The 72,089-nt window shown below is 34.0% G+C and overlaps 2 protein-coding genes and 1 pseudogene across 5 annotated transcripts; 1 reads left to right on the forward strand and 2 right to left on the reverse strand.

The window, feature by feature from the left end:
* The first annotated feature begins 1,612 nt into the window (after positions 1–1,612).
* LOC137826112 (regulatory-associated protein of TOR 1) lies at positions 1,613–20,998 on the forward strand. 3 transcript variants are annotated; one of them, XM_068631972.2, is made up of 21 exons: positions 1,613–2,155; positions 8,269–8,371; positions 8,819–8,901; positions 8,984–9,142; positions 12,014–12,130; positions 12,243–12,400; positions 13,005–13,159; positions 13,296–13,440; positions 13,525–13,603; positions 13,782–13,883; positions 14,528–14,611; positions 15,856–15,966; positions 16,741–17,094; positions 17,196–17,382; positions 17,745–18,344; positions 18,479–18,808; positions 18,876–18,990; positions 19,380–19,504; positions 19,592–19,737; positions 19,870–19,971; positions 20,600–20,689. In XM_068631972.2, the coding sequence occupies exons 1-21, from the start codon at positions 1,835–1,837 to the stop codon at positions 20,687–20,689; spliced, it is 3,666 nt and encodes a 1,221-aa protein (XP_068488073.2). In that variant the 5' UTR covers positions 1,613–1,834. The 3 variants fall into 3 exon arrangements, 1 of the variants encoding a protein (XP_068488073.2); XR_011083412.2 differs by lacking the exons at positions 1,613–2,155; positions 8,269–8,371 and adding an exon at positions 20,946–20,998 and having other exon boundaries at positions 8,688–8,901; positions 19,870–20,138; positions 20,600–20,685; XR_016515181.1 differs by lacking the exons at positions 1,613–2,155; positions 8,269–8,371; positions 19,592–19,737; positions 19,870–19,971; positions 20,600–20,689 and having other exon boundaries at positions 8,681–8,901; positions 18,886–18,990.
* On the reverse strand, positions 20,923–22,361 carry LOC150025386 (uncharacterized; annotated as a pseudogene). Its single transcript, XR_016514908.1, has 2 exons — positions 21,150–22,361; positions 20,923–21,032 (listed from the first exon to the last, which is right to left on the reverse strand). The product of XR_016514908.1 is annotated as an uncharacterized LOC150025386 (transcript).
* A 13,271-nt stretch (positions 22,362–35,632) lies between these two features.
* Positions 35,633–40,960, reverse strand: LOC137823596 (TOM1-like protein 6). Its single transcript, XM_068628800.2, has 9 exons — positions 40,470–40,960; positions 39,893–39,971; positions 39,655–39,753; positions 38,928–39,041; positions 38,253–38,416; positions 38,051–38,132; positions 37,880–37,965; positions 37,482–37,766; positions 35,633–37,095 (listed from the first exon to the last, which is right to left on the reverse strand). Exons 1-9 carry the CDS (start codon positions 40,592–40,594, stop codon positions 35,886–35,888), a joined length of 2,244 nt encoding a protein of 747 aa, XP_068484901.1. The 5' UTR covers positions 40,595–40,960; the 3' UTR covers positions 35,633–35,885.
* Positions 40,961–72,089: the final 31,129 nt, after the last annotated feature.

Raw genomic sequence — 72,089 nt, forward strand, 5'->3', positions numbered from 1 at the left:
GAGAATCAAATCTACAATATCTTAGAAACAAAAATTGGAAGTAAATCATCAAGTTTCACAACGACTTTTGGAAACTAGAACATTATGATTTTCTTAGTTTTCTTATTTTCTTCTTTGTAATATTTTTGTTTTGCCTCCACAAGAAAGACTAAACTCATTTGGGTCGATTATGTTGTAATTTCACAATGAATTATTAAGTTTTGTGAAATTAAAGTTTGTTCTTCAATATCTTACTGCGCGCTAAAATGTTTTGTTTTTTAGTATAATTGCTATTTTGAGAATTTTTTTTAACACATGTTGATAATTCAATTTTGTCTTTAATTAAACTCTTGTTTAGTAAGGTACTGAATAAATTAGTAGATACATTACTTCCGAGTAAGTAGCTATGGTGAGTTTTGTTGACACAATACTCTTAAGAAGCAGTGTTAGAGTGTTAACACTTGATTCAACTCCGAGCAGCGACATATCATCTTATTTTCTAAAAAATAGGTCCTATAATGAATTCTTATTTCTATTCCTAGTATTTTTATTTTTCATTCAATATGGTTATGATATTTTCCACTTTAAAGCATATTAACCTATATATCATTTTCGGTTGCATCTCTTTTATTTTCAATTCATTTGATAACCTTATTATTAGGCAATGAAATAATAGGATTATACAATTCATTCAAAAAAAGATCGTGACAATAACTTTTTTTTATCACAAAATTGTTAGTTACTCATTGGATTTCAAACTATTTATCATTTAGTAATTTATACAAATCATTAATATTTTTTTATGGACTTTTTTTCTATTTTTTATACGGTTCATTGCTAAAAAAACTAATATTTGAGTAAAATAAAAACACCAAGTATTCTTTTGACTTCAGACTTTACTACTTTGAGTCTTTCAATTGAATTATATCAATTCTTTCATTAATGAGATTCTATTGTCTTTGACGGATGAATGTTTGGTCAATTCAATTCCTTTTGAATAATTGTAAGAATACTGTACTTATTACTTGATTAAGAAATTATTTTTGAAAAAACTAGAAAGCGAATCTATTTTCTTTTACTATTTTATCATCTTTATTTTATTTTCTACATAACAATCTCTCTGTACCAAACCAAATAGAGGATAACTTATAGAGAATCATTTTTTTATTATTCTTTTTAATAATATGTGCACACATATGTCAAAATCAAATCATATTTTTATAAGTAAAGTTTTAAGCAAATTTTTATACATATCTTATTTATTTGTTTAAGATTAACTGTTATGAGTTCACTATTATCATTCGTGTGTATATTATATTTATTAAATCTTATTTTATTTTAAATTATTTATTATTATTACACTAATTTATCGATAACATTTGAACATTTGCCGCCTTAAATATAATGTGAATCGAATTCTGTTGCTTCCACTATTTAAATTATTATTATTATTATATTATCCTAAATGACGTTGCGCTTATATAATAAACACATTACGATATATTAATATTATTAAATTCCATTTTTTTTGAAAAAGGAAACAATAGTAAAATTTAAATTTAATAGTTTATTAAATTTAATGTTATTAAATTACCTAATGTTTTATTTTTCTCGTTTCATTTCCCAAAACCGGAACTTCGTGACACTTGTTTCCGTCTCCCTTGGAGGAGACAGTGGTTGCCGCCACTCTTCTATGCGCCCCCTTCTTCTCTATCATGGTGAACGCCACCATAACCATCACTATCATCATCCTCAACATCACCATCTTCATATCCTGATAAAAGGCGAGGGTTCTCTCTGCCTCAAAACCCTCCCCTATTTCATGTTCGATCACTGAAGAGGGTTTCTGATTTGGATGACAATGGGAGATTTGATGGCCTCTCGCTTTTACCAGAACCACCACGACGATTCCACCGTCTCATCATGTACCTCCTCCTCCTCCGTCGCGGTCGTCATCGCCAGTTACAACACCGATGGTTCTGATTTCACGCCCCGCTGCGACTCTGAAACCGCCATTGCAAGCAGCAGCGGTAACTACACCGGGAATGGAGCCACCAGCATGGCCTACCTGCCGCAGATAGTCGTCCTCTGCGAGCTCCGCCACGAAGCCTTCGAGGCCGCCATTCCCGCCGCCTCCGACATCAGCCTCGTCTCCAAGTGGCGACCCAAGGATAGGGTCAGTTTGTTAACCTTGTTTGTGTTATCTGCATTTTGCTGTGATGAATCGGTGATTTGCGTTACAGAGAGATTGGAATATTTCGAGTCCTGTGTGTCACTTGTTCTGCGTGACGGGAATTTGGGAAATGTAGAAAAATGGGCGTTTTGGTCAAAGTAGTGGCAGCAGTGGTGACTGTGAATGGATGACTTCTTTTGACTATGTTTGTGTATGTGATAATGTTGTGAGGGACTCTTCAAGGACTTGAAATGTTGATCTCTTAAACATTAAGTTTTGTTAATGCGAGAAAAGAAGGCAAACACAGGAAAGCGCTCAAGGCAAAAAGCAAGATGGAAAAGTTTGTTATATTGATTCAGAATATATACACATTGTGTGTAAAGAAAAGGACAAAAAGAAAATAATAGAAAGATAGCGCTTATAGGAAAGTTGCACCTTATTCCCTTTTTAGAAAGTTTTAGGTTAAGTATTTCTTGTGATTGGACTCAAATTATTGATTTGTTTGAGGTGCTGTGTAGTCTTCTTTCGGCCCTTCACAAGTCAGGTTGGAAGACGTCAAGAAGCTCCAACTTGGATAAATTGGAATGAATAAGCTATGGTGGAAGGGTTTTAGTAAGGATATTTCCTAAGTGATGTGATGAAGAGATTAGTAGAAGATGCATGAGTCCAATAATTATTTTTTCACAAACAATGTGATAATCATTCTCTAAATGTTTCTTTCTTTCATGAAAGATGAGAATTCTAGCAATGTATAAAGCGCTTTGGCCAGCACAATAGAAAACATGACTCTTAGTGATAGGAATTCTCAAATCATCAAGAAGGAAAGAAAGTCATTGACGCTCGCAAGTGGCAGAGCAAGGACCCTATACTCGATTTTTGTAGAAGATCGAGAGAAAAAATAGATTATTTCTTGGATTCCAAGACACCAAAGAATTGCCAATAAAATAAAGTAACCAGTGATGGAACGTTGTGTATCAATACATGAGGTCCAATCAACATCACTAAATCCAAAAAGTTGTGTTGATGACCTGCGACTAAAAAGTAAGCCTTTTCCAGGACATTCTTTTAGATCTCGAATTACTCTTAAGGCAACTTAAAGATGAGTTTGAGTTGGTGTGACCATGAATTGACTGCATTGTTGGGTACCAGGTCTAGTGTTGGTTAAATATATGAGACATCCCACCAATCGTCGATATGACAAAGGGTCAGGTAAATGTTCACTAGAGTCTTAATGGAGACGTAGGGAGTCATCCATTGGAGTGGAAAATGGTTTGCAACCCATGAGACCATAATCCTTAATCAAATCAAGACAATATTTGCGTTGACTGAGAGAAATGCCTTGGCCGGAGTTAGCTACTTCTATTTCCAAAAAACATTTCAACTGACCAAGGTCCTTTATATGGAAATGAGAATGGAGAGTGACTTTAATCTTAGTGATCTCAGAAGCATAATTTCCAGTAAGCACAATATCATCAATGTAAACAATATGAGCAGTGAAAACATAACCAATATTTTTTTATAAACAAACTATGATCAGCATGGGCTTAAGCATATCCTAAAGATGGCTGTAAAAGAGATATTTTTTCATACCATGTGCGACTTGTTTGTTTCAGGCCGTAGAGATTTTTTGAGTTTGCAGCATTGATTAGGAGGATAACTGGATAGTCAAGGAGGGATCACCATATAAACCTACTCTAAAATTTCTCTATGAAGAAATGCATTACTGACATCAAGTTGTTGTAATTCCCAATTGTAAATGGATGTCAAGGCTAAGACAACTTTGACCGTGGTCGTTTTTACAACAGGGGAGAAAGTTTCTAGATAGTTAACCCCTTCAATTTGAGAGTACCCCTTTGCTACCAGGCCAACTTTGTAACGCTCAATAGTCCCATCAGGTTTTCTCTTTATTTTGAACACCCATTTGCATTCGATGGGTTTGACAGAGGGAGATGTAGTCACAATATCCTAAGTTTGGTTGTCAATTAAGGCTGCAATTTCAGCCTGTATAGCCTCCTACCAACAAGGTTGGGTAATAGCCTCCTGATACGTCTTTGGTTCTTGCTCAGCATGGAGACACATCAGAAAGTGAGAGTGAGAAGAAAACAAATGAGAATAATCAATGAACGACTGGATAGGATACCAGATCACTGAAGATGATTGGTTAGATTGTGCAAGAGCAATAACTTGAAGAAGTGTTGCAATAATAATCATCGAGATATTGTAAACGATTGGTGAGGTGTGTGGAATGTCGTGGTGTAGGTGAGGTTAGAGGTGGTGCAGAAACTATGGAATCCGGTGAGGGAGAGATTTGTTGGTGTGGTGAGAGGGAGATAGATGAAGATGAAGTAGGACTTGTGGCATTGATGAAATCTTGCGGTATAGGTAGAGTAAGTGGTGTAGAGGTAAGGTGGGGAGAATAAGGTATGTCTGGTGTAGGAATGGTTTTGATATAAAGTGGGTTATTGTCATTTTCAAGGGGTTCAATGGTGCTAGATTGAGAGGATGAGAAAGGAAAAATTGTCTCATTGAATTGCACATTGCGAGATATAAAAATTTCTTTATTGTTGATATAAAAAATGACATAGCCCTTGGTCCCTATTTGGAAGCCTAAAAAAATTCCACATCTTCAGTGGGAAGTTTTTGACAAGGAGCATTTTTTGATGCATAACAAAGACAACCAAAAATTGTAATCATGTAAAGATCAGGAGAATCATTATACAATAATATAATTCAAAATGAGTTTTATTTTGAATAACAGGAGAATAAATACGATTTATCATAAACACTACATGCTTAATAGCATAAAACCAAAAATGTTTTCGAAGATTAGATTGAAACATGAGGGTCCTGATAACATTAAGAATGTGTTTGTGTTTTCTTTTTACGCATCCATTTTGTTGATGGATATATACACAATTTGTTTGATGTAAAATACCTTTAAAGGAAAAATATTTCTTTTGACAAAACTCATTTTCATTGTCAGAACGAAGATATTTAATAGTGGTGTGAAATTGGATTTCAATTAAAGCAACAAAGTTTTGGACATGCATTTGGACCTCACATTTTGATTTTAATAAGACAATCCATGTAAAATGACTAAAATCATCAACAATGTTAAAAAAATATTTATGACTATAAATATAAATTTTAGAGAAGGGTCCCCAAATATCCATATGGTCTAAATCAAGTAAATTGCAAGATTTATTGATTCTTGGAGAATATGAGAGACATTTTTGTTTAGCTAAGTGACAAATGTCACAATTGTCACCAACATGCATAGAAATAAAAGGAAAAGTCATGTGCAAAACATTGAGACGATTTTCTCAAAGGTGTCCTAGTCTAAAATGTCAAAGGTTGGTATTAGTGATAGGATAGGTGGTGAAATTATTGATGGAGACTTTGATGGTTTAGGGATGTTAAGAGGTGTTAAACACACATGCCGATTGATGTCCAAGTGATAAAACCCTTGTTTTAATTTACCCAAACCAATAGTCTTCAAGATCCTGTTCTATATATAACAATTGTCATTAAAAAATCAAAAAATAATTTAGAGAAGAAATGAGTTTAGAAAAAGAGAGAAAATTAAATTTAAAGTTGAGAATATAAAGGACATCATGAATAAGTTTTGACTGATTTGAATAGAGTTGAAAAAATGTGCAAACTCATGAACACCATTGGATAAATTGATTTGGAAGGTGGTGAATGGTGACAATGGATAGTGTGTTCTCCATCTCTCAATTAGACGAACAAGACCATGTGCATGTAAGAGAAAATCAAGACAGTGGTTGGCAGCTTCGACGAACCTTCTAGGCTGTTGTCATTATAGACCCTTTCCACAGTGGCCTTATCTCCAAGTGACGACCCAAGGATAGAGTTAGCTCAATCACTCTGGAAAGTATGATTAAGTTGTTATTTGTTAACTTTGTTTAGGTTATCTGTAGCTTGCTGTGATGAATCAATGATCCCCGATTTGCGCGACAGTGTCCCATGTGTCACGTGTTTGGTGGGATAGGAATTTGGGAAATGTAGAAAGAATGGGCGTTTAGGTTAATGCAATGGTGACTGTGAATGGATGACTTTGTTTCGTTTGTAGGGGTGACAAAACGGGGAGCTTACTATAGGCCCACCCAAAACAGGACGAAGGTGGGCTGACCCACCATAAAACAGGTTGAAAATCTTGGTATGCTCTCTAAAGAGTAGGCTGGCGGGCCAACCTACCAACTTTTGTTAATTTTTGTCTTTTTAACTTTTGTTTATTTATATATATATATATATATATATATTTATTAAAAACATATTTAATCGTATAAATATTTTCTAAATTTTTGATTGATTAATTAATGTCTCTAATAGGAAACTTTAAAACAATTATTACCTTTACATGTTAAATTACTCAATAATAATTAATAATTGAAACTTAATTTTTAAGTGTTAATGATTTATGTTACAATAATTATTGTCTTGGTCTGTCTTTGACGGGTTTGGCGTGACAGGCAAAAGTGAGCTAGCGGGTTAAAAACACTAACACGGCCCACCAAATTTTGGCAAGCTGGCCCGCTGGCCAAGGTTCACTTTACCACCCGTATTCGTATGCCTATGTTTGCATATATGATAATGTTGTTAAGGACTAAAATGTAAAATGATTGACCTGTTAAGCACCAAGTTTTGTTAAGACGGGATCCTTTGAAGTGCAAAAATGAAATGTTGAGTTATATTGAACTAATGATTGATGAGAAAATCGAGTGAGTTATGTGATGTTTGTGGGTTTTTATGCAACTTCTTTCTTTACAGTTGAAAGAAGAAGGTTGAATATATCTCTGAATGTGTTTACAAACGTGGTTACAATCTAAACTTTTAGACTATTTACAACCTACTTAAAATAGGTAATTAAAACAAAAAATAATAAGTAATTAGAGTTATACAAATTAAATCACCAAAAAATATTAAATCTATCCTAATAAATAGAAAACAGAATCTGCACTAATTATGAAATAATTATCTCCTAATTATGCAACATTGCACTTTGTACTTCAGCTGATCTTCAATTCGATCAATTCAAAAATAATGATAACGGTATCTGATCATACTTGCATTGGGGAAATTTCCTCTATTAATTGTGAGCTTGGTTTTTGATGAATTCTTATTTTGCTAAAGATTTGGCTGTAAAAGTGGATAAAGTATCCTGGAATTTGCTTGATTGAATTAGTGATTTTGGAATGAAGGTGGGGGAAAGATTGTTTACATGTGTTTCTTTAGGGTGGTAGGACTTGTGTAAATCCTGGTAGCTTGCATTAGGAAGTGGCTTGTTTACATGAAATGGAGGTTGCTAGCTTCTTATATTGGTTGAAACTGCTTGACTCTTGAAAGAGGTGGATTTTGGTCTAAATGTATACATACGTAAAATTAAGTATATGCTTTTTTGTAAAAATGTGAAATAAGCAGGCCACTTTTGCCTAATCTGATTGTATCAACTGGAAATTTTGTGTCATCAGTTTTCCAATGATCTTTATCTATTCCCTTCTGTGTTCTTTTTTTTGCAACTAGTGCAATTGGTTTTTGTTAAAAAAAGTTGAGGCTTCTTCGACATAAGTAGTTTGATTGACTGTTAATGTTCTAAAGGTGTTGATAGCATGACAGTTTCGTATACCCTGGCTGTTTTGAATTTGCAATTTTTCAATCTGTCTTATTACTATTGTGGATGTAACTTTAGAATGAAGATTGAACAAAGAGGTTGTTCTCTACTCAATAAAATACAATATTTCTTGCTGCATTTGAAATAACACATTACAAAGTGTGTAATGTATAAATGTGGTTTATTTTTCTGGTAAGTTTTATACTGTTGGTTCGTTGCTTTGTTTTGGGAGAGGGTAGGGTGGAGCTCCATTTTAAAGATAACGTTTCTCCCATTTATAAAGGATTTCTTGAATAATAGTCTACCTTTGTAATGGATTTCTGGTGTAAATTATATTGATATTTAACATTTCTCTTCATAATCAAAATACATTTTTTTTATCCAAGTCTCTGTTTATTCCTCTAAGATCTTTTAAAGTCTTCTTTAAGATGTTTATATGCTGTAAGAAGTATGATCCATTTTAACACCTAATTTTGTGATGCAGATGAAGACAAGATATGTAGCTCTAGTATTATGTTTGAACATTAGTGTGGACCCACCAGATGTAATAAAGATATCCCCTTGTGCCAGAATGGAGTGCTGGATAGGTGTCTTGTTACCTTTAATCTCATTTATTTAGTTGTTGTTTTCTGTAGTTTGTACTCTCAAGTTGTTACCTGGATTTGAGATATTTTGCATTTTTATCCTCAATTCATGTTTGGAAATAGCTTCGGGCTTCTTTATGATATTATATGACATGTTTTTGTTATTAACTATTTGTTTTTGCAAGTTCATATTTCTGATGAATTAGTGTGCTGTTTTGCATTTATATTTTATGGTTGAACTTTTTGATTCATACTTGTCTTCAACTTTTTATCCAGTCATTAACTTTTTCATCCGCAGCCTAATTATCTAGAGTTATTTGCAACTTTGTCAATGAAAAATGTAGCAAAATGGGTTGAGTAGAATCTTTGTGACGTATCAAAACTTTGTAGGCTTGCGAAAATGGTTAAGGTGCAAACAGTTTTTGATGCTTACCTTGCTCAATACTGCAGATCCTTTTTCTATGGGACCACGAAAGGCATTGGAGTCAATTGGAAAAACTTTGAGCAGTCAGTATGAAAGATGGCAACCAAAGGTGGGAATGTTTAACTAGCTAACCTTATCCTCATGTTTTCTTTGAAATTGTTTTATAGTTAACCTTATCGAGATCTTTACAGGCCCGCTATAAATGTCAACTTGACCCGTCAGTGGATGAGGTGAAGAAACTTTGTACTAATTGTCGTAGATATGCAAAGAGAGAAAGAGTTTTATTCCATTACAATGGGCACGGCGTCCCAAAACCAACTGCTAACGGTGAAATATGGGTCTTCAATAAGGTCAATGTTTGTATTTTCTCAGTTCTTGTTGCGAAATATTAGTCTCTCCAGAAAACTCACACAAAAAAGTAAAAGGGAGACACTAAATGATACTTAGAGTGAGTTTAGTGTCCCATTAAATTAACATTAACTCAAAGGTTGCTAATGAATTAGTGGGAACTATGGGGACACAACTATTTTTCTTTTATGATTTTAGTATCCGTTTAAAACCTTTTTGTCCACACTATAATTAATATTTAATTTTGTGTCTCAATTATGTAGAATTTGGGGACATTAATAATGTTATTCACTTGATCCTCACTTTTTTTTGGAGCTAATTACAACTTTTCTTTTGTAGTGTAGTTACTCGATAAATCAAATATTGTTCTCTTCATACTGGCAAAGTAGGCCCAGTTGAAAAAGAAGTAGGCATGGTTTTCAAAATGGCGAGTCAACTTGTAAACTCGTGAGAATTTATGTTCCTAAACCGTCGAACTTAGTTAACTCTTGCAAACAGGAGCAAACTTGCTCAAAGATCAAGAGTTTTGAGTTGATTTACCAAAATGAATTGGACATTAGAAAAGATCCAACAATGACTCTGGATTTGTTTGTTTCTAGGCCACGATTTATGCAAAACGCACCTAGGGAACAATTTTATGGTTCACTGGTTCTATCTTGCAGGTTTCTGTTTGATGTAGGTGTCGATGTTGTGTCCTATAGCACTAACAAACCTCTCTTGGGGTCTTTCTCAGCTCCGCCCCTTTTCGTGTTTGTGATTCTCCTGGACATTTTTAATCTCACTTTTCTCTCATTTCCTTTCTCTTGTGTATCTCATATATATGGCTGGTGCAAACTACAAATTAGTGGGTTGAGTCATATTAGGGTTTGTTTTTAGGTTATTTCTCCTTGTACCATATCATTTAAGAAAAAATGCAACCTAACATAAAATTTAAAACCCAACACTACCCTTGACTTCATGTTTGCTTATAGATGCATAAATCTGGAAGATCATTTTCGTGCTTCATTTAAGCTTTTGGATGGGGTGGCAAAGTGGGGCGGGCCATGCGGGCCGGCCCACGACCCACGAGAAAAAACGCGGGGTGGGCTGACGTTTTCAACCCGCTGACCCGCATTAGCCCGCCCCGCATAACCCGCGGCCCGCACGGGCCAACAGCGGGGCGGGGCGGCTGGCCCGCTAGCCCACAAAAAAAAAAATAATAATAATTGATTTGACTTGCTAGAATATAACTTTCTCTGTTCATCAATTCTTGAAATTTATTCTATAGTGGTTCATTACATTACAACAGTAACAATTAAATCTAGTGTGATTAAACTATTTTTTACAAAATTTGAAGGTTCCTTTTAAGTGATCATCCCTTTATATTGAGACAATGATTTAACAAGACATATAGTTTATATTTTATAAACTTTCTCTATTAAGTAACTGGTATAGACATATACATAAATTTTATATCTTGAATCCTTTGTTGCGTTTGTTCTAAGCTTGATTTCATGAACATTGGTTTCCAAACTCTCAAAAAAAAAAAAAAAGCGGGCCGACCCGCAAGCCCGCGGGCCAACCCGCATGCGGGGCGGGTCATGAAAACCAGCCCGCATTTTGTATGCGGGGCGGGCTGACCCACTTTGCCACCCCTACTTTTGGATGACCATATTCGGAAATGAGTTATGAATTATAGATTTCCATGTCCGGAATGGTGTGCTATAAATGATGCTGAGGATTGGGATCCAGAACTCATTTATGTTTGCTTACGGATTTTGACATCCAGAAGGTCATTTATGCTATCCAGATAAGCTTCCAGATGACCAAATCCAGAAGTGACATATTAGTTTCGGACTTGCATATCCGAAACTTTGTGATTTAACTTACGGAATATCCAAAAGTCAAAGTCTTTTAAATCATTAAGGACAAAACGGACATTTCATGTTGGATGCAAATTTGAATTGATATGGTGCAGGGAGAATCAACCTTTTTTTTATTCCTCTCTTGCTATTTTGGACTCTTGGGCCTCAGTTTAAGTCCAACAACTTCTCTTTTTATGTAAAACATAGTATATAATATAATCAACTAGAGTGATGATAAAGGATAATAATATCAGAAAAATATAAAAATATATTTAAGAAGTATATAATGTGATCAACTAATAATAATATTATAGTAGAAAATATAAAAAGTTGTTTATAGCATCATATAATATTGAATTATTATGTTATAAGTATTTTAATGTATTTGTTTATCCAAAGTAAACGTTTTTACTAGTTTATGAACCTCCCGTGAGTTAAACTCTCACGTTTTGACAACCTTGTGTGTGTATAGGTTCCCACCTCTTTAAAAGTGTGCCCTGTTCAGTAGAGAAAAATAGTATAAAAGATAAAAATGGGAGAATGGAAAATGAATGATTGTGAAAGCAAACCCATGAATAGAAGCAAAATAGGGTGGCAAAAGTATGAGAAGAAAATGGGTAAGAAAGCAATGCACTATTTATTCTAGGCATGTTGAATATAATAAATTTTAATTATTGTACTTTCATGCCTCTTGTTTTGCTCAGATCTTTTTTCGCACCAAGGGAGATATTAAATAATCATAAAAGCTCAGTAAATAAATAGAAAGAAAGGTATTTGTTTTGTAAATGAGAAGAGTTTATAGTAATCATTATGCTAGAAAAGGATTTTTTTTTGCTCCTGACTTTACGATAATAACTTATAAAGGTTAAAACTAAACTGGAATTGTATCTTATCACAGATGCCTGATTAGTTTAACTTTTGCTACTAGATATCATGGGTTCCAATTGAGTATAATGCCCTCAGTCACAATATCATGATGAGAATAGCTACAAGACATTCCTATTCTCATTTTCATCATAGGTTATGCAGAGTTATACGCAGTATATCCCATTATCCATCAATGAACTTGACTCTTGGCTGAAGTCCCCGTCAATTTATGTTTTTGATTGCTCTGCCGCTGGAATGATTGTGAATTCCTTCATTGAGGTATCCACACTACCATGTTATTAAATACTTATTAAAGAAATCCAAATGTATTGATACTGATTTTGTCTTTTTTTGGACTGCCAAATTTGTTACTGGACTTGTTATTGATAAGCTTCATGAATGGAGTGCTTCCAACTTCTCTGTGTCCCAAAGGGATTGCATTCTGCTTGCAGCATGTGAAGCACACGAGACTTTGCCTCAGAGTACAGAATTCCCTGCTGATGTGTTTACATCTTGCCTTACGACGCCTATAAAGATGGCATTGCGATGGTGAAACTTCTCATTATTCCTACTTAGTTTATCCTGTTCAGAATGTTTAAAAATTAAAACGTTAAACATTCACATAGGTTTAACATACCTTATTATTATTTTTTAAATGTAATAGCATTATGCATGGATTTTGAAAGCATTGTGCATGGACTTCTAAATGATGAACACTTTTGTAAGATGAATTGTTTTACTTTGCCTACCTAATTTTATACCTGATTATACTTTTCCATATCTGACCCTACTTAGCTACTTTTATCTAATAGCATTCATGATAGCTGATTGTATACATCATAATCCAGAATCATAAATGTCATTTTTTATAATAAATTTCTCCCTGGTTGTATTTTTGCTGTTTAACTGATGCATTATCTTTACTTTAACTTTTGCCGCTGGACTTTTTGTTAACTGCAGTAGTGATAGAAGAAAAACCCATGATAAAGATGGTTTTTACTATTAAATTGATTTATGCTTGACATCTACAAATTACTAACTTAACTTTTCTCATTTTCTCTAGCTCCTGAGCTTTCAAGTGTTGGTAACTGATAATTGTATATCTCAGCAAACTGGGTATTGATAACTTTTTTGTGATGTAATCTGTCTCCAGGATTTGTACACGTTCATTGCTTCGTGAGTCACTGGATTATTCACTTATAGACAAGATACCTGGCTGTCCTAATGACCGAAAGACACTTCTGGGTGAATTGAATTGGATCTTTACAGCAGTAACTGATACAATTGCCTGGAATGTTCTTCCCCATGGTGGGTCTCAACCCTCCCCATCATTTTCACCGACTTACTAAATTGGAACAGTTTCTTTTTGAACTCCAGTTATTTAGCAAACATTTCTAGTTGGTATCTTTTTTTTGTTTTTATCTTATATTGATATGTCTTGCAGATATTTTTCAGAGATTATTCAGACAGGATTTGCTTGTTATAAGTCTGTTTCGAAATTTTCTACTTGCTGAGCGAATCATGCGATCTGCAAATTGTTCTCCTGTTTCTCACCCAACGTTACCTCCAACCCACCAGCATCATATGTGGTATTGTTGGTGATTATTGTTATGATATTTTTTTATGTATTGCCAAATATTTTCAACAGTTTATGTTTTTTCTCCACACGTCAGGGATGCATGGGATATGGCTGCTGAGCTATGCCTCTCTCAACTTCCATCTTTAGTTGAGGATCCTAATGCTGAATTTCAGGTATCTGGAATTCTGGATTTATTTTTTGTAATAACTCTGATGTAGAGTTTGTTCTGAAATTGAATATTAAATAATAAAAATTAGATAAGGAATTTTGGTTTAGCAAGGAATAATTGCAATATAAAGGATTCTGTATGAGTTTTGAGCTTACCTGATGAAACATGTTGTTCTCTATCAGCCTAGTACATTTTTCACCGAGCAGTTGACAGCATTTGAGGTATGGCTTGACCATGGTTCTGAACATAAGAAACCACCCGAGCAGTTGCCTATAATTCTTCAGGTGCGATCCATATCTTTTTCTTGGTTTCCTTTTGAGCCATTGTGTTGCTTCATAATACTCTTGTCAGGTGCTGTTCCTTACTTAAGCTTTTGGAGGGTAATATTGAATTATATTTTCTTAGCTGAAATTGTTTCAATTTGGTCAGCGTTTCTTATTATCTTCCGTATGATAGACATTTGTCAAAAGGATGTTTTTGTTGTGAGCATCTACTCTCTTAACAATGGGGCTAGCTATATCTAGTTGTAATATGGCAATGGACATTTCTGATTTGTTCATGTAACCTACATTACGTGGACTGTTTTAAAATGTTTCTCACAATGTGTGTTATGGTCAATTCCAGTGTCAATTATTTATCATTCATTTATTTTAGGGACTTTCTTGCAATTTGTTTGACTTGGCAATCATCTTGCTTTGTCTTGACTCTGTACAGGTTCAGAAATTGTAGCCTTAGTTGTTTGGTGACCAATTGTTTTGTATAATCTCATTTGCAAAATGACATTTTAAGCTTTCTTTATGCACTTTTAATTCACATTAGTTTTTCTTTTTTTTTTCACAATATGTGTGTTTTAAACTTCTGGGCAAAATGTTTACCAGTTGTTGATATCTGTTGTATGCATTGTTAAGTAGCATTGTTCATATTTCAGGTTTTACTTAGTCAATGCCATTGCTTTCGGGCCTTACTGCTCCTTGGAAGGTTCCTTGATATGGGGCCATGGGCGGTCGATCTGGTAATTTTTTCTCTAGATTCATCAACTTTTGGTGTAATTGGTTTACCTATTTATTTATTTTTAATAAATGATTTATTGTATGATAACTTTGTTGAAATGGTGATTATTATTTTACCGTACATCTTTCATAAGGCTGCTGCTTTTTGTGTGTATGTACCTATCCTAAGGATTGAGTGTTATAGGCTATAGCTTTCCTTGTATTGTACTCTTCTCCTTTTCCATATATATGAAATACATATGAGAACATAACACACTGATCGTTTATCACCTCTAAATTCAAATTGGTACACAATCCTTTTTTTCTTCGGTCGTCACAGGACGATAAAGGAGAGTGGCAAATTGCAAGCCTTCAAAAAGTCCTATGGACCAAAATGAAAAGCTAATGGTGGACTGAGGTGAAATTTTTTCAGATCTACATAGATATAGGAGGCTGGTGGACAAATTCATTTTTCTCACCATTGTAAGACTTGATATATCTCATGCAACCGGAGTTGTTGGTCAATTCATGTAGAATTTTCACAACCACGAGAATGTTGTAATTCTAACCCTCGTATATATATCAAAAAGGTTCCAAGACAAGGATTGTTATATGAGGACAAGGGAATTATTCAACTTATAGGGGTATTGTGATGTAGATTGGTTTGACTGTCCCATTGACAAAATGTTGTTGCCTGGTCCAGTGTAGAAACTAAATATAGATTTATGACTTGGCCACTTGTGAACTTGTGTTTAGCAACTTCTTGAAGAGTTGAAATTTTGTAAAGTTGAGCTGATACAATTGTATTGTGATAATCAGGTAGCCTTTCATATTACCTCCAATCCAGTGTTTCATGAGAGAATCAAACACAAAGATCAATTGTTATTTTGTCAGGAAGGAGATGTTGTCCAAGGAACTTAATACTGGATTTATCAGCTCTAACTACCAGCTTGTTGACATTCTAACCAAGTCTTTGAGAGGGCCTAAATTTTGGTTTATATATTCCAAGCTTGGTGCATACAATTTATATGCTCTAGCTTGAGGGGAGTGTTGAAATTGTGATTATTATTTTATTGTACAGCTTTCACAGGATGCTTTCTTGGGTGTATGTACTTATCCCAAGGATGTTGTAGGCTATAACTACGCCTTGTATTGTACTATTCTCCTTTTCTATACATGTTTATGAAATACATCAGCTGAGAAGATAACTTTCTATTTTTATCACCTCTAAATTGAAGTAACTTGATACCAAATTTTTGATACGTAGGCATTATCTGTTGGAATATTTCCTTATGTTCTAAAGCTGTTGCAAACACCACCACCAGAGCTACGTCAGATCCTTGTATTCATATGGACAAAGATTCTTGCACTTGACAAGGTAGATTTGGAGAAAAATAATTTTTTTCTCTAAGTAATTGTCAATTACACATGTTTGGTTTGGTTTATTTTAGAGAAATAATTGTTTATTTTTGTTGGGTTCTTAAGAGAACTTTTGAATTTTTTTTTTCAAAATTAATCTTGACCAAACATTTATTAAATAATGTTGAAAATTTGTCTTGGTCGGTGAAGGTTGCTTTTACTGTAGTAGTTATTGCAGTACACTTGCTTTGCATGGTGCTGGACAAGCCAATAAAAGTAGAAGGGAAAATAACAAAAAAACATTTACCCTTTGTTTTGATGAGATGAGAGGAAAGAAAATAAGGGAGAATGGAAAATTTTTAAATTTTAAATTAAGGGAAAAGTTTGAAAGATTTTTAATTTTGAAGTTCTTTTGCATGAATTTTCTTCCCTCCCTCTGATCCCTATTTGTATCTTCTATCAAACAATATTTTTTTTTTCAAATTTAAGTACCCATCTTCCCTTCCTTTTTTTTTCTTTCACTCCATCCAAACATATGTATGACCAATATGCTATTCATCAATCATCCTATATCCTACTAAAAAGTTACTAATAAAATCCTTATTTAAAAAAATGAAAACTACAAAATCAAATCCTAAACTCAATTAACATAGGTGTGAATATTACGTAACATTTTATTTTTTGCTCTTACTTATAGGACCTTTATAATTTTATACCGAAATTTGGTCTTGAACTCTGCATGTTGAATGTCTGCTGTGTCTGGCATTAATTCTGTTCCATGTCTGGCTTGTAGTCATGTCGGGTTGATCTAGTGAAGGATGGTGGTCATATCTATTTCATTAAGTTCCTTGACAGTATGGAAGCATATCCAGAGCAACGTGCAATGGCTGCTTTTGTTTTGGCTGTGATTGTGGATGGTCATAGACAGGGCCAAGAAGCTTGTATGGAAGCTGGTTTGCTTCATGTCAGCTTAAAGCACCTTCAGAGTTCATGTTCTAATGATTCACAAACTGAACCCCTTTTCCTTCAGTGGCTTTGCCTGTGTCTGGGGAAATTGTGGGAAGACTTCTCAGAGGCACAAACAATTGGTTTACAGGAAGATGCAACTACTATATTTGCTCCTCTACTGTCTGAACCCCAGCCAGAGGTTTATGTCCTACTTATTAGTTCTATTTCCAGTTGCCAGATGATTATAATTTTTGGTGTATTAATCAAATGGATTTAATCATACAATTTATTGTTTTACAGGTTAGGGCATCTGCTGTTTTTGCACTGAGTACCCTCCTCAGTGTGGGATTTGGTACATGTAGAAGTGTTCATAGAGATGAAGAATGTGATGATGCTGAAAAGTTTAGGGCTGAAGTTAGTGTAGTTAAGAGTATCTTATGTGTTGCTTCTGATGGGAGTCCATTGGTAAGGGCAGAGGTAGCTGTAGGTAGGTTATAAGCATCCGGTTATTATTTTTTAATTGATATCATCACTGCAAATTCTTAATCTTCAGCAAACAAAGTTGCTAATGGATGGTTGTTTCTGAACATAGAGAAAGATGAAAAACTTTTAAATAAAATGATTGTTATTAGTGAGTAAGAAAGAAAACTTCTGCACAATAAGTTATCAAACTTGCATCTAAAAAACTTCATTTTTTTTTCGTTTCTAATTGTTCTCTAATTTGGTTGTAATGACTGTTAATTGGTTAGTCTAAGACAACTTGTTGTTATCAATATAGTATGGGAAGGCTGGTATACTTTAGAGATGGATCTGTGACATGTTGCTGACTTTTTTCTTTCCAACTGCCAGCTCTAGCGCGATTTGCTTTGGGACACAACAAGCACCTGAAATCTATTGCTGCTGCATATTCTCAATCTAATTCTTTGATTAATTCCTTACCTTCGTTGGCTAATATAAAAGGTTCAGTTGGTGGATATCCTAAACAGAACCAACATATACCTCATGGAAGTATTGTTTCTCCTGAAATCGGTCCTATGAGCGTTGGAAATGACTATTCTCTAGTGGCTCTAGATGGTCGGGTCTCTTCTAGCAGTCCTCTTGCTGGTTTGAGTATCATGCATGCGTACCCATTGTCTTATGATTATTCATCTCATCACTCTGATTCAGGAATTCTGAGTGATGGTTTCAGCAATGGATTAGTTAACCACACTAGACTAAACCCCTTGGAGAATGCATTGTATTCACATTGTGTACTTGCTATGTATACTTTAGCGAAAGATCCTTCTCCTCGTGTAGCAAATCTTGGTTGTCGGGTACTGTCCATCATAGGTATTGAACAAGTGGTTGTAAAGCCGTTGAAGTCTGGTGGTGTTCGAACTGCTGAATCTACAGCTTCTCCTACTTTTGCTGGACTAGCTCGTTCGTCTTCTTGGTTTGATATGAAAGGAGGTAGATCTTCCTTTCCATTTTTCTTAATGATTAATCCTGTGTATGGTTTTTCCCTTAACATCAATTTTATTTGTGATAATTCCTGCTGCTTTGTAGCAAGGCTTTCTGCTTATTATTGCTTGTTGCTCTGGCAGGACATTTGCCACTGACCTTCAGAACTCCTCCAGTCAGTCCTCCTCTACCTAGTTGTATAACTGAAATGCGTAGGGTCTGTTCATTGGAGATTAGGCCCCACCTGATGAATTCTCCGGACTCTGGATTAGCTGATCCACTTTTGGGTTCTGATGGATCTTCTGGGACTTCAGATCGAAGCCTTCTTCCACAATCAACTATATATAGTTGGTGTTGTGTGCATTTTCGCAAACCACCTTTAACTGCTACTGATGAGAGTGAAGAAGTATTAGCCAGAAGAGAGGAGAGGGAAAAACGTGCACTGGAGCACATAGCAAAATGCCAGCACTCTGGTTTGTATTTTATTTATTTATTTAGCTTGTTTCTTAGAGATGGTGACATTTTATTTTATTCTTTCAGCTGTTAGCAGGCTTACAAATCCAATTGCTAAGTGGGACATAAAGGGTACACAAGCAGCATTGCTGGAACCTTTCTCTCCTATAATAATAGCTGCTGATGAGAATGAACGTATCAGGTAGTTGAAGCTAATTGATACCATTATTATTTGTTAAACTGAGACTGTTATGAAGCTAGGCATGGCTTTAGACATCTCAGTCTTTTTTGTGTTTAGGAAATGTTAGGACAATTATTTACAGGCTTTTAAGGTAGTGAGAAATTCTGAGGTTATACATTTCCAATCATGTTTATATTCAGGGTTGATAACACTTTGCAAGACTGAGTAACATTTATTAATTATAGGGACTTTGACAACTAATATGACATAATTCTCTTGCATAATTTTATAGACCGTAGGAATTCTGACTTTTGAACTGGTCAGAGTATTTTTCTGGTCTTCATGAGTGTTATTGCATTGCTCAATTTGGATTTTTGTTGTTGGCTAATGTTCTTTGGAGTTCACTCCAGGATATGGAACCATGAGGAGGCAATACTGCTCAACAGTTTTGATAATCATGATTTTGCTTACAAAGGAATTTCTAAGCTCTGCCTTGTAAATGAGCTTGATGATAGCTTGCTTCTTGCTGCTTCATGTACTTTTCTCTACTGTATAATATTATACATTTTAGTCTCAAATTGTTGTCAGAGCTTTAGTATTATTGGGGAATCTTATGGTGCAGCTGATGGAAACATAAGGATTTGGAAAGATTATACTCTGAAGGGTAAACAAAAACTCGTCACTGCATTCTCTTCAATTCATTGTCATAAGCCTGGAGTGCGGAGTCTGAATGCAGTTGTTGATTGGCAACAACAATGTAGTTATCTGGTAGGATGATTCTTTAATTATTCTTGACAATGTGGGACCTTGATGTCCTAAAATTGAAAGTTTAATTCGTTCATCATATTGTGATGCTAATGATTTTTTATGGTATTCCATGTTACATTTATGCAATACCAGTATGCATCGGGTGATATACCATCTATTATGGTATGGGATGTTGATAAAGAGCAGCTTGTTAATACTATACCTTCATCATCAGATTGCAGTGTCTCAGCGGTGGTAAGCTTCAGCATTGCAAGATGTCTTTTGTTGGCAATTATGCTTGCTATAGCTATCTTGGGATGATAGCTAAGCAGATGTTGTACTTGAGGAGTCATTTACTAAGTTGTATTCCAAGGTATTTGAGTTGAATTTGAGTTTTGGCCGGCCAACTACATTTAGAACAGGTATTTTGACTGATAGTTATGTTTTGTAAAACCTTTTTGGTAATAATGATTAATGGCTTATTACTGTGAAAATGCCCCGTCCCCCTTTTTCTTGTGCCTCTTCAAGGTACCGGTATCGGTATGTATTTGAACGTGAAGAGATTTTATTTATTTTTTGATCGTTGACACAAAACACCTTTATTGATCTTAGTTTTGCCTTCGATGGTTGTCAATCTGAAATAGTGGTTCAGTGGCCGCCCCCAAATCTTCTTTAATTGTAGCGGGATTCCGACTGTTCTCTGGTTTTGACAGACATTAAATTAGATATATTAAACCTAACCTATATAAATTCTCAATTAATGAAATTCGTGTTGTGAATCGTGATCATCCCTTTTGGTATTATTTTCTGTAACCAAGTAACAAAGGAATTATACAAACAAATATCATCCTTTGACTTACACACATTTTATCGTGTGTTTTAGGCTGCATCTCAAATTCATGGGGGACAATTTGCAGCTGGTTTTGTTGATGGTTCTGTCAGACTTTATGATGTCAGAACACCTGAAATGTAAGCATCTCGGATGAATTTCTTCCATCATGTTGCAAATATGAACATGGTTCTTGGTTCACTTTTATTGACGTGATTCAATCAAGCAACACTGTTGTTTATCACCTATATGTTTTGACATGGTTATGCATGCATCTATACTTTAACTTCCTCAATGAATACAACATTTTATCGTAAGTATAAACCTTTTAAGGTTCAATTTAGAAGCCTCTCTGTCTCTTACTGTATTTGTAATCACTAATGGCAAAGATGCTTCTTAGGCTCGTCTGTGATTTGAGGCCTCATACTCAAAGAGTAGAAAAAGTCATGGGGATTGGCTTTCAACCTGGATTAGATCAAGGAAAGGTAAAAAGAGCATCTTGCTAGTTTGATTTATTTTTTCTTCAGTAACTTGTAACTCTTAGATTTATGGATTTGGTTTGAAGTAGATAATGCAACTGTCATATTGTTGGCTTTCTTCAGATTGTCAGTGCTTCTAAGGCTGGGGATATCCAATTTCTTGATATACGAAATGCTAGGAGCACCTATCTTACTATTGAAGCTCATAGGGGATCACTTACGGCTTTAGCTGTACATAGACATGCTCCAATTATTGCTAGTGGTTCGGCGAAACAACTCATTAAAGTCTTTAGTCTGGAGGGTGATCAACTAGGCACCATTCGATACTATCCTACCCTAATGGCCCAGAAAATTGGTGCTGTAAGTTGCCTCAATTTCCATCCGTACCAGGTATTACTTGCTGCTGGTGCTGCAGATGCATGCATGTGTATATGTTAGAAACAAAGCCCGAGCTTAAGAGGGGATGTTAATTGAACTTTTAAAAGATTTTAAAAAATGGACGAAGCGTTTTCTTTGAATCAAATGTGGACTTCTCAAGAAACTTGTTTAACCTAAGAAACGCCTAGATATATATGTTTCCCTAACTTTGCTTTTTAAAAATAATTGATTTTAATTCAGATTTCAATATGCAATAGAGAAGAAAAGAAGCCAAAATTTTATATTGATTGACTCTCACCGCTTTATTTAGTTGTATAATAATCATCCTTATTACTCTAATTCACTATCATTCAATGTTTTGCAAGAAGGAAAACAACTACACGTGCACATGCAGGATCTTGAATCCTACAATATTTTATACAGTCTCTTGTGAAATTCATAATGTTGTCAGACCATCTTTCAATCTTGTGATCTTTTTAGAAGAAAATGGGTTGGATCGGAGGTGGGATCGGAATCTGTTCAGATCGGAGCGATCTGGCGATCCAAGGGTTGGATCGGACGATTCTTGGACCTCCACGATTCATGACTTGGCCCAAAAAACCCTTAAACCCAATAAAACCTAAAAACTCTAATTTGAATACCCAAAAACTCTAATATGAAAACTCAACCCTAATTTGAATAACATGTGCCTCTGTCAAGCCGTCTACGTGTTGTCCCCGCTCGTGTTGCGTTTCTTCAGTGCCGCTTGTGTTATTTGGTGCTGCCTCTGCCACTGCTCTACTTCAATTGGATGAAAATGAATATCATTGGGAGGAGGGAGATGATTATCTTATGATTAATGTAAATAATTTTCTTGGATAGTTTATTTGTATTAAACATTATCTTAAATTTACTTTTAATTATGTTATGTATTTAGACGTTTTCATGAAGTATGAATTTATATTAAATTATGTTATGTATTTGGACCATTTTATGAATTATGAATTTATTTTAATTATGTTATGTATAGTAGTAACTCTGAAAAATAATTCTTTCAAGTCAAGTTATGTTCTTCAGAGCTTTCAAACTCTTTTTTATCCGTATCCGAATTACGAGTTTGACAAGATTGAAAATCCTATCACAGACACCACATGAACATGTGAAAAAAAGTGTAGGTAGTAAACAATAATTATTGAATTACTTTTCTTGATTAAAAAAAGAGATACAATATATTAGTATTTAAAAGAAAAAAAAAATCCTAATAAAAAAAAATAAATCTTGTGAGACTTACAATCAGTAAATGTGTAATATTTACATCCATATTTCAACATCCCCTTTCAAGTCATTCTCAACTTGGTTATGAGATTATGGGAGTCTAAGGTAGTGAGTACTTTTGTCAGTACATCACTCACATGTTGCTTGGACGGAATTTATAACATGTATGCTAAACCTTCTTCTAGTTTTTCCTTAATGAAGTGTCTATCTATTTTTATATGTTTTGTTCTATCATGTTTAATGGGACTATATGCAATGTGTATTGCTGACTTATTGTCACTGTAGAGCTTCATGGTCCTTTCAAATTAATCTTTAAGTCATCTATATAAGATAGTTTTTAGCCATAATAACTCACATATCCTTGTGCCATGAACTTGAATTTTAACCACATTTTATTTTTTCTTAATCATTAGTAACATAAATATATGTTAAAGAGGCTCATATTTATTACTTGTTGTGTTATCTAAGTGCATCACCTTATTTGTCTATGCTTTAGTTTGTGTGGAGTTAACCAAATACCATCGACATATTCAACAAATATAGACCATGGAGAACAAATAACTTCAAATTTCTCAACACGGTGTTCAAATCCTTCTAAATCATCATAATTCATAAAACTTTCCCAAGCTTCCATGACTTGATCTCATGCCTCTCTTGGACACACTAACATCTTACACTTTGGTTTCACGTTTTTGTCCATATGAAAGCAACATAGCATATTAAATGCTTCAAGAAACACAATCTTTATTGCATCCATAAGAGCAATATCTTTATCACTAACTAGGACTTTAAGGTAGGAAACTCTAAAAAATAACCCTTTTAAGTCTATTAAGGCCCCACACAAAGTTGTTCTCACATTTAGATCCAATAAAACAAGTGCAATAGAGAAGGTCATTTCAATTGAGGTAACACAAAATCTCAAGTAAAGACATCTTATACCTATTAGTTTTATAAATACAATGTGAAATGAATTCAATAGTTTCACTAAATCAATGTGTGTCTAAAATATATTTGTCATCACATTTGTACCCTTATTAAACCTACACCAATGAATATATATGTCTCGCTGAAGTAATATCATTAATTTGTTGCATTTTATTTTTATAACTTCCATGTCATCTACAATATGTATACCTTGCATTGTAAACTTGTTTTATGGTGGTTACATTCTCCATATTATACTCTTTTATTGCTAGCAAAATATTTCTAAACTTCACTAAACTCGGTCATATTAACAAGTATGGACTTCTCATTACATGTTAACCTACTAGCATATGAATGACCTACCAACATATCTCTCAAGTTGTGATTATGGAAGGCACAAAGTAATTTCACAATCCATCATTCACAACCTTTTACCGATTTTCCCTCGCAATCTAAAAGGTGTTGGACTTGGTCATAAAAGTAAAGAAAAATGCATTAAAAAACATATTTATATTTGTTGAGAGAAAATAGGAAAGTCAATACAAATGAAAGGATTACATAAATATAGAAAATAAAATGTAAGGATTATATACATTGCATCATGTATAAATACCATCATTTAAAATCTATTATTCATTCCAACAATGAGAATAAAATGAGCAATAAGAGAGAGAAAAATATTTTATTTTTTAGGTTTATTTGGATTGTGAGTTGAGTGTTTGTAAAGAGTTTCTTTATTTATTTATTTTCAAATAAAAGGTCTACAACAACCCCAAGACATAGGCGTAATTGGATGAAATTCATTATCAATTTTGTGTGTAATTATTCCACATTTATTTTGTTTCTCGTATATCTGATTATAAGAAATGTTTCTTATTTCCTAGCAACTAGTATCGAATCCAGATTGTCACTATTGTTTATTATTATAAACGATCTAGATGCAATCAAATTTAAGTAGGAGCAATGGCTCCGAAGGAAGGAAATGTGAAAAATGAAAAGTTCGATGATGCGGACTTTGGCTTTTGGAATATGCAAATTGAAGATTATTTGTGTTAGAATATATGGCCTTCAACGAGGGGGGGGGGTGAATTGTTTAAAGAGGATTTTCGCAAACTTTTAAGCCTTGAATTAAATTACTTCAAGAATACCTTGATTGAGAAATCAGTTTTTCAAAACACAAAGCTAAAAGCACAGAACCAGTAAAACAATCGGTTGTTTATACTAGTAAACAAATATCAAAACTGAATTTAAAGAGATTAAGGATAGAGAGAATGCACACAGATGTTTATATTGGTTCACTCTAAACCCAGAGCTACATCCAGTCTTCTCATAAACCACTGAGGAATTCCACTAAGCAATCAAACCTAGATCACTTACAACACAACCAAGAAAGTGACCTTGATCCCCTCAAGACACACACTTCTCTTGGCCAACACACCAGCACTAAGAATGTTGATCTTGATCCCCTCAAGAACACACAACACTTCTCAGCAACCACACAAATAAACTTGTTCAACAGAATACACAGATTACACTTGTTACAGAAGCAAATCTGAAATCAATACAAGCAGAAATCCTATTTCACACTATTTGATCAATCTCAATCTCTAAGCAATCTCAACTCTTTGAAAAACTAAAACTTGTGTTAAAATCTACTTACTCAAATCTGTTTTTCTGAATATATTCAAAGATAAATTTTGTTATCAAATCTTAACAAACTTATTCATTGCATTTAAAAGATTGGTCAAAGCATTAAAGACTGGAGCGCAATCAGTTAAAACATTTAAAGCTCAGCCAAAGCTAAAACAGTTTTTCTGTTATGGTACCAAAACAAACAATCGGTTGTTTCCATGAATCAATTGATGGTTTTAGTTTTAACAGTTCAACCATTTGAAAAACAGTTTTCAACCTTTTCTAAAAACACCTAAGTATAAAACAATCGGTTGTTTCGACAAAACAATCGGTTGTTTTTCACTTAGTTTGAAAAACATTTTTCTTTTAAAAAGATTGAGAATGCCTATGCTTTGGATTCAATCAAGAGTGTATTACATAACCAATCTACCCCAGATCTTATCTAGGACAACTCAGCAACAACAAGCACAACCTAGCCTTCAACATTCTTCAAAGGGTTTGGATTCTTCAAAGCTTGAACACTACTTGGTTCAACAATCTCCCCCTATTTGATGAAGACAAATCCCCGGTGCTTGTGTTTGATCTGATTGAATCTGAAGTAGTACCTGCAAAACTAGCATATATACAGTCTAATGCTTCTTACAGCAGCAGGTTAGATTTTCACACAATTAAAGTATAAAACCTAAAAAACAATCAGTTGTTTACTCGAAACAATCGATTGTTTCTATCAGCAGCAGCAGAAAACAGTTTTATATCAGAGATTTTAACAGGTTACACAGTTTCAGATAAAGATATACAAGAACCAATTAATTCTCCCCTTATTTGTCTTCACAAATAGACTTTAGCATGTATCAAAACAGATTTAGGAGAGATTATTAAGATCAAGGATACCTAACTCACTTCTTAGGAAGAAAAACCTCTCTTTTGGTAAAGGTTTCGTGAAGATGTCAGCTAACTGCAGTTTGGTCTCCACAAACTTCACTTCATAGTTCCCATTGTTTACATGATCCCTGATAAAATGATGCCTTATCTCAATATGTTTGGTCCTTGAGTGCTGAATCTGATTTTCGGTAAGATTGATGGCACTTGTGTTATCACACATCAAAGGAACCTTGATGATTTGTAATCCAAAGTCTGCAAGTTGTTGTTTAAGCCACAGAATTTGTGCACAACATCTTCCAGCAGCAATATACTCAGCCTCAGCATTAGAGAGCAACACGTGCTTGCTTCTTGCTATGCCATGAGATTAGGCTTGAGCCAAGAAGGTGGCAAGTGCCAATTGTGCTCTTTCTATCTAGCTTGCAACCTGCAAAGTCAGAATCTGAATAACCAATTAAATGAATTGGAGAGTGAGAAGGATACCATAACCCAACAGATGATGTTCCTTTGAGATATTTCAAAATTCTTTTTGCAGCTTTGAAGTGTGACTCTTTAGGATTTTCTTGATATCTTGCACATAGACATACCGCAAACATGATGTCTGACCTACTAGCTCTTAGATAAAGCAAAGAGCCAATCAATCCTCTGTATTTTGTTTGATCTACATTCTTTCCAGCAGCATCAGCATCCATGTAACAGCTTGATGGCATTGGAGTGCTTGCTTCTTTGCAACTCTCCATTTCAAATTTCTTGAGAATCTCCTTGCAATAATTTGATTGACATAGAAAGATTCCATCCTTTGTTTGCTTAACCTGCAATCCAAGAAAGAAAGACAGTTCTACCATCATAGACATTTCAAACTCACCTTTCATTGCAGCCACAAATTCTTCACACAAACTATCTTGTGTAGCACCAAAGATGATGTCATCAACATAGATTTACACAAGAATTATTTCTGCATTTGACTTTTTGATGAAGAGAGTCTTGTCTACCATTCCCCTTTCATAACCATGAGATAGCAGAAAGTTGCTAAGCCTCTCATACCACTGTCTTGGAGCTCGCTCCAGTCCATACAAAGTTTTCTTCAACTTGAAGACATGGTTGGGATATTTATGATCTTCAAAGCCCAGTGGTTGATCTACATAAACTTCCTCATTGATGTAGTCATTCAAGAAGGCACTCTTGACATCCATTTGGAAGAGTTTGAAACCACTCATACGAGCAAATGTCAGCAGCAACCTTACAGCCTCCAATCTAGCAACAGGAGCAAAGGTTTCACCATAATCTATGCCCTCCTCTTGATTGTAGCCCTTGGCAACTAGCCTTGCTTTGTTCCTTGTGATCACACCATCTTCATCTAACTTGTTCCTGAAAACCCATTTCGAACCAATAATGTTCATTTCATCAGTTCTAGGGACAAGAAACCATACCTCATTCCTTGCAAACTAATTCAACTCCTCATGCATAGCTTCAATCCATTTCTCATCCTTGAGAGCTTCATCAATTAACTTTGGCTCAATTTGAGAGACGAAAGTTGTGTGCCTGCAGAAGTTTGAGATGGAGCTACGTGTGGAGACACCTTCCTTTATCTTTCCTATGATGTTTTCCACTGACAGATCTTTAGGAATCCTCCACTCTTTGGGCAGCTCACTCTGTTGCAGAATTTCAATTGGTTGTTTCTGCGAATCAACCGGTTGTTTTTCTGCACAGATTTCCAGCTTCTCCAAACTAATGCTCTATTCTTCTTCTTTAGCACTGGTCTTCGGGATTTGGATGTTTCTGTGATCTACCTCATCAAAGACAACGTGAACTGATTCTTCTACAGTCATCAACCTCTTGTTGTAGATTCTGTATGCATGACTTGTGAGAGAATACCCTATGAAGATGCCAAGATCCGTTTTCTCATCAAACTTCCCTAGATTTTCCTTTCCATTGTTGAGAACGAAACAGCTGCAGCCAAAAATTCTGAGGTGATTGATGTTAGGCTTCCTTCCATTGAAGAGTTCATAAGGAGTCTTCTTCAGAATAGGTCTTATAAGCACTTTATTCATCACATAACAGGAAGTGCTTACTGCATCCGCCCAAAAGTACTTAGGAAGAGATGATTCACTAAGCATTGTTCTTGCTAACTCTTCAAGAGACCTGTTCTTCCTCTCTACCACGTCATTCTGTTGTGGAGTTCTTGGAGCAGAGAAGTTGTGCAGAATCCCCATCTTCTCACAGAATTTGCTGAACTTCTCATTTTGGAATTCTCCTCCATGATCACTTCTAATAGAGCCTATGTTGTTGTTCTTTGTATTTTACAACCTTCTTGCTAGCTTCTTGAATGCAGAAAAGGCATCACTCTTTGATTCCAAGAAAAGAGTCCAAGTGTACCTAGAAAAATCATCAACAATAACAAGAGCATAATAATTTCCACCAAGACTCATAGTTCTCGAGGGTCCAAAGAGATCCATGTGAAGAAGTTCAAGAGGTTTTAAAGAAGAAACAACGTTTTTGATTTTGAAAGAACTTTTCACTTGTTTCCCTTTTTGGCATGCTTCACAAATGTGATCCCTCTCAAACTTGAGCTTTGGTAGCCCAATCACAAGATCCCTTGAAATTAACTTGTTCAAGTGATTCATGTGAATATGAGCAATTCTTCTGTGCCAAAGCCAAGATTCATCTTGCTTGGATAGAAGACATCCAATTGAACATGGTGAAGAGATATCTAGAAGATACACATTATTGACTCTCTTACCTACCAACATTACCTCTTTGGTTTTGGGTAGATAGATTTCACATGTATTTGACTTGAACATCACTTGATATCCCTTGTCACATAGTTGGCTAATGCTCAGCAGATTATGCTTTAGGCCTTCTACATAGAGCACATCATGGATGACCAAGATGTCTTTGTCTCCTATGGATCCTCTCCCAAGAATCCTTCCTTTGTTGTTGTCCCCATAGGTGACATGTCCTTCTTGCTTAAAGGAGATGCTCATGAACTTTGATTTATCTCCTGTCATATGCTTGGAACATCCAATGTCCAAGTACCATTGTTGCTTGCTCTCCTCCAAGATTTTTCTACAAAGAAAATTTTCAAGTACAAAGATTTGGTCCCCTTATGAATGTGGGTCCATTTGGTTTACATTCATCAATTAAATCTTTATTACACTTAGGAATCCACTTCATAAAAACCTTAGGAACAACATATTTTCTGATTTTACAGAACCTCACAGAATGACCTCTTTTTATGCAATAAAAGCATGTAACAATCGGTTGTTTCGATGGTCCAATCGATTGTTTTTCTGGCATTTTCGAAAATGATTTTGAAAATCTATCTTGCTTGTTTTGTGGATTAAAACCTAATCCAGCTTTTCCAAAAACACAGTTTTGAGATGCCAAGACATTCTCAAAGTTGGATTGACCTTTAGAAAGCTTATCCACAGTTTTAACAAGATAGTGAACCTTATTTTCAAGATTTTCGCAATTTTCACAAACAAGAGTATAACACTTGCAAGAGGAGTTTTTGTAGATGATTTCAAGGTTTTCAAAATCTGTTTTTGAATTTTCTAATTCCTCTTCCAGTGTTTTTATTATGTTTTCAAGCCAGCTATTCTTTTCCTTTAACCGATTGTTCAAGAGGGCCAATCGGTTGGCTTCTTCATGCGTTTCTTGAAAGGCTTGAAGTAATTGACCATAATTTTCAGAGTTTGATGAACTTACACTACTTGAGTCATCCTCCTTTCTGGCCATGAAGCAAAGGTTGAGGCTCTTCTTATTTTTCCTTCTTTTCCTTCTTGCTTGACTCTTTGACATTGCCTCCTTTGGTTCATTGTTTCCATGAGCAGCCTTGAGTGTGTCATCTTTAGCAGTTTTGCATTTTGATATCCTGAAAAACTCATTAGTATCTAGTGCAGAAGCTATTATGTTTTTAGCAGTACAATCAAGCTTGGCCATTTTACATTCATCATTGGTCCATTGAGACCAAGGTTTTGCAATTAAAGAACCATTCTTTTTAAACTTTGGAATGTAAGGACCATTCTCAATTGAATTCCAAATTCCTTGATCAATAGATTCCACAAAGATTTTCATTCTGGCTTCCCAATATTTGTAATTCAATCCACAGAATAAAGGAGGTTTGTAGATTGAAGCACCTTCCTCAAAAGATTGTTTTCCAGCCATAGAAATTTTTTTTTGGATCAACTTGAATAACTTTCAAGAACCAAGCTCTGATACCAATTGTTAGAATATATGGCCTTAAACGAGAGGGGGGGGGGGGTGAATTGTTTAAAGAGGATTTTCGCAAACTTTTAAGCCTTGAATGAAATTACTTCAAGAATACCTTGATTGAGAAATCAGTTTTTCAAAACACAAAGCTAAAAGCACAGCACCAGTAAAACAATCGGTTGTTTCGCAGAAACAATCGGTTGTTTATACCAATAAACAAATATCAAAACTGAATTTAAAGAGATTAAGGATAGAGAGAATGCACACAGATGTTTATACTGGTTCACTCTAAACCCAGAGCTACATCCAGTCTTCTCAGAAACCACTGAGGAATTCCACTAAGCAATCAAACCTAGATCACTTACAACACAACCAAGAAAGTGACCTTGATCCCCTCAAGACACACACTTCTCTTGGCCAACACACCAACACTAAGAATGCTGATCTTGATCCCCTCAAGAACACCCAACACTTCTCAGCAACCACACAAATAAGCTTGTTCAACAGAATACAAGGATTACACTTGTTACAGAAGCAAATATGAAATCAATACAAGCAGAAATCCTATCTCACACTCTTTGATCAATCTCAATCTCTAAGCAATCTCAACTCTTTGAAAAACTCAAAAACTTGTGTTAAAATCTACTTACTCAAATCTGTTTTTCTGAATATATTCAAAGATATTGTTTGTTATGAAATCTTAACAAACTTATTCATTGCATTTAAAAGATTGGTCAAAGCATTAAAGACTGGAGCCCAATCAGTTAAAACATTTAAAGCTCAGCCAAAGCTAAAACAGTTTTTCTGTTATGGTACCAAAACAAACAATCCGTTGTTTCCACGAATCAATCGATTGTTTTAGTTTTAACAGCTCAACCATTTGAAAAACAGTTTTCTACCTTTTCTAAAAACACCTAAGTATAAAACAATCGGTTGTTTCGAAAAAACAATCGGTTGTTTTTCACTTAGTTTGAAAAACACTTTTCTTTTAAAAAGATTGAGAATGTCTATGCTTTGGATTCAATCAAGAGTGGATTACATAACCAATCTACCCCAGATCCTATCTAGGACAACTCAGCAACAACAAGCACAGCCTAGCCTTCAACATTCTTCAAAGGGTTTGGATTCTTCAAAGCTTGAACACTACTTGGTTCAACAATTTGTATTAGAAAAAGTTGTATCAACCTCTCTCAAGAAACAAACCAAGGAACATTAAAGATGAAGGTTGAGCTCTTCTTGATAAACAAGCCCACAAAGTTATCTGTTTGACATTATCCCACGATGTTGCATTCAATATTTTTCAAAAGAAAATACCACATTGGGTCTCATGGTGTGTCTTTGTAATATGTATAAACTCCATCGACCTCAAACAAAGTTCATTTGATGAGGCGATTATTCAATTTACAGATGAAAGAAAGAGCATCGATAAGACAACATTTCAATGAACTCAATATAGTTACAACCCAATTGAGTTTTATTGGAATAAAATTTGATAAAGAAGTATGAGCACTAATACTTTTGTCTTATTTACCAAAAGATTGGAATGTTATTGTCACAATTGTGAGTAGTTCATTGGTAAGTAATAAGTTAAAATTCAACGATGTTCATGATCTGTTTTTAGTGAAGAGATTTGACGAAAAGAGTCAAGTGAATCTTCAACCTCTTTAGTTGTACATACAAAGTTAAGAGGAAGAATTTTAAGCAGAGGAAGTGATAAAATGTTCATGTCCAAGAATCATCACAATTTTCATAACTTAAAGACAATTAGTGTTGGAATTTTGGAAATATTAGACATTATAAAAATCAATGCAAGAGTGTATCAAAGAATATAGTGGTGAAGGTAGAGGAAAATGTTGCTTCTACATCAGAAAGAAAGGATGCATTGATTTGTTCCTTACAAAATAAGGAAGATTCTTGGGTGTTATAGACTTTGAAGCATCCTTTCATACCACTTCACAGAAATAGTTTTTTAAGAAGTATGTCATCAGATATCTCAATAAAGTTTATCTTGGTAATGAGAAATTTTGTGAGATTTTTGGTAAAGTTGTAGTGAAGATTAAATTAAATGGGTCTGCATGGAAATTGAAAAATGTTAGAAATATTCTCGACTTGAAAAAGAAATTAATCTCAGTAGGTCAATTAGACGATGATGGCTACCCAAAAGTATTATTTTGGAAATTTTTAAAGGGTGCAACAACAATTGCATATGGTAAAAAAAGTAGTATTTTTTACAAGACTAATGAAGCATCTCATTTGATTATAATTACAATAAATGAAAATTTCAATCTATGGCCCGAAGGTTAGGTCATCGAGTAAAAAAGGAACGAAGATCATGTTACTAACTATTTGATCAATAGAAATTAACATATGTGAAGATTGTATGCTTGGAAAGCATGTTTTTCGACAAGTGGAAAACCCCTAAGAGAGAGAGAGACTTGAGCTTGTCTGCTGTTGTTTGGGGGCCAACGATTGTCCATTGGTGGAAAAAAAATACTTTGTTGCTTTTATATATGATCATTTAGGAAGGTAAGTTTACTTTCTAAAACAAAAATCATAAGTATTTGAGGCTTTCAAGATTTGGAAAGCCATGGTAAAAAAAATGAGATAGTATGAGAGATAAGAAAACCTTAGAACTGACAATAATCGTGAATATGAAGACAATAAATTTAAAAGGTTTTGATATGAGTAGAGGATCAAAATGGAAAAGATTGTGTTGGGTTCACCTCAACACAATGGTGTAGCTGGGCATATGAGTCGAACGTTAACTAAAAGGGCCATAAGCTTGTATTTGCAGTTAGGCTTGTCGAAACAGTTATAGGCAGAAATGATCAACACAACAACTTACTTAATCAATTGAGGTCCATCGGTACCATTGGAGTACAAAATACCAAAAGAGGTATGGAGTGGAAAGAGACAAAATTCTCACATCTTAGAGATTTTTGTTGTGTATCACATGTGCACGTTAGTGATTAAGGAAGGAATACACTTGATGGAAGGAGATGAAGCTTCCATGCTTTGCAATTGTTGATGATCGAATGGAATTGGATGAATGAGGCAATGAAAGACTTTGGATATAAAAGGGAATGAAAGGAATGATGTTCATGGATCAAACTTCTCAAGGAAGCAAGAAGAAGAATTGTTCTTCTTCTTAGAACCCTAAGCTTGGTCTTTAACTCTAGCAAGGATTAGAGTGAGATCAAGGAGAGAAAATGAATTTGTAATTTGACATAATTTCTTTACTCAAACAAGTCCGAATTACACATGAAGAGTATTTACAGGAAAGAAGGAGAGAAAGTGGCATGTTTCTCAAGCTACCTAAACCTTAGCTTGCATAGCAAGTTAAGGTTAAGGTATGGAGTAGCCCTAGGTCTTCTACTAAATCCTAGCTTGCTTGACAAGTTAGGCTTTGTAGATACTCTTATATGCATCATTTTAATCTTAGGTTTAGAGTTTATTTTTATTCTAATTTTGACCCAAAATACAAGTGCAGGAAGGAAATTTCATATTCTACTATTTACAAATTTATACAGGGTTTAAGAGATCAAATATATTCTTCTTTTGGATGAATCTTCATCAACACTTGATCCTAAATTGAAGAGGTTCACTTTCATCGATTATGGTGAAAGTGAATGACTACAATTAATAAGTAGAATTCACCTATAAGAATCCCTGTCGAAAGTCAGACAAGAAACCTCTTGGTGAATGTAGAATTCACCTATGTGAAGCCCTATCGAAAGTCCGATAAAAAAACGCATCTCGACGAAGGTAGAATTCACTGAAGTGAAACCCTACCGAGAGTCTGATATGAAACCTCTTGGTGAAGGTAGAATTCACCCAAGTGATTCCCTACCGAGAGTTCGATAAGAAACCTCTCCCGGGATAGACATCTATCTAAAGACAAAACAATTTTTCTTTTATAGACTCAACGTTACATTTTAATAATTCCACTTAAGCCTGGGGAGCAAATGTACTATCGGATGACCGAGAGGCCGAATGGTCGACAAGGTCTAATGAATCTAAGAACAAACAATAAATCCATGATTAACTGTAATTAAATCAATTTAATTATAAACTATGATTAAGGTACACTTGGACCCTCGTTTGAATCCAAGAGTAAGCCCATAACAGTTGAGGCTCATCCCAAAGTTATAAATACCTGAGGAGACCCAGCATCAAAAGGTAATATTTCACTCTTAACTCACCTGCATATTGTACTCGGACTAACTTGAGCGTTAGAGGGCCTTCGCAGGTATCCCACCCCACTCATCTCGGAGAAGGGAAGTACAAACCGAAAATCACTAAGCCTAGAAGTCGGGAAGACGAGAAGACGAACACAGAAGGAATCACTATAAAAGGAATCCGAAGTTGTGCTCAACTTCAATTTACTTGTTAGAATAACATACAAGAGAAGGTTGTTGCATTAATTGACGTGTGAAGACATATTGAAATTAGTCTTCAGTTGAAGATTGTTAGACTTGATCATAAAAAGTAAAGCAAAATGCATTAAAGAACCTACTTGTTGAGAGAAAATAGGAAAACCAATGCAAATGAAAGGATTACATAAACATAGAAATAAGCAAAATCACATTGGGGAAGAAGACTGTTTCAAATAAAAGTTCAATGGACAAAACAAGTATTTCAAAACTTAAAAGGAGTAGAGGAAGAAAAAACCTCAACATATTCCCTTTGTGCTGATAAAAAAAAAATCCCTTTGTGCACAGATATGATATTTCTCTATGGGGAAGTGGTTTTAGTACCTCGTGATATTTTCTTGTTATAAGGTCACGACGTTGCAAGGCAGATTACGCATTCGTGGGGTTTGAGATTTACTACCACATCTAAAAAAGAATTTCCATAAAAAAGGTTATATAAGGATTTTAAAGTTTTTAATAATAAAATGCAAAATGGGTCGATCAAAACAAGTATGGAATAAATATTTCAGTTAGAGTGGTGCACGTAAACATTGTCCTCGGATGTACTTTTATTCCTACATACTGTTTAAATTATATGAAAATATTACCACAAATAAAAATGGATTTATTAATAAAAAAAGATATCTTGAGAAATTACAGGGATTGAAAATGGATATGAATCCCAAAGTGCCTTGAAGAATCTGAAATCAAGCCTATCCAAAATTCGCACATGTAAATCGATTTACTGATCCAAAATCCAGATTCATAATACCAATGCGATGAATATTAATTTTCCTTGTTAAAAATTCACATCAGACTTGTCAATATGTATGGATTTGTCCATGTTAACTACGTGTCGTGATTTGATGGCTACCTTACAAGTGTATATGTTCTCAATAATTAATGACATCATGAAAGAACATAAGTACGAGAAACACTACCAGAAACTAAATATTACATCAAAGAATGTTCAAAGTCTGTCGTCTGAGGTAACACTCAGCTAATGACTTTATGATCTGTTGTTACTCATAAAATAGGAAGAGTCACTTGTATCAATATAGAGAGCTTCCATAAGATGCAAATGAGAAGCTGCAAACAATACTGCTGGTCCCATTTTTTACAGTATATCAACACATTTTTTACACAAGAGAGAGAGAGAGAGAGAGCACTTCACTTACGACCCCCAATCATACCAGGTCCCATTGTCCCTGACAAATTGGATGATGAACCACTGCTGGTCATCTTAACCTTTCCGTCTGTGTTTCCGAAAACATTCAAATCTTCAAATAACCTGTAAGATGGAACAAAAGTCTTTTGTCCTGTTGCACTCGCAGGAGTTCCACCGATACCTACTTTGGCAGGAAATGCATTATTGTGTAGCACGGGCCTAACCCCTGGAGCAGAAGGATAAGATACTGTTGTATTGGCTTGTGTTGAATTCACATTTGTAGCAGGCGAGTGATTTTGATAGTTCGTATATCCAGGTGTAGCTGCCCATGGTGGGGGAGGATATCTTGCAGGGTATTGAAGATGTTGATTCTGAAATTGTTGCTGTTGTTGATACTGTGAATGCGGTTGGGGTTGTGAGTGTGGATGAGGTTGGGGTTGAGATTGCAGTGTTTGATGCTGCGGCTGATACTGTAGAGGTTGCTGTTGATTATGAGGTTGCAAATGTTGTTGGTGAAGGCTATATTGATTATGTTGAGGTTGTTGTTGCTCAGACTGATACTGTAGAGGTTGCTGTTGATTATGAGGTTGCAAATGTTGTTGGTGAAGGCTATATTGATTATGTTGAGGTTGTTGTTGCTCAGACTGGGGCTGAGACCGGTCCTGCTGGGTCGGTTGATGATGCTGTTGTTCAGATTCATAATGTGTATGTCGAGATGAGGGTGGGGTTGGGGGATTAGATTGGGATTGATACGTCTGTTGTTGTTGTTGAGGCTGGGTTTGAAATTCTGACTTAGATTGAGGTTGAGCCCAAGGGACAACGTAACTGTTGTAAGACAAATTTGCCGGATATGTTTGGGAAGCAAAAGAATACCCTTCTGATCTGGACTGAACAGGTATCTGATGCATGCCTTGACTAGAGGGTGATGGTGCATATGTTGCCTGTGGAGACGGTGCATAACTTGTCTGTGGGGATGGTGCATAACTTGTCTGTGGGGATGGTGACATTGACAAAGTGATACTAAGTAAGTCAATAATGTCCTGATCCTTTGCAATACTAACTGGGGCAGGAGGGTTGGAAATAACTAATGCATTGGATGGGACTGAGGTTGAGGGGTTTGGAACATGTGGAGTTTTGGTGCTAATATTAACTGAACTTTCGCTGGAACCAGTTGCGGCATCATTTGAAATCACAAGCTGCGCCTTAGAATGCCTGCAAAAATAAAAAAAATTATTGACATGGTAGAACAATCTCATTACCATTACCCATGGTAAAACAATACATACTGGTATAAGGGCTTTACAAGAAATTCTATAACAAAACTAGGGCTTCTAAAAAATAGTTGTAGGACAGAATGAAATAACATGAGTGGAAGTATAAAACGAAAATACATGCTCAACGCATTTTGACTTCTATAAAACAAAGGGTACATAATCCCATTGCACATGCTTATCCATTCATGTCCATAGATAAAAGACCTAAACAGATATTCTAAACTAGTTTATTTTGAAGTTATAAGCAAGCAAGACTGAAAAGAAAAACATGTTTCAATAACCACGAGGCACAAAATATTAAGTATATTAGCAGATCTAAGTGACCTCCGAGCTAGCAGTGCAAATTCATCCTCTTCCTCCTCATCACTCTGGCTCCTGGTTTCAGAAAGCACTATGGCTGAAGAGCTAGCTCTAGGTGTTGAAGACTCTCCAGGGCTGGAGCTGTTTAGATTGGATTGATCTACAGTAGATCGAGCTTCAGTTGACACAGTGCTGGGACTTGCTCCTTGAATTGGAAACACAGTACCAGAAGCAATTGCATCATGCCTAGCTAGCAAACCTTGAATACTATCATTTAATTCCAGGCCTCGTCCAAGAAGCTCCTCATCCCTATGACAAAACCAAGATGAGAACAAAACCCACATATCTGCAGACAGACTTCACGAAGTAACAAACAAGTATATTTGGGTGTGTGCCAGATGGAAAATCCGAGTTGAACTAACCCAGTTGTTGTTAGCATTTGCATCAACTTTTTCTGGTTTGTGCGACAGCGATCAACAAGATCAATAATTACTTCATCTTTTACAGCCTATAAAGCATAAAACTCAGACGTTAAATCATTTCACTTAAACAAAGGGAGGATTCAGAAGACCATGAAAAACAGTTTAACTTACTGCACGATCACTAGGATTCACAGCCTGCAACATGTCACTTAACAGATCCAAAACATGTCGCATGGACTCCAAGCTTGACATACTGAGTATTTCAAGAGAAGTTAGCTTAAAAGCAAATATGATAACACAGAAGTTCTGTCATACAAAGGACAGCAGAGGAAGCAAGGGTGAAAAGGAAAAAAAAAAGAAGGCAGACATTAACCTTAAACTTTCTATCTCAGTCGCCATAGTTTCATCCAGTGTTTTTGATGAATTGCTTGGCATCCCATATCCAGCTGGCATATTTCTTACATTTGGATGGGTAGGAGGAGGAGTAAATATTGGAGCTGCATCTGGTGATCTTTTTGGAAAAACTACTCCAGATCGCTGTCATTCACATAATTCAACATAATATTATGGTGATAAAATCTGATGGTCGTTGAATAGCTCACATGTGGATATGGCTTACAGATATCAATGCAATCTTTCCTGTACATAAAACGTAAATTTGGAACAAACGGGAGCTTTTGCCAGGGGACAATTCTCCACACTGAGGTGTTGATGGAATAAAGTATGTGGAATCTTATAAAGTTAAAATTCACCCATTTGTCACTAAAGATTTCCAAGAACTTTATAGTTTTAGGCAAAGCATCTATATGTGTTTTGTTTAGGTGACGCATTTAGTACAAAATACAAATTTGTATTACATATTAGAATAAGTAAAAGTGTCTTCCTAAATTTGTAATCTCACCCTTAAGATGAACCGATTGTCAATCATTTACAGAGTATACACAAATGCCAATTATATAATTTTGAAAATCTAGCATACCACTTTGCACATGAAACTATCAATGAAGAGATTGACAAAAACCAATACAAAATTTTTATCAAGTATTACCTTTAACTCCTCATATGCCCAATAGTACTGGGGATGTTTACCACCTGGTCCCCCAAATGCCTCTTGCCATGAGTCCAGCAACATTAAGATTTTATCCCTCACTTGCATATCTGCCTAAATAATCATTACATGTATTTCATGTTAGACTAGACAAATCAAATAAAAAAAATAGTTTGCTGGAAACAGTAGTAATTTAACAGATAAAGAACCCATCCATATTTTGATGAGTAAATATTAAGATTGTTTTGATAAGTAAAAAAACAGGGGGACTTCTACCAATAAAAACAATCTTTGTATTCACATATCAACATGTAGATAGATTCTATAACAGTTCAACTGCACATTACAACTTTCTTTTTTGAAAGACAAATACTGCCCATGTACATTTAACACACAGGTAGTTTTGAGCAAATGATCCAGTAACCTATCTAATATAGAATCATATACTACGGAAATCTCCACAAAAGACTACAACATACTCGTCATTAATAATGTACAGCAGTAGCCGCCGGACTAGATTTGGATATATATTGAATTAGGCAAAAGAGCATTTCAAAGAATTACACCCTTAGATGTCATAAATAATAACAAAATAGATTAGATCCTGACATTTGCATTTATAATCACAAATTCCATGAAGAATGCAATAACAATTCCTTTCAAGCATCAAATATACAAACTAAACCAGGAACATCTTAAGTTTCCAATCCAACTAAAACCACCTTACCTTTTTCCTTATGATTTTGATCATCTCTTCCAGTATGTTCCTCTCAGCAATTTGAAAGTGCACAAAATCACCACAGTTCTTTACCATTGTCTCCAGCAGCTGGGGTAGACAAACAGAAACCACAAATCAAGCTCCAAACAAATGAATTTTAAAGTTAAGTAATCCAGGAGGACACGGCCACAAACAACTTGAGCCAAATACAGAAAAGTAAGACCAAAAGCCAGTGCCAACAAAGTACCGTTAGAGCTAGTAATTGAACTCTAGAGCTCCTATGTTGTAATCTCCTCTTCACAGCTTTTACCACATCTTTTGGCTGCCTGAGAAATTAAACATGCAGTATTCATCAAAGATTCAGTAAAAACTTAAAAGACCAGTGCAAATAACGAGAAAGAAGCACAGTTTGCAGTGTCATCCATGGACCCTGGTTTTTCTGAAAGGAAACTGAAGGTAAAAAATTGTTCAATTTTGACAACAGTTATGCATGAGAAAATTAAAAATCACAAGAATTATAAACAATAGAAAAAAATGAATAGAATCAGAAAAAAGGAACAACCAGTTTCCACTCTTTTCCCAATAATACAATCTTATTGTCAGTTTCATCACAAAGAAAATACTAACTACCATCAACAACAACTTTAGTCCCAAAATTCCATCCGATGACAGAACCAACAAACATTAAGTGGAGCATCATATTCAAAGACATAAACATGTGGTATTTGATGAAAGTCAAACCCTTCAAAATAAAATAAAATAAAACATATTATCGAAATTGATATGCTATCTATCTTCCTCCTTTTCTTGTAGTTGAAGATTACCAATGATTAGAATTGATGGAATCACAAATTTCGATGTTCATGGTCCAATCAGGGCCCATAAGAAGATCGCTGGTTGCCTTCTCCACTGCGACAGTAGCAGAGGAAGAAGAAGAAGAAGAAGACATCGTATCCGTCCCCCCTCTCTCTTTCTGAAACTTCTTCAAGGAGCACCAAAATCAATTCTGGATTTAACGACCCAAAAAAAGATGAAAACTTTCCACCAAAATTGTTCTAATAAGCACCGCAACGATTGTTTGGAAGAGTGCAAAATTACGAAACCCTAACGCAATTCGTGAATGGAAACATCAAAATAATAACCGGAATAGTCGTCGCTTGTTTTCTCAAATAGAATAGTTTTTTATTTTTATTTTTTTTTTTATTTCTCTCTCTGAGCTAAGAAAGGGGAATCGGGGAATTTTCTCTTTTCCATTATTTTCTCGATACAAATTTTTTTCCCGGAAAGTGTGCGTAATTTTCCTTTATCATTCTATATTTTTCGTTTTCTTAGCTGAAAGGGGTGCGAGTTTTGTGCGGTGTGATAGGTGCACTCGCTCTCCCATGCCTGTGTAACCCACGCGCTATTGGCACGTGATGAGGAGAAGCACATTTGAATTTGGGTTTCCTTTTCCGCTGTTGAAATTGTTCTGTCACCCATACAAATTCTTTGACTTTATAGTAATTAATAATCATTTCAAAATCTCAAAAGATATTTAATTATTCACACTTACAAACCATGATTCATTTATTTCAATTTACATTACATTGAACTATAAGAATATAAAAGTATTTCTTAATTTGTACCTCATTATAAATCATAATTAGATACTTGTGAAGATTATTTGAATGGCAGAAATTGTTTGAATCTTTCTAACTCTGAAGAGATGAAGTACTGATAGAAAATTGTAAATACAAATATAAACAATCTAGATTTTTTGGAGTAGATTTCTATTCCAAAAGATCATGTAGTGTTATTATGATTTGATGTTATGATCAATCATGTGTTAAACTATGTCATGTTGATGCATCTCACTCCAACAGCATAAAAGTGATAATATTAGAATGCATAGACACCTATGATTTAATTGTGGATGGTAAATAACATTTAACTTTAATGATTATATTAAGATACTGGATAAGGTGGTAGATAATATCTTACTATAATATTAAAATTAGACTATAATAGCTAATTTTTTATTATATTTATCTGATAATTAATTGTTTTTTATTTTAATTAATTAATATTTAATGATTTTTACAAGATATCATTACATTTTAACAATGTAATATATTTAAAAATAAACATGATAAGTAGTAATTTTAAAAAGTTAGGATGTAATTTATAGTAATAAAAGAAATTAAACATTACAATATTTATAATTCTTAATTGCAGCAATTTAAAAAAAAAAATATTTAAAACAAAAGATTTATAACTAATTCATGTTTATATAAGATAGTCATTAATCACCAAACATTAAAAAAAATTACAACATTATTTTCTTGCAAATGTGATTCCAACGTATAGTGATGATACAACCCTTTTTTTCTATTTCTTTAATATTACATTTATACTCCTCTAGAACAATTTTAAATATCTTGCGCCCTAAAATTTTGAAAAGAAAAACTTTTCTTGTGGAAAAATAAATTATTTCCAAAGATGGTAGCTTTTGGGACTGGAGGGAAGTCAATTTTATTCTCAAAATATTTTATTAAATAAAAAAAATAGACTAAATAGTAAGCATGATATTATTTTGTTATGATGATGATGATGAAGAAGAAAAAGGAGATAATTTGAGAAGAAAATGTAAATATAGAAAATGTGAATTAGGTTTGAAATTAAAATTGAAACAATTTTCAGTTTGTTGTGTTGTGTTGTATATATAAACCAAGAAATAGTGTGTAAATGAAGTTTTTGAAAAGAATATTATTTTATTAATTTATTTTATGCATTGCACACTTACTATTTTGGTGGCATCATTGTATAAGCATTAAAGTGAAAATGACACACTGAAAGCAAACCAAAAGGAGAGAGGAAGCTCATCGAGCTAATCGTCTCCTATCAATAATGCTGATAAAAATTATGACAAATACTAATATATTAATTGTTTTTTCTTTCTATTTTTTTTACTTTTAATTTATTTAAACTAAAGAAACGAGCACAATTATAAAAGTATAAAAATTTACTATTCAAAACAAAAATACGTACATATATATATTTTTCTTTTTATGATTATATTTTCATACTTTATAAAGCAACAAGGTATGGTAGGTGATTCAATAACAGCCCGATAGTAAGTGACCTGATAAAGTCAACAAATACTCGCTAGGATAAGCTTGAAATGGCTCTGATACCATATTACAAAGTGGACTTTAAGCCTAACTCAACCCCATAAAACCAATTCATGAGGTGAGGTTTGCACTCACTTATATACAATGAATTATCCTCATCTCTAGTCGATGTGGGATCTCCAATATACGGTTTAAAACAATTAAAAATACATATTAAAAAAATAAAACTAGGCTAGGCAATAGGTGTTATGGTGAAGCAAATACACTATTATAGTCTCTTATGTTTAATTAAGGTAAGGACATCCTCTTTGAATTTTAATGCACTTAAAGAGAATAAGGAACGCATTACAAATTGTTAAATTTTAATGTTAAAGAATATTAGTTTGGATGATTTTGTATATTTTTTTTTTCCTGAGAGTATTTTATATTAAAATTAATTCATATTTGATGTCACATCGAGTAGAAATAAAAATATTTAATAGTATATAAGTAAGTAGATGTAGATTACATCTTATAAACTAGTTTTATAAGGTTGAGTTAGACTTAAAGTTCATTTCTTGATATGATATCAGAATCGTTTAAAATTTATTCTAATGAAATTTTATTAGATAAAATATTTCATAATATATAAGAAGGTACAACAGATGATTTTATAAGGTCTAATTATAAAATACCATTAATCCACTTTTATATTCTAATTAATTATAATTAATATTTATATTTTAAATTTGTCAACTAATGCCCAAGACACTTGTTAACAAGAACTAATATTTTCTAGAATGTTACTAATCTATTGTGTTGCTTTTAAAAGAAGATTAATAATGAAATTAGTTTCAAATTTGTCAATGTATATTTCATTATCTATTAACTTTATATAGTATTTTACTAAGAGTGCTTCTCTTTCTAATATGCATTCAATTATTAATTGAAGTTGGTTAAAAATCATAACATTCGATCAACTTTTCTTTTAAATTAATAGGAGACTTACTTTGAGACAGCGACTACCACTCATAGCCGTTTTTGTACACCAAACGTTTTGGTTTAGAATGATGTTTTAACTCATAGCCGCCGTTTTATACCCGTTTTAATTTTGAAAATATCACCACATTTTGATGGACAACGTTTATCCGTATAAGTATTGTAAATATATTGTCATAAATAGAACTTTTTGCACTAATGGAAATTAAATATATAGCTTTTTACACTTTTTGCATAAATCCAAAATCAATGATCATTTGCATATTCTTTGTGGAGAACTTAATATAGCTGCAAAAAAAATAAAAATTAACTAAATAGATCTCTTAAAGACTTGTTAAAATTAACCTTAAGATGTTTGATAGAGCTTCAATTAAAGATAACTAAAATAGCTTCCTTTCTAATTTCATTGATAACTCAATAGCGTTTTAAGTGTTGTATTAATTGTTAAGATAATAATGTGCATACTTTCATTGAACTTTAACTCAAATGTAAATGGTAGACATTGAATTTATATAATTTTTAATTAATAGTGACTAATTGAATTTTACCTCTAATTTATTACAGACACCACATTTCATTTGTGAACTTTTCCAAATAAAATTCAGAAAAGCGACATAAAATTCAAAAATTCAAATAAGTATGATGACATTATCATTAAAATACTTTTGTAAAAGAGAAAGTGGATACTCAGAAAGTCATAAAGTCACCAAGAAGAGTTATTATTATTATATATACATTTATGAATGAAAGTGAAATGACCAAAAAACTATGAGTGGTATTGATGGAGTATATATTTTTATCTGAATTTCTTTTAATATTATTATTTATCTTTTGCTTTTTCGTTTGTTCTATAAGCTGCCACGCGCCACTAGCCATGCATATTTATTCTTCGTTTTCATAGTCATTTCATTATTTATTAATTATTATTATAGGGCCAAAGTTCATGACACGTGGAAGTTTTACAATGATTCAACGGAAAAATGTCGATATGCACTATATATATATATATATGTGGTAACTAGATTCTATTATTAAAAAAATTGAAATTTGCTAAATTTGACATTTTTTATGATAATTATGTCGATGTATTTATATTTTTCTTAAATATCAGGGCTTGTTTAAATCTCAATTTCAACGATTAATGTCGGTTTCATATTCATTATCTTTAGGAAATAATTTTTAGTTAAAGTGAGATAATTAAATGAAAATATTATATCAAACAGGATACAAATTATATAGTATTCAAGTGCTGTTGTCCTAATGTGACTACTTTTCCAATGATTTCAAATGCTTGTTAGTAAAAGTCTGGTATAAAATTCAATAAATATAAAAGGATTAAGTTGAAGTACTAGATTTGAAGCTACAGTTTCAACTTTATTTTTTAATGCTATAGGTTCAGTCATATTATTCTTTGCGTATACTTAAAAAATAAAATGGTTATACCAATATTTTGAAAAGTATTACGCTTTCTTATATTTTCAGAAGAATTCAATAAAAACATTAAAAAATAACTCTTTTGAATGTATTTTTCCATAAAAAGTCAATATGTATTTAATAAATATGACCCAACAACCATAATCTTGGTTTATTGGGTGTGAGATACCACTAAAAAAAATCATGAAATAGAAAACAATTTTAGAGATAAAAAATAATTAGTTGCTATAGTGACTAAATTAGATATCATTTTAGAAACTAAAAAAAAATGGTTTCTAAATTAGTTTATATTATTGTTAAATAGTTTCTAAATTGGTATCTAATTAGCAACCAATATTTTTGCTACCAAATTTAGAATCTAAATAATTGGTTGTTAAAACTTTGGTAACTAATTAAATACCAATTTAGAAACTATTTAACAATAATAGAAACTAATTTAGAAACCAGAATTTTATTTTAGTTTCTAAAATAGTCTTTAATTTAGTTACTATTGTAACTAATTATTTTTTATCTAAAAATTAGTTTTTATTTGATGATTTTTTTTTTGTAGTGGACTAACTTCTTCAAATTTTAGTTATAAATTTTAAAAAATAATATAATATTTTGATACTCTTGAAAAGAAATTACTTTTTACAACTCATTTTAATGATATAATAACATATATTAGTATTTTAAGTTAAAAAATATATTTATTATTAAATGATTGTTTCTTTTAGTGTCTAATATTAAAATAAAAGTTACACAGAAATATATTATTTTCCTTCTGATTCTATTTTTTTTTTTGTCTGTAAAGTATAATATTGGCTATATTGTTTTTTTGTTTGTTGTAGGACAGAAAAATGAAAGGTGTGGAAAAGAAAGAATGACAGTGTTTTGTACTCCATGAATAGAGAGTGAAGTAAAGGCTCCACATGTACACCAAAACAATAAAAGTAACACGACAGACAGTGACCACAAAGTCATGCACGCGGTCTTGGAAGACACCACATTCCAATATCAAAAAGCACCATTCATGACTGTGTCTATCTTCAACCAAATAAAGCTATGCAATGGTTAACCAACTCAACAATCAACTTTCTCAGGCACTATCGCCAAATAGCAATAACAAAAATAATGACAAAAAAAAGGAAGGAAGCAAACACACTTTAAACACACTTTTGGAGATTGCAAATTTCAAACACCACCTTCCATTCATTCACATTTCTCAAGAATCTGTTTGGAGTTGTGTTTGCAACTCAAGAAGTATATTCTTATTTTGACGTTACTAAACTGAAAAAAAGATGTGAAAGCTAAAGAGAGTAGCTTCATTATTAATGCATATTCTCATTTTTCACCTTAAATTGGAGAAAGATGTGAAAGCTAATAATAGTATAACTTTACTATTAATGCAGGAATCGTGTCTGAAATGGATTACCTAGACTAGCACATTGTCCATATATATATATATATGCTTAAACCTTTTCTTTTTCTATAAATATTACCATTATTAAGCATGTAGGTTATGACTCCATTCTGTTAAGAAATTTACTGCAGTATAACACTGCCTTAAATAAACCTTATTCTAGATATACAGATGCATGCTGCAGATGTGTAAAAAAAATTGTAACCAATGCAATGACTGTTTATGTGTCATATAACTCATAATTAATGTGGTCCATATATGCCAGAAGTGTTTGGCATTTGAATGGTCAAACTCTGAGTGGCCTTACTGTGGTGATAATGGGTCATGAATGCATTCTTGATGGAGTAGAATGGTATCCATTAGTACACCATTTGACATGGGAGAGTGAGCCTGGAAGGTCAACAAAAAACTAGCAGCTCTTCTTCTTAATCATGGCTGGAGTTGGTTCTGTTTATTCCACATTTGATTTACAAATGTGTTAGTTATTGATTTCCTCATTCTGTGAACTCCAAGTTCTTTCAAATAAATATTAAAAGCAGTAATATATATATAAAGAATTTTATTGAAATTGTCTAACCTTTTTAATAAATACGTTACATTGAAATGAACAAAGACTGATTTTTCATGTTTGTGTCAAAATTTTAGAGATAAATTTAAAAATGTTTAACACTCTTAAAGTTTTTGTTGTTATTGGAGGAAGTCCTTGTGAATTATAAAAAATCCTTTCTAGTGAATTAATAATACTCTGTTGAAAATTTTAAATCGTTTGAAAAAGTAACATTGTTCATGCATCCAATCTCTTTATTGTAGGATTATAAACCATTATTTTTACCTATCAACCCCAAACATGCAAGGCCTAATACTAATTGCCCTACTAGCCCATAATTAAAAAAGGTGTCTTTGGAAACTACCTTATTAGGAATCATGATTAACACATACATGGTACGGTTCTATTTTTGTGCTTAAAATGGTGTATTATGCCAAATGTCCTGTGTATAAAGGAGTTTGGCAAAAGTACTTGGATTTTACATAGTTTGGCAAACCTAACAAGTTTCACATTCTTGTCTAATTTCATTTTTACTTTATTCAAATAATTTTCAAGGCATCCACTACTTAAATTTTCTTATGCAGCAAAATAAACCTAACTAGTGATAAAGTACCTTTTATTTTTTGGAAAGAATTAACATAACGGCTTCCAAGGTTAGTGTGCACAATTTTAAGAAGTTGAGTGTTTCTTATAACATTTTTTTTATTTTTTTTTATTTTTTCTTTTTTACAATTCACATGAATATTTATATTTGTAAAATCTAATTTTGGAAGAATCTTATTCTATATTAATATTTTCATTCTTTTTTTAGAAATGTAACTCAAATGTTTATACCTTAAGAAAATAGTGTGTTCACTAAATTGCATTTAGTGTCAACATTGTGAGGTGTAGAGTCATTAGAGTTTCAACATACAAATTATTCAACTTCAATATATTAAGAATGACAAAAAGATGAAAAGAAGAAATGAAAAAAAGATGAAAAGAAGAAATGAAAAAAAGAGAAGAATATTGTATAAAGAAGGCACCACATTGAAACATAAAGAAAGAGGAATAGAAACACTAAGAAAAATATAGTAGAAATACAAATAGACATAAAGAAAAAACAGAGAAGTGTTACGATGCATGAATTATTCCTTAAATTATTGTTGCTTAACTTTGATATTGAAGTTGTGTTATGTTATTTAGATGTATAAATTTAAAATTTTTTAATATTAAAATTAATTGTTAAAATTAATTTACAAAAATAGATAAATGTTTATTTGATGTTTAAAATTAAAATTTGAAACTTAAAAATAGAAAAAATATAGAGACTAATTAAATAAACTATAGTGGTTTTCACATTCATTTTTTTTTTCAATTTTAAAACTTATTTTTACAAGTGTCACTTAATATTTTTTGTGTACATCACACAAAATCATTTCTTAAGTTAAAAGATTACAAGTACAATCGTGAAATTATAAGTTTGAGCATATATAATAGTTTGTAAAAGTTTAAGATCTTATTCTTCAAAAATTCAATTCAATAGGACATACATGGCAATAAAGTTTTAGTGGAAAATTGATCTGATTATCATTCTTTCATCGATGCTTTATTTTCTATATGCAAATTCGAATGATAAAGAAACAATAATAGAGGGGTTAGGGAGATTTGAGGAAAAAGAGTGGGTCTGAAAGTTGAAATGGAGAAAATAGTGGTTTGAGTGGGAAATTGTAGGCATCTTTATTGATGCAAGAGATCCAAAATCAAATCTTATATAGGTACAAGAACAGGAAGGATGAATGGTGTTGGATGGATGATGAAACTCATGCTTATATTGTTAGATCTGGTTGTAAGAAACTACTGAATGAAATCACTAGTGAGGATTGCCAAGTGTATGAAATGTTTTGGAAAATCAAGACTTTAGATTCTGCTCAGACCTTTTGCATAGAGAGTAATACAGAATAGAGTAGTCACGAAGGATAATTTGAGCATAAAGGGGGTCGAGGTAAGATGCAATATATGCGTTTTGTGTGGAGAAAGAGAAGAGTTTTTTAGTCAGTTTTGTTGATGCTGAATAGGGAGCTAAACAGAGTTTGGTGTTGTATGGGTGTTTGTAGTTTGAAAAATATGGTATATTAGGAATAGCATTATTTTCAGAAGAAAAGGGTAGATGATGTGGCACAAAAGTTGTGTTTTTTTACTAGGATTGGTGCTTGATCCTGTAACTTGTCTAAAATTCATAAGGGGTAAATTTTTATTGGTTGAAAGTGGTACAATAAAGGATAAAATATGGGTGCTGGGAAAGTGTTTGTCATGGTTATAAACTGCTGGGATAATGGGTTTAGACTAAATGATTGGGGGCTATCAGTATAGATAGTTTTAGTTCAGCAAATGGTTGATTATAAGGCTTGGTGAAAGGGGTAATGTGTAGCTGTGATGCGGGGCAACGTGGAAAGCAACTTATAAAATCATGGCTTCTGCATAACCATAGACATCAGAACAACACATTGACCGTAACTAAATGCAGTAGTAGTGGTTTGGCAATAGTTTCAGGCTTCTTGAGTTGGTTGCTGGTGTAATATGATAATGCAAAAAAGAGGAGTTGCTAATAGGAGAATATACAAATTTGATGGATGAAATTGGTGTTGAAATTGAGTTATTGCTAATTACTCTATCACAAACACTTAAAAGGAGATTTAAAGTATATTTTTAATATTATTTAATAAAAAGTATCTTGAAATATCTTATATTGAACTCACTTTTTCTTTTCTACAACCTTCGAATCTAAGTGGTTTAAATTTATAAGACCTAATTCAACCATCAGGTGACATGTGAAAGATAATATAAAATGTAATATTAAAAATATTAATAATAGTTTATGAAATTTGGAATGTTGTTTCGATATTTTTTGTTTAAGGTTAATTTAGTTTAATTTTTTTTAAAAGTGTGATTATTTAAAATTATGAAATAATAATTGTGTTATTTATTTTGTGGAATATTCTATTTAATTTAAAAATATATTAATATAGGTTTATTCAATATATTAACTAAAGTGGTATTAAAATTTGTGTAATATATAATTTTAGAATGTGATGTTGGCTTTTTTTTTTGATAGAATATGTCATATAATATTTCAATGTGGTATATAATATAAGAATTTTATAAAACCTAAACAAATAAACTAAGAAAATAATTATCATCCTACTTAGTATCATCAATTATTGTCATGATCATTGTTGGAGATAGTTTAGTGTGAAAGGTTAAGGATTCAAACACAATTTAATATATTCTGTGTAGCTTGATCCTCAAAGCCTCTTTGTGAGGTAACATGATCAAGATACTCATTATGTGCAGGACATTGGTATCTCCCAGGAAAACTAGTGGACATGTAGAAGGAAAATACATAAAATGTGTCAATGATGGTCATCTAAATTTTTTACAATTATAGTTTTCATTTGATTCATGTTTAATGGTGATGGCAAACTAACTAATAGAGGGAATATTGTTGCTTGCGACTATAAAAGAAAACATGATTGACAAATGAAAAGGAGCATAACTCTCGACCTAAGGTGGATCCCCTAAAACATAGAATTTTCACAACCTAGAGATGAGGACTTGAAAACTCAAAAGTCCTCGTGGAGCCAACACATATCTCCTCCATTTGACGAGAGATGATATCATCGATCTTGATGATGAAGGTATCTTGAGTTGCATAGACAATCTTAGTGAATGTGTCGGATGTGTGAAGGATGGGAGCATGTTGGAGAGGATAAAATGCCATCCAAATATGCAAAAAAAAGGCATTTATATGTGGTTTCTAAATACGTGATGGAACAATGTTTTTCCATTGTGCATATTCAAAAGGATTCTAATATATTGACACTCTCTGACAATAACACACATTTGACGCTGCAGACGTAACAATGACGTAGTAGAAAGAAGATTGTGCGCGAATGAGGAGGGCGAACTTCAAAATAGGGTAAAAAAGAATATATTACATCGATTCTTACTAACAACCGGTGTAATATATATATATATATATATATATATATATATATATTTTATTTTATTTTTTTACTCAGAATGACCCATATTACATCGGTTAAGCCATCTAACCTGTATAATATGACCCATATTAAAAAAACTGAATTCTTTTTCATGAAGAGTGGGTGGTCATAAACGTCACATAAGTAATCACTTACAGACACACGGGTAACCAGTTTTGCGTTCGTCACATAAGTAACCACTTACAAACACACAGATAACCAATTTTGCGTTGTGGAGGAACCTGTGGATGGGTAACAAGTTATGGTAGGGTTATTACACTGGTTAAGTCATCTAACCGATGTAATATATCGTTCTTATTAAAAAAGAATTAATTTTTTTTTCATGAAGAGTGGGTGACCCATAAACGTCTCATAAGTAACCACTTACACACACATGTAGCCAGTTTTGCGTTGTGGAGGAACCTGTGGCTGAGTAACAAGTTCTGGTAGGGTTATCACATCGGTTAAGTCATCTAACCGATGTAATATATGGTTCCTATTAAAAAAAATTGATTTTTTTTTTCATGAAGAGTGGGTGACCATAAACGTCACATAAGTAACCACTTATAGACACACGGGTAATCAGTTTTGCATGCGTCACATAAGTAACCACTTACAGACACATGAGTAACCAATTTTGCGTTGTGGAGGAACCTGTGGCTGTGTAACCAGTCCTCATGGCGAAGGACCTTATACCGATGTTTCCGACAACGTTCTGAGAGTTGTGTGGGTATGTTTCGACGCCAACCATTTTCGCGTCATCGTCCACGATAGCAACCGCACGTGATCCTTACTGTTAATGCTAGAGTTGTTCCCGGTGCATCGTCATGTCGAGCGCAACAGCGACGATCTCAGCGGGGCGCTGAACGTCACCACCGACCTCAGTGTCACCACCAACCTCCCAATTCCAACACCGCCTTCTTCCTCCGCGTTGAGAAAGTTCAACTTCTCACACCGTTTTCAAACCCTACGTTCTCCCCTTTCTCTCTCCCAAAACCATATCACCATCATGACATTTACAACAATATCCTTTCCACATCACCCACCGTTTCCACGTTTGTAGCATTAAGAGTGTGTAACTTGACAGAGGGTGTTAACAAAATGTTTTCCTATTCAAAATCACAACCCCTCAACATCCAAGACAAGACCGTATCAAACATTAGAAGGACCTCAGCAGAAGAAAAACTGGACATAGGCTAGAGCATCAAATGTTGTTTCTTCTGGTCTTTTTACAAGACAAGTTTATGTAAATAATTTTGGCTCTTTCTAGGAGTTCAAATAGAAGAATAAGCTAGAGTAAGGTGTACTTAGTATAAATTGTGCTTGTGCCAAAGCCCACCTTAACCTAGCCTCTAGAAACACATTGATAGCTGTCGTTTTGCTGTCAAATTAATATGATTCTAGCGTAGACTTGTCTAACACTAGAGAGATGATAGTATAATCGTGGACAAATGTCCCCAAGTCGTCTCCCAACGAATCCAATAGTAAAATCAGTTGATCAGGGTTTAACATCTATCTGCAAGCAATAAAAGTTAGCAATAACAATAAAGATGAAAAGGGGGTTTGAGATAGTTGTGCAAAAAATATAAAAGATATTAAAATAGCAAATAAAAAGCGGTTGATCCCAAGTTCTTCCACCATTGAATTCTTCACAGGTTCTCTAAAGATTAATCTTTTCTCAATCCTCCAACAGAGCTAAACCAGATTGAACATGCGCCGATCTAATTCAACTGAAACTCACCAGTAAAGCATGCGTCTACTAGTTTAATCAATACTCACTTTGTTCCATGCGTATACTCCATGGGAATGCTTACCTCCTCTCTCTTGAATCATGCGCCCAAGAAATTAATTAGAACGATGCGAACTAACTAAGAAACCAAAGTTTAAGATAAGGAAGACTCTCAATCATGCGTTCAAGTACAATCTCTCACAAAAACTAGTTTTCCAGGAGATTAGACAATAAAAACAACTGCTATAGAGAATTAAAAATAGAAACTTTTATTGAATGAAACCTCAGAGCTCAATGGGAAATTACAGAGGAATCAACCAAAATGGTTTAGCCTTCCATGCGGAGGCAAAACAAAAGAATTACAAAGAAGAAAATAAACTAAGAAAACCCTATGAAGCTCTCTCCTTTCTCCTTGATGCTTGTGTCCTTTTATAGGCTTTTCACCTCCAAGGATCTTGAGAGAATATTGTAGTTTATATTTTGTTAACCGTTTCCAAGTTTCTATCTTTCCATAATTCTTGTATTTTGCAGAAGATTTGCTTCCAATTCTGTTTCTGAGATATTGTAGATTTTATTTTCTCTTTCTTCTCCTCAGAATTTGTTTCCTGTTTTGGTTCAAGAAGCATCTTGGACTTTTGCATATTTGGCCCATTCACAAAGGTAGATGCTTCCTCTGGATAATTTACTCTAAAAACACAAAATTAACAATAATAATAGTTAAGGCCCAAATCAACCCAATTATAAGAATATTAATTAAAACAATGGATTTATTTATTATTATAGTCCAATAATCTATGAACAAGGCTAGTGAGTGTGAATAAATATATGCTCATCACACATCCATGTGCCACCCATGTGCTCACCTTTGATCTAGATTCTAGAAGTCTCTCCATGTGCTCACATTTGACCTAGTTTCTAGAAGCTTGTAGTCATTTACACCCCTACCCTTCCTCTCTTCCTCTTCAAGGCACTTATCTCTATAAATAGGGTGCCTCCCCTCTTGTAAAGAACACATTGAATTTTGAATAGAAAATAAAATCTGCCAGAGTGTTTAGTGAGTTGAGTCTCCTAGAATTTGGGTCTTATCTTGATTGCTCTACACTTCAAGTGGCGGCTCTTCACCACTCATCTTGGAGTCTCCTCCCCCTCCAAGTGGCATGACCACACCTTCATCATCCTAAGCTTCTCTTTCCTTTCATATTTTTATTTTTCTATTCCTTTATGTTCTTATGTTAATCTTTTGCTATTCAGTTTCCATCTTCTTTCTTTCCCTTATATGCACTTTAATTCTGCACCCATTCACCATCAACACCATATGATTGTGTTTTCTCTTTGTCCTCTAGAAGTGAACCTTCATACTTACTTAATCACGTGGTTAAGTTCGTGTCCAGTGGGAATCTTCTTTGGGTTTCTCACCATATTCGATTTAAAATAAAAAAAACCATAAATAAAGTGCAACACATAAAAATGTGCAATTCTAAAATTAACTCACATTAACTCTTCTCATAATCATTGTTCTACTATTAAAAAAAATAACAGTATTAGAAATTCAATGCATCATTTTATTTAAAAAATTATTAGTGTTAGTTTTAAAAAATAAGAAGCACTTAAGCGAATATGAAATTGTTTAAAGTGTCAATCATTTAAATGATAAAAAAAAGAGGGTCTAAAGGACATCAATCAAGAAAGTTAGTATTTACTTAATGTTCAACGAGGTGCTTTGATGTCTTCAAATCCAAGTGGAATGCATGAAGATCCTTGTTGCTGGTTGTGTGTGTGTCTAGAAGTAGTTGAATTTGTTAATTCACTCCTTGTGATGATCCAAGGTTAAATGAATCTTAATCCTTTTGAAAAAAGATGTTTTCTAAAGAAAGTGAAAATTCAACATGTTGAAATGTCGATTCAACTTGTTGTTTTACACTTAGTGGATTTTGAAAAGGTTTTGGAAAGCTTGACTTTGTTTGAATTTGCTATCAAGCCAATTCAATCGTTTGATTCGTGATTTCAATAGATTGATTTTCTGAAAACCTTAACATAATTTTGTTAAGTTGTGGAAATTTGTTTTAAATGATTAAAACTTCTTTTGGTTCTTGAATTAAAGGTTTTGACCATCTGATTGGAGTTTAAATAAGTTGTTTTACGCTCCTGGTCATTAACTAAGCAAGAGAGTTTAATCAAAACTAGTTTTTCAAGATTTCAAAGTGTTTTGGATCATTCTCAAGTGTGGAATAGGATATTCATGTATTCTCTGTACTTTAATCTTTGATTGTACCTATGTGTATTCTATTCCTTTATTTCTTGATCACTATAATTCTGTTTGACTTGGTGTTGTGCACTTTCAGAGGTTGTTCTGAAAACTGTGTGTTGTTTGCCAAAGGTGGTGTGTGTTCTTGAAGGGTTCAAGATCACCATTTTGGTGTGTTGTTTGTAATCAGGGTTTGATTACTCAGTGAATTCTTAGTGTTTTTTTAGTATTGGATGTAGTTCTTGGTAAAGAGTGAACGAGTATAAACATTTTGTGTTAATCTCTTTATTCTTACTCTTTTTTAAAACTACTTTAGCTTTGATTTTATAAATTGCTAGTATAAACAACCGGTTGTTTAACAAAAACAACAGTTGATTTTCTGCAATCAAACTAAGAACAGTTTTCTAATTGGCTGAAATGATTGTTTTTCAATCTACCTTCGATACTTGTGAAAATCTTTCATAAACAATTTATACTCCATCTTGTTTAAGGCTTATATTTCTAACACTTAAGTGAAATTCAACATACACTTAAGAGGCAATCATTTAAGTGAATTAAGACACTTAAGTGCTTTCACTTAAACATACTTATTCTCACATAAGAAGTTATCGCTTTAAGTGCATGATTCTTCACACTTAAAACAAATTTGAAAAACACGAGCTCACCATATCTTTCGAAGCTAATCTCAATAACTATAACTACAGATGAAAATTACATTTATTGCGATAGTAAATATTTGTTATTGAGACAACAAATGTCAAAATAGCAAGCAAAAACATAAATAAAAAAGGAGACAAGAAAAGAAAATATAAAAGTGAAGTGCAGGAATGATGATAACAAAAAGATCACATGATGAATGCCAAAGAAATTTACTGAAGAAATGATAGGTGGAGAAAGTAGAAAAGATAGGTATGTTAAAAAATGAGTGGGATAGGAATTATACAAGAAGGTGAGGGACGAATAGATGTAAATATGCTTGTGATTAGGTTAACAACGATTAAAAGGTTAAATATTTTTAATTTCCGCTACTTTGAAAAGTTGGTAAATTTTAATATCTTTAAGCACATGCAACAGTAAACTTAAAGCACGGGTTAAGTTGTGCTTAACCGATGTCAAAACACAGATTAATTAAGCACTAAAGCATGAATTAAGTTGCCCTTGCGCTTAAATGAAGAGATGTGCTTTACTCATGACTTTTTGTGACTGCATTCAATCACACATATATGCATCATTCTTTATATTTTTATCAAAAAACAATTTATTAATGTAAAAGAGATTTTTTATATATTATTTAAGATAAAAAAATTTATGTACGTTAATGGATGTAAATTTACGTTGGACCCGATCTCCGTTATGTCAAGGCACAGCACAATAAACATGTATTTATAATAGAAAAAAAATAAAAATTGTTCAAAATTTATGTCGGATATTATAAGATTTTATGTAAATTTTGGATTTTTTTTAAAAACACATTGGGTTTGGCATCAAACCAAAACCTGAAATACATAAAAAAGTAGACATTTTAACTAAAAATTCTATACTAAATCTCTAATCTAACTTAAGAAAAAATATGAACAAGAAAAAAAATTCTATACTATCATAATTCACGTACAAACAAAATTTAATATCATAAATTTGATAAATCTTTTACAATATTTTATATTGATCTTCCAAGTACACATGTGTACAAAATAAAAGTAATTACAAATCATCATAGTCAAGTATGTAACCAGAAAACAATATCCAATTATGAAAATGGTCGAAAATGAAAGCCAATGTTTTCTACATTTAAACTTGAATCAAGCCAATGTTTACTTTTAATTCGGTCCACGATCCAAGTAAAATTATTAGGGAGCAGCTATCATAGTGCTCACTAACAATGGCGTAATTTTGGCTATCGAATTCAACACTTCATTGTAATAGAATTTAATGTCATTAATAATCATAAGTAGTGCCACTATGAATGCGTAGTCCACAAAGGGATTCACCAAGACATCGAAGCCACGATTATTCACCATCTACAAAGAAACACAAACTATAGTAATTACTATGTTTCTTATTATATCACTAATATACAAACATTGTTTCTATATTGATTAAAAGGTTCACAAACATAAAAATATGTTTCTATATCCGATAATGTAACTATTAGTGATAACTAATATACTCTTATATGAGTAGAGTTTTTAAGATTATATATTTGTTCTTCTCTTTGTTTTGAGATCATCATAATACAACTCTATTTTTTATCTTATTCATCTTTTGTAATATGGTATCTAGAGCTTATTAAGATCTGACCATGAATTTTATTCCTTTTCTTCTATTATGCATTGTGTAAATTTTTCTATTTCATCCTTCTTTCAGCCTCATACTTAACCTTTATGGCGTATTTGCTAATCATCAAAAAGTGTGTTGACACTCTTGTTACTATTGGAGCAACTCTTTGCAATGAAGATCATGAAGCTATTCTTGATAGATTACCTAAAAATTATGATAGTTTTGTTACTTCAATCTTGTCTCATCTTGATCCTTACATAGTTGAAGAAGTAAAAGCTTTATTGTTATCTCAAAAACAAAGGTTTACCAAACATAGATATGCTATCCACACTTCAGTCCATCTAATATTTGGTGGTTCATATTAGAAAAATAATCATTTTCAATCTCGCAACTCTTCATCCAGCAGGTTCTCTAACAATTTTCAACATAAACAACAAAATAGATTTTTTTCTCATCAATTCTTAGAACTCCTTCCAATGTCAATGATCCTTTGTGGTATCCGGATAGTGGAACATGCCATTCTCTAAATCTAATACTACTTATACTACTACTCTTGAATTATTGTTCATTGATATATGGGATCCATCCCCAATTACTTCTAATATTGGTGCTAGATATGTGACTTTCTTGGATACTTTGTCCCAATTCACTTGGATATCTTTGTTGCATATAAAATCTCAAATCTCTTCTGTCTTTACTCAGTTTAGTTTTTTTGATGAAACACAAACTAGATATAAGTTGAAATCAATTCAAACGAATAATGCAAGGAATTTAATAGTCTTGCATCGTTTCTTAACATACATGCCATAAAACATCAATTAATGTGTCCTCATACACATGAGTAAAATGGATCTATTGAACGTCAACATAGACATATCACTGAAACTGGTTTGACTCTTTTGGCTAGTGCATCTATGCCACAAAATTTTTGGGAAGAGGCTTTACTATTTCTGTTAATATAATAAACACTTTATCCACTGTTGTTCTTAATAATAAATCTCCTAATCATGTGTTGTTTTAAAAAAAATTGAATTATGCTAGTTTAGGGACTTTTGGTTGTGCTTGCTACCTTTTCTTACACCACTATAATAAGAACAAACTTGATTTCGAAGGTTATTTCTTGGATATAGTAATCACTATAAAAGCTATGTTTGCCTTTTCCAAAGGTGGATGTACCTACATTTTTAGACACATGGTCTTTAATGAAAATGCTTCCCCTTTTTCCACCAATGCTAATATTTTTCTACAACACAATTCAAATTCGCCTATGCTTTCCTCAACTCCTTTTCCCTTAACCATGTTTAAAGTTGTTTTTGCCACACTTGATAAAACCCCAGATATTCCCGTTATAACTCAATCCTTGTCTTCACCTATTCCTAATTTTGTTGCTTTGTCTAATCTACTTGTAACTACTCCAACAACTACTTTTGACGCTACAACCTCCTCATCACCTTCTCACAACGTGCATCCAATGGTCACTCATGCCAAATCAGTTATGTTCAAACCCAAACCTTACAATGTTTCTATTTCTGATAACTACATTGAACCTACAACTTTTAAACAAGCAATAGTTGATCCTAACTAGTTTAAAGTAATTTAATTAGAACACAATTCTCTTATGAAAAAAAAAAAACTTGGACTCTCACTAACCTCTCATATGGTTCAAATTTTATTAATTGTAAATGGGTATACAAAACCAAGTTCAATGCATATGGCACCTTCCAAAGACACAAGGCACACTTGGTTGTTAAGGGATTCCATCAAACACCTAGTCTTGATTACTCTAACACATTCAATCCAATTGTTAAATCAATCACTATTTGGATCATCCTTGCTCATGCAATGTCTTGCAAATGACCTATCCACCAAGTTGATATCAATAATGATTTTCTCCATGGTGATTTAAAGGAAATTGTGTACATGCAACAACCACTAGGATTTATCTCATCAAATCCACAACAAGTTTGTAAGTTGAACAATGCCATTTATGATCTTAAACAAACACCAATTGGGCGTTATTTCATAAACTTAGCCACACTCTTATCTTGATGGGTTTTTTTGCTATGAAGAGTGACTTTTCCTTATTCACGAGGTTCAATTATGTTTCAACTCTACTTATGTTGATGATATCATTATAATTGATAATTATTCTATTGCAATATCATCTCTTATTACTTTTCTGCATATCCGATTTGCTTTTAAAGATCTTAGTCCTTTACTTTATTTTGTTGGAATAAGGATGTTGGATTAAATGCTTGCCACTTGACCAAAAGTTATAACTTTTCTGCTTAAGACCCAATTGCCACAATTCGATAATAACCTAACCCACCTAGCCTCCATCATAGAATAATTGATGCCACCTGCAACAATATCCCCTTCAATAATTTTCCTAATAGGAATCAAACCCTTTGATTGTGACTTGGCCCATTTGACCCGCGCCACAGGACAATTGTGCAACTTGCAACAATCTCCCGTTAAACAATTGCCTTACTATGAATCAAACTAGTGACCTTAGTTTAGATACCAATTGTTGGATCAAGCGTTTACCACTAAGTCAAAAGTTATAATTGATAGTCATGGTACAACACTTTCTACTTAAGAGCATAACAATTTAAACACCACAATTCCATTATAACCTGACCCATCTAGCCTCTTTCATGGAACAATTAATGCCACTTACAACAAAGGAGACCACTATTAATCTTTTTCAAACCAAATACACTGAACAACTTCTTTATAGAGTGAACATGTATGAACCTTAGCCTCAAACTACTCCAATGATAACATCCCTACACCTCACTCAAGATGGCTCTACGATTGTTTAAAATCTTTCCTTCTGCAATATGTTACTGTTATAAGTTCAAAATTAACTTCTTATATTAATAAAGTCTCAGTATATGCACCAACCTCAATAACATCTTTAGAAAGCCCTTAAACATGTTCTATGTCATCTAGGTTGAACAATTTATTATGGTCTTGTTATTCAACCTTCCAATAATTTCTCAACCATTGGGTTTACTAATGCTAAATGGGATTGTGATCTTGATGATTGAAAATCAACTATACTGTATATATCTTATATCTTGGCCAAAATGTGGTTTCATGATGATCTCATAAAGAATGTGTTGTGCCCAAAAGTACGACAAAGGTTGAATATCATAGCATAGTTGCAACTCTAACTGATATTACTTGGATTGTCTCCTTATGACGTGAATTGTGCATTATTGATCATGTTCCAAACATATAATCAGATAATCTAAGTGTTGTTCTCCTAGCAACTAATCTAATTTTTCATTCTCAAACAAATTACTTTGAGTTGGATTTTCATTTTATTCGTGATCATATCCAACAAAAACTTATTAGGCTAATTCACCTTCCAAAAAGGTTTTAAATTTTTGACATTCTTACCAAACATCTCTCTCATTTACTAAGTTTCGTGATAAACTTCTGGTCTTTGAAAGATCAACCATAACATTCCGGAGGAATGATATTAAATGATACGGATACCAGAGTTATAGGAGGATCCTAATATTAATTGGGTGTCTTTTCTAATTATCAGTTGTTTCTCTTTATAGAGGAGAATAATTGGGTGTCTTTTCTAATTATCAATTGTTTCTCTTTATAGAGGTGAATAACCTTTATTTTGTCTTTGTGTGTTATGATTCTAGTATTTAAATATTGATTCTTTCCTCTTTAGTTAAACCTAGAATGAGTGTACTACTTGTATATATTCAGACCATTTGTTTTGATTTCAATAACAAAAAAAGAGAGATATTCATTCTTATATATTTTACCTTCCTTTTACTCTTTTGTTCATCTTTTGTTCTCTTTTGTTCATCTCTGTTCTATTTCGTAACATGGTATCAGAGCTCTGATTAGAGCTCTGATTGCTACATTTATCTATGGGTGAAGTTGTTGATCCCTCACAAGATCTTTGTTCACCTTACCATGTTAGTTCATCAGATAATTCATCCTTGAATAGAGTTTACTCTCTCATTACACAACAAGAGTGACAAGTTTTTGGTGATCAATCCAAGGCAATGATTGCTACTAGTAAAGGAGGTTATAATAACAATGCTACAACCTATGACATGGGTGGTGGATATGGAAGAGGAAGCTATGGAGGAGGATATACTTCCAAAATTTGCAGTTATTGTGGAAAGACAGGACATACCATTGATACATGCTATAAAAAAGCGTGGTTTTTCACCTCATTTAAAATTTAAAAATCAAAACCATCATCAGAGTCATACAACCTTTCACAATATAAATTTTAACAATAATGAGCAGAATCATGAAGGTTCAAAGTCAGAAGTGGAGTCTCAACAAATTTGTTTTACTCCTGAGCAATATCAAACATTGTTAGCTCTTTTACAACAGGTCAAATCTAGTGACAATGTTTCTAGTCAAGTCTTTGTTATTCCTTCCAACATGACAACACAAACTGGTAATAACTTTATTTCTTCTTTTAGTTCTTGGATTATTGATAGTGGTGCTACTTATCACATTTGTTCATCCTTAACTTACTTCATTTTGTATCATCAAATTGATCCTATTTATGTCAAATTACCAAATGGAAATCAAGTCATTGCCAATTATTCTGGAAGTGTTTTTCTCAATCAAAATCATGTCATAAACAATGTTTTGTATATTCCTTGCTTCACTTTTAATCTTCTTTCAGTAACAAAATTGATTGATAGACTATCTTGTGTTCTTACCTTTGATTCTAATGGTTGTCACATTCAAGACAAAAACTCCTTGAAAATAATTGGTTATGCTAAGATGCAAGATAGACTTTATATACTCAGGATCCCATCTTACCAAAAATTTCAAATTAAACCCCTTGAATCTACACACATCATCAATACTGTTAATGTTAGTGCTAGTGATCTAGAAACCCTTTGGCATTTTCGATTAGGTCATATTTCAAATAAATGTATTGATGTTATCAAGAATAAATTTCCTTATGTTAAATATAACAAATCTTTTTGTATGTGATGTTTGTCATTTTGTAAAGCAAAAAAGACTTTCTTTTCCTATTAGTACATCTAAATAAAAAAAATGCTTTGATTTGATTCATGTAGATATTGGGGACCATATTCAATACCATCAATTCATGGTCATAAATATTTATTGACCATAGTTGATGACTATTCGAGGTACACATGAATTTTTCTTTTGAAACAAAAATCTGAAGTTGTTAAGGTTTTGGAACATTTTTTTATTTTTGTTCAAACACAGTTTGAGACAACAATAAAAATAATAAGAAGTGATAATGGAACTGAGTTTGTCATGACTAATTTTTTTGTCAGTAAAGGAATAATACATCAAACATCATGTGTCAATACTCCACAACAAAATAGTATAGTTGAAAGGAAACATGGTCATTTATTAGATGTAGCAAGAGCTCTTATGATACAATCTCATTTACCCAAAATTTATTGGTCATATTCTGTGATACATGCTGCACATATTATAAACATGCTTCCCACACCTGTTTTAAACTATTCTTCTCCTCATTAAATGCTTTTCAAAACTGATGCAGATTTTAATGGATTAAAGGTGTTTGGTTCTTTATGTTATGCTAGCACTTTGTCAACAAATAGAAGAAAATTTGATCCAAGAGCATCAAAATGTGTTTTTATTGGTTTTCAAAGGGACAAAAGGATATATTTTGTTGAATATTCAATTAAGAGAAATTTTTGTGTCTAGGGATGTTGCCTTTTATAAACATGTTTTTCCATACCAAAGGGTTCAAGATACTAGCAATGAAACTAACAGTTCTGACATTAATGATCAAATTTTGTTTGCTGAAGATCAATCTGTCTTAAGTCAACCATCACAAGTCATTCTTGCACCTTGTGATAATACACCTTGTGATAATGTTGAAAATAGCAGTGATAATAATTGTGAGTCAGAAATTGAGGTTTCAGAAGAAGATTGTTCTCATATAGATCAAAACCTCAATGAAAATCATGATATAGAACAAAGTTCTGAATCAGATCCATCTGTTCGAATGAGCACAAAAATAAAAAGACCACCTGAGTATTTAAAGGATTATCATTGTAATCTTAATGTTTCCACTGCATCTTCAAGAGTTAAATATCCTTTGAATTCTGTTTTGTCTTATAGCAATTTATCACCTTCTTACAAATCTTTTGTTATGTCTCTTTCTTCACATGTTGAGCCAAACACTTATTTTGAAGCTATGAAACATGACTGTTGGAGAAAAGCTATACAATGTGAGATATCTGCTTTATAGTTAAATCAAACTTTGGAGACTGCTCTTCTGCCTAAGAACAAAGCTGCCATAGGTTGCAAATGGGTATTCAAAATAAAATATAAGGCTGATGGGACAATTGAAAGGTATAAAGCAAGGTTAGTGGCAAAGGGATATACACAAACAGAAGGCATTTACTACCTTGATACTTTCTCTCCAGTAGCAAAGATGACCACCATAAGGTTGCTTCTTTCTTTAACTTCTATTTATAATTGGGAATTGAAACAATTAGACATAAACAATGCCTTTTTACATGGATATTTGAAAGAAGATGTATACATGGTTGCTCCTCTTGGATTGACTTCTATTCCACCAGGAAAAGTTTGTAAACTAAAAAAGGCTTTATATGGCCTTTGTAGAAGAAACAAATTTCTCAGCTGCTAAGGGCATGGAGGAGTTGTGTATCTGGGAGGGGGAGGACTATTGCCGGTCAAAAGGGGTAAAGGCAGGAAAAGAGGTGGAGGAAAAAGATGAACAGTGTTCGTAAAAGACAAATCCGCCAATTGTGGGCTCTATTTCGAATTTTAAAAGTTGTTAGGGGAAAAGTCATGAAGCTATAACGATTTTGGCAAGGAAGGAGTAGAAGGTGTCGGTAGGGGTTGACATCTTTCCCTCTGATCAAGTCTGCGGAGTAGTGTCTCGTAGTGCCCCTATACAAGCTGAGGTGGCACGCCTAGTGATGGATGTTGAATGTGTGAATAATAAAAAAGAACTATATGTGGGATCGGGCTGTGAAAGGATGATGAAAGCCCACTCTCTAGAAGTGGATAGTGGCGGGCTTGAGAAAAGGTTAGTAGAAGTGGGCCTTGACTCGAGGGGTATTATTGGAAACTCTTGCAAGGGGGGGTGAGCTTAACAGGTGGCCCATTAGTGCGGAACCTCATTCCCCCACGTCAACCCATCTCTGAAGATAGCTTCTCTGGAGTAGTTGTGTTAGAGAAATGGTCGACGTCATATGTGTACGAAGGGGAAATGGTGAAGTCTATGAAAGGTGTTAACGATGACGATGGAATAATGGGAGCGACAAGGTTTGACGAGGCTTCCTCACACTCAGTAGAAGAGGGGGGATTAAAGGTGAGAAGGGCTGCTACTTCCTCACCACGGAGGAGAAAGAAGAAAGCGTTGGCAGTGCTAGGGGACTCATACTCCCATCCGAGGAGGTAAGCAAGGATTGGCGCGAGGATGACCAAGGAGGCTCAAACTTCCATCTTAAGGGATGACTTGTCCCTCGCCTCAATTTTGGATATGGACATCAGCAATTGTAACATACGTCTAAGGACATCTCGTAATCTGGACAAATCACCCAAATTATGGGAATCTGGCAAGAGATTTGGGTTTTCATGCCGTGGAGACGAAGAGGAGGTCATCAATGAATATGTCTGTATGGAAGCAAGAGATGCGGGGGTGGCGATCTGTCCTAAGGAAGGTAATAGGAAAGGTAACTTATGTTAATTGTGAATCTCAATATCAGAGGTATGGGGGGAAATACAAAAACTAGGTATTTGAGTAATATTATAAGGAGTGAGGGGGCGGATTTTGTGTGTATTCAAGAAACTAAGTCAAAAGTGTTCTCTGATGCTAAATGCTTTTCTCTGTGGGGGGACAACAATATTGGTTGGTTACATTATGAAGGGGTTACTGGAAGTGGTGGTTTGTTATCGTTGTGGCATAAGGAGGCTTTTTGTTACAACAGTCATTTGATGGGAAAAGGGTTCATTGATGTGTTCGGAACCTACTCCAAAGCTAATGTCAAATGTGTAATAGTAAATGTTTATGCTGCCTGCAACCTAAGAGACAAAAAGATGCTTTGGGAGGAGATGTCTAATGTGAAAGCTTCTTCGCAAGATATGGTATGGTGTTTCTGTGGTGACTTCAATGCCATTAGAAGTCGTAATGAAAGGAAGGGTAGAACGAATAGGGAAGACCAGTCCAGTGAGATCGTAGGGTTCAACAGGTTCATTGATTCAAACCTTTTGTTTGATCTACCAATTGTGGGCAAGAAATTCACGCGGTTCAACTCTAATGGTATGACAAAGAGTAGGCTGGATAGAGTTCTTATTACTGAGGAGTGGTTAGATTGTTGGCCCATGTGCATGCAGTATGTGCAACGAAGGGAGGTGTCGGACCACTGTGCCATTGTGGTGAAGTCTTTGCTTAAAGACTGGGGGCCAAAGCCCTTTCGATCAATCAATGCTTGGTTGTCGGAGAGGGGTTTTTGTGAAATGGTGAAGGATAAATGGTGTTCCTACTCGGTTCAGGGGAGTGACTTCCATATGTTTAAAGAGAAGTTGAAGCGGCTGAAGGGTGATCTAAAAACCTGGAACAGGGATGTGTTTGGTAATATTGTCTCAAGTAAGAAGAAGATCCTGCAGGAAATTGAGGAGTTTGATTGCCAAGATTGCTCTGGTGATATTACGGTTACTGGTAGGGTGAAGAGGTGTGAGCTGGTTTGTAGTTTGAGAGAGATAGATAAGAAGCTTGATTCTCTTATGTTCCAAAAAGCTAGAGTAAACTGGCTTAATAATGGAGACTCGTGCTCTAAGTTCTATCATTCAACCTTGAGATGGAGAAGACATAGAAATGAAGTGAAAGGTGTGGAGGTTGGGGGCCAATGGTGTGAGAAACCCGGTACTGTACGTCTAGAAGCAAGGAAGCTCTTTGAAAACAGATTTAAATCAACGAAGGATTTTGGTGTGAGGCTGGATGGGGTTGAGTTCAAAACCCTCTGCTCTGAAGACAGTATGAGCTTAATAGCTGAGTTTACTGAGGAAGAAATAAGAAATGCGGTGTGGCAGTGTGAAGGTACAAAGAGTCCAGGTCCTGATGGCTTCAACTTCAACTTTCTCAAGAATAGTTGGGATTTCTTAAAAGAAGAGATAGTGGCAGCAGTGCTCATTTTCCATGAAACTGGTTTTATACCCAAAGGCTGTAATGCCTCATTCATAGCTTTGGTCCCCAAAGTTAAGGACCCGTCCACTCTTGACCAATATAGACCTATTTCCTTGGTGGGTGCTTTGTATAAAATTATTGCAAAGGTTTTGGCGGAAAGGATCAAGAAAGTTCTAGCGTCTGTGATTGATGAAAGCCAATCGGCTTTTCTAAAGAATAGAGGTATTCTTGATAGTGTGCTTATGGCTAATGAGATGGTGAAGGACTCGAAGAGGGGAGGGAGGAGCGGATTATGCTTAAAAATAGACTTTGAAAAAGCGTACGACTCAGTTAGATGGGAGTTCCTTTATGATATATGCTTCAGAGGCTGGGTTTTCATAATAGGTGGATTTTGTGGGTGAAAGGGTGTTTGGAAAGTGCTACGGTGTCAGTTCTCATAAATGGGAGTCCTACGAAGGAATTTAAACCGTCTAGAGGGTTGAGACAGGGTGACCCTTTAGCACCGTTCCTTTTTATAGTGGTTACAGAAGGCCTTGCAGGGCTAGTAAGGCAAGTTGTGAAGGCTAATATGTTTAATGGCCTTAAAATCGGTAGGAAGAAGGTTGATTTGAGTCTTCTTCAGTTTGCAGACGATACTTTGTTCCTTTGTGAGGATTCCTATGCCAATGTTGTCACTCTCAAGGCTATTCTTAGGGGCTTTGAGCTGGCTTCGGGTTTAAAGATCAACTTCCATAAGTCGAAGTTAGCAGTCATCAATGTCATCCAAAGAGACTTAGATTGCTACACTAAGACTCTGAACTGTGCACATATGGGTGTCCCTTTTAAGTATTTGGGTTTAGAAGTGGGAGGCAATCCAAGAAAGATGAAGTTCTGGGAGCCTATGTTAAATGACTTAAAGTCGAGACTCAGTGTGTGGAAGGGGAGAAACTTATCTATGGCAAGTAGAATTTGTTTAATAAAATCTGTTATTTCGGCCTTGCCGCTGTGGGGTTGGGGAATGGAGAACATATCGATATCATGGGTAAGTTGGAAAACCATTTGTAAACCAAGAGAGGAAGGAGGGTTAGGTATAAGAGACATCCTTAAGTTTAATGTTGCGCTATTAGCCAAGTGGAGATGGCGTTGTATTTCGAGCGAGAAAGGGAAGTGGAAAGACTGCTTGGATTCTAAGTACGGGTTGGAGTGTGGTGCTGCCCAAATACCAGTCAAACTTCAATCCTGGTGGTGGAAAGACTTAAGAAAGGTTTGTGGGGAGGGAGGAGGCAATGGATGGTTTCATGAAGTGCTGGGCTGGAAAATGGGGAGTAGTGATAAAGTAAGGTTTTGGGAGGATGTTTGGGAAGGAAATGCCAACCTTAAATCGATGTTCCCTATATTGTTTTCCTTGTCGTTGAACCAAGGTCAAAGAGTGGAGGAGGTAGGAAGGGGGGATGATTCGGTATGGAAGTGGTCATTAAGGTGGAGGCGAGACCGTTTTGAATGGGAAATCCCGATGGAGCTGGAGCTTGGTATGCAAATATCTAGGGCCATTGTCTCTAAGGACGTGAAGGATGTCCAAGTATGGTCTTGTGAGGAATCTGGATGCTTTATAGTGAGTTCAGCTTATGATTACCTTGATAAGCTTGATAGGGGACCACAATACGATGCTTTTAAGTACTTATGGAAGGCAAAGGCGTTCCCGAATGTTTTGATCACAACTTGAAGGGCACTGCTTGGTAGACTACCTACCAGGGAGAGTTTGGACAGGAAAGGTGATGGAAACCAACCAGCCACATACATCCACATAATGATGATGAAGAAGAAGCATTGGATTTGATGACAAATCCTTTTCAAGAGGGATGGCATGATGGAAGAGACCCAAGCCCATGATAGAAAAAGCCCAAGCCCAAGCCCAAATACAAGTTCAAGCTTCAGCTCAAGCCCAACAAATAGAAGATACGGGCTAACTAAGCATCATTGGATGTCTTTCTTTTGTAATTACTTTTGAGTATTTTTAGTAGAACATAAAGGGAGGTGTAGATATAAATATAAGAGGTGCAAATGTATAAAGCTAAGCCACACCTTCCATGTGACATAAAAAGAAGGTGTAGGTGTAGATTTAGGAGGTGAAAAAAAAAAAGAAACCAAGTCACACTTTCCTTATGACTAGGAATTGGCTCATTTGAATTTCCCTCCACTTTCTTTTGAATTTCCAGCCCTCTAAACACTATAAATAAGAAGGTTTGGCTCATGTATTTGCAAGATTAATTGAATAGTGAAATGCTGCCAAAATTGTGTCATTCTCACTCCTTGCCTAAACTCTCTTAGGAATAGGCTTTTAATCTTCAAACCTTCACCTACAAAGGGAGTTGGCCGAACCACTCCTACTCTTCATACTTCTCATGCATCTCCAAGGCTATCACAACTCTTAGGAGAGCCTTGTTTCGCCAACAATCCATGGAGCTTCCGCTAGTTCACCTCAAAAACGCAAAGAAGACACAAATCCATCATTTGGTTGCTATTGAACACAACTGTGTGTCCTCTGTGTCAGACAACGGAGGAATCGTGCCAACACCTGTTCCTGGAATGCAATATTGCAGTACAAATCTGGAACATGTGTTCCAGATGGAACGACATTTTGTCTGTCCAACATAACCAGTTTATGACCCACTTTGAGAGTTTTCATCTGCCTCAAAGTAATAATAAACAAAATTTGATCTGAAAAGGAGTGTGGGTTGCTATAGTAAGGTGTTTATGGGAGCATAGAAACCATGCTGTGTTCAACCAAGGTGTAGCAGATGCGGAAGAAGTCCTTCATAATGCCCAACTGGTTATGGCTGAAATACAAGTCAAAACACTTTAATTTCTCCTTTGCTGAATGGGTGATGAACCCCCTTCTGTGCATCAGCAACTGTAAATGAGTGAGTCCTGTAGGCTCCTTTTCCAGGGGCTATGGCAGGGAAGGATGGCTAGGAGGGTCTGGGTAGGAGGTGCACAGTGTGTTTTTCTGTTGTGTTCAGGAGTGTAGGAGTGTCTTTGTGGTTGGCTGTACGCTGAAGCGTTGCTCTGTGGAACATCTATCTCAATGGTTACCCTTACTCAAAATTCTTGTTTCTACAGGGGTGGATGAGGAAGTAGGAAAATGCGTTATGATTCACGTGAAGCTTAGTGAGTTCTTCTAAGCTATAGGAGACCTAAGTTCTGGTTGAGGATGTTGTTAAGAAATAGTATGTTGGTTGCTGGTCTTGTGGGGCAGAAGTAGTACGTTGGCTATTGAGATGTACTTAAGGTGTTGATCCTATTGGAGTGCCAACCCTTGGTATGGTTTGTGCCGCATAGCAATTCTGAGAGATGGATGATTAAAAAAGAGTTGCGACATGAAAGGGTGGAAGGTTTGTTCTGGTGAATTGGAAGTTAATGTAGTCTATGCTGGATGGGTCTAGTTTTGAGCAAGCATAGTTAGACGCTTTAATACTGTGGAGGATGAGAGTATTGGAATTGAATATGTTGGAAGGTTCTGGAGCCAACGGAATGAGAAAAGGTGGCATGGCAAGGTGGTATTTTGATACGTGGGTGAACCATAGTCAAAGAAGCAGAGGAATGCTCTGAAAGGGAGCCACATAATTATTTTTATTACAGTATTAGAAATATAGAATTTCTAGAATTTTGGAGATTCTGGTGTGAAAGAGTTGGCCAATCCAGAGGGCTTATAGCATAGTTGATGCAGCTGTTATGCATTTTATGCAATAAACAGCTTTTATTGTGATAGCTTTTATTGCGGTAGCTTATGGGTTGTTGCTAACATATGAGACCCTCTAAAGAGGTCTCTACATCATTTGAATACCCTGTAGTATCTTGTTAATTCAATTTTATTCTTTGTTGATAAAAAAAAATCTATAAACAAAAGAGTTAAATATCTTAAAATTGATTTTTATTCTTAATTTAAACTTTAGAACCCTTAAGTACTTGTAATAAGTACACTATTAAAATGGATTCTTGTAAATATTTTTACGTGACAAATAAATTTATATTAAAAATTTATAATAAAGATGAAAACTAATTTTATGTAAAAGTAAATGAAGGAAAAATATATTTAACGCATGAAGCTCGTATAAAATAAAACTTTTTGAAAATTAACTATGCATTGTACTCATTATCTTATTCATTGATTAACTATGCATTGTACTCATTAAAACAAAACTAAATAATATCCTACTTTACTCACTAGCCTTTACCTAAGTCTACCGTTGCCAAATGCTGCTATATTCTCTTCTACAAGGTTGTTAGCATATTCTCTTTTACAAGGTTTTCTTTTTGGAATTGATGTAGTCTTGGAGTAAAAACAGGGAGCAGCAGGTGTGTTAGTGTGGAACATTCAGACCAAATTTATGGACTTGGTTGGATTGTTGTATTGTAAGCAAAGTAGGTATGCCTTAGTAAGAATAATCTTTTAGATGGTTTCTGGATTTTTTTTTAAATATTTCTTTTTTAATTCATTTAATTTTTTGTTAAAAAAAAATCCTACTTTACTCTATCATCTTTCTTCCTTAAATTTTAGAGTTTGTGCGGTTTTTCTTCTCCTTCTCCTTTTGAAAGCATCAATTTTTTTTTATATAAATATTCTTCATGACGTCTCCTAATAGCAGGAACTCTTTTTATTCTTTGTATAGTACCAAAATCCTCAACCCTCTCTCACTAGTGCAAAATGTGCCAATTACTCACCATTTTGACATTAAATGTCGAAATATACAATTTTAAAAAAATGTGGTGGTGGTTTTTGTAAATATTTCAAATATAGATTCAAGGTAAACATTCATTTTTTATGTCACACATGTTAATGTTAAGATCCAATATAAATATCCATATTTACATAAAAAACTTACATCATTTGATGTAAATTAGCAATTTTACATAGAATTTGAGAGTCCGACGTAAAACTATTTAAAACATACACAATGCTTCTACTTCCTATATTTTTGGCACACAAGTTTATGAATTTTCTCTCCTTCTCCAGCAGCGACAACAACGATTATGCATTTGTGGTTGACCATCTTTGTGTTGTGCTTCCATCTTTATGTCTCATTTGTGGCGGTGAGTTTTTCTCTCCAATTTCATTGGAGTTGTTAGAAATTAGCTCACAAATTCATTACACCATCTATCCCTACAAATGAGTAATAAATGATAACGAAGAACTTGCAAGAACAGTTAAAAGGTTAAACAAAAGGAGTAACAAAATAAAACGTACAAAGAAATTTAATGTGGTTAAATTGAAATGTTAACTAATTTTAACTTATATTCACTTTAAAAAATTCACTAAGAACAAATATTAAAAGTCAAAGTGAACTCTTAATTTTAGGACTGGTCTGGTTTAGTTTTCTGGAAGTAGATAATAGCATATGCCCCTGGTTCAATATCTGCAGTTGAAACCATGTAATAACTAGCTAAAGTCAAATTTGTTAAGGAATGGAGGGTGTCATAATGCTAATCTTAGTAATAGCGTAGTGAAATTTTTAAACATAATAACAAGTGTTACTTAAGACTTTTACTAT

This window comes from Phaseolus vulgaris, chromosome 8 (genome assembly GCF_051622355.1).
Source record: "Phaseolus vulgaris cultivar YP4 chromosome 8, ASM5162235v1, whole genome shotgun sequence".
Classification (NCBI taxonomy): domain Eukaryota; kingdom Viridiplantae; phylum Streptophyta; class Magnoliopsida; order Fabales; family Fabaceae; genus Phaseolus; species Phaseolus vulgaris.

Bases quoted from the DNA above. Each gene is read 5' to 3' on its own strand.
- LOC137826112 (XM_068631972.2), top strand. From the start codon at position 1,835: ATGACAATGGGAGATTTGATGGCCTCTCGCTTTTACCAGAACCACCAC. The intron at 9,143-12,013 runs GTCAATGTTTGT...TAGGTTATGCAG, and splicing joins AAATATGGGTCTTCAATAAG to AGTTATACGCAGTATATCCC. The intron at 17,383-17,744 runs GTAGGTTATAAG...TCCAACTGCCAG, and splicing joins AAGGGCAGAGGTAGCTGTAG to CTCTAGCGCGATTTGCTTTG.
- LOC137823596 (XM_068628800.2), bottom strand. From the start codon at position 40,594: ATGTCTTCTTCTTCTTCTTCTTCCTCTGCTACTGTCGCAGTGGAGAAG. The intron at 37,966-38,050 runs GTAAGTTAAACT...TATGCTTTATAG, and splicing joins TGAATCCTAGTGATCGTGCA to GCTGTAAAAGATGAAGTAAT. The intron at 37,767-37,879 runs GTTAGTTCAACT...GTTTTGTCATAG, and splicing joins CAAATGCTAACAACAACTGG to GGATGAGGAGCTTCTTGGAC.